This window comes from Nelumbo nucifera, chromosome 4, assembly GCF_055504915.1.
Source record: "Nelumbo nucifera cultivar China Antique chromosome 4, China Antique-T2T, whole genome shotgun sequence".
Lineage (NCBI taxonomy): Eukaryota > Viridiplantae > Streptophyta > Magnoliopsida > Proteales > Nelumbonaceae > Nelumbo > Nelumbo nucifera.
The window spans coordinates 73,970,824-74,042,912 of NC_142652.1; the positions used below are offsets into that span (position 1 = coordinate 73,970,824).

General features: G+C 41.4%; 3 protein-coding genes and 2 long non-coding RNA genes across 5 annotated transcripts in view; 4 read left to right on the forward strand and 1 right to left on the reverse strand.

Annotated features, from left to right (window-relative positions):
• Positions 1–13,546: 13,546 nt before the first annotated feature.
• LOC148800728 (uncharacterized) lies at positions 13,547–18,213 on the reverse strand. Its single transcript, XR_016086001.1, has 5 exons — positions 15,001–18,213; positions 14,804–14,890; positions 14,677–14,711; positions 14,183–14,455; positions 13,547–13,889 (listed from the first exon to the last, which is right to left on the reverse strand). It is a non-coding gene; the product is annotated as an uncharacterized LOC148800728 (long non-coding RNA).
• Positions 18,214–32,945: 14,732 nt separating this feature from the next.
• LOC104590655 (extracellular ribonuclease LE-like) lies at positions 32,946–34,218 on the forward strand. Its single transcript, XM_088902628.1, has 4 exons — positions 32,946–33,147; positions 33,255–33,410; positions 33,527–33,728; positions 33,813–34,218. Exons 1-4 carry the CDS (start codon positions 33,040–33,042, stop codon positions 34,070–34,072), a joined length of 726 nt encoding a protein of 241 aa, XP_088758754.1. The 5' UTR covers positions 32,946–33,039; the 3' UTR covers positions 34,073–34,218.
• Positions 34,219–50,111: 15,893 nt separating this feature from the next.
• LOC104590653 (uncharacterized) lies at positions 50,112–54,470 on the forward strand. Its single transcript, XR_002022308.2, has 3 exons — positions 50,112–52,582; positions 52,749–52,932; positions 53,085–54,470. It is a non-coding gene; the product is annotated as an uncharacterized LOC104590653 (long non-coding RNA).
• Positions 54,471–69,693: 15,223 nt separating this feature from the next.
• On the forward strand, positions 69,694–70,119 carry LOC109114224 (secreted RxLR effector protein 161-like). The gene has a single exon (XM_019196552.1). It carries the CDS (start codon positions 69,694–69,696, stop codon positions 70,117–70,119), a length of 426 nt encoding a protein of 141 aa, XP_019052097.1.
• Positions 70,120–71,715: 1,596 nt separating this feature from the next.
• The window catches only part of LOC148800729 (extracellular ribonuclease LE-like), a 1,279-nt gene continuing 905 nt past the window's right edge, over positions 71,716–72,089 (forward strand). Inside the window, exons 1-2 of the mRNA XM_088904547.1 lie at positions 71,716–71,910; positions 72,018–72,089. The exon at positions 72,018–72,089 is cut by the window's right edge and continues 84 nt beyond it. Coding sequence (XP_088760673.1) covers positions 71,803–71,910; positions 72,018–72,089 — 180 coding nt within the window. The 5' untranslated portion in view covers positions 71,716–71,802. The remainder of the gene's footprint in view (positions 71,911–72,017) is intronic.

Consider the following 72,089-nt stretch of genomic DNA (forward strand, 5'->3'; position numbering starts at 1 on the left):
TGTGACTTCTCCTTCACTCAACCTTCTGCTTACCTTGAACCCCTGCAGTGAGTTATACGCATGAGTTGAAGCCCCAGAGTCAATACACCAGGACACAGAAGCTACCAACAAATTGGTTTCTATAACACAAGTTTCAAAGTTACCTTTCTTGGATTCCAGGTAAGCAGGACAATTCCTTTTCCAATGGCCAGTCTTCTTGCAGAAGTGACAGGCATCCGATGCTTTGTCTTCCTTCTGCTTCTTGCTCTTAGTGGCTTTCTTCTGAGGCTTCTTTTCCTTCCTCTTTCTCTTGCCTGTCTTGCCAACATCAACAAGCATGGCTATAGGCTCATCCTTTCTAATCAGTTCTTCAGCTCTTTGCAACATATTGCTGAGCTCTCGCAAGATGACATTCAGCTTGTTCATGTTATAGTTCATGATGAACGGATTAAAGGAAGGAGGCAAAGAGTTAAGGATAGCATCTATCTGGGTTGCAAGGTCCAGCCCGGATCCAAGAGCCTCCAGTTTGTTGATGTATCCCATCATCCGAAGACAATGGTCATGAACTTGTTGACCCTTGGACATTTGTGCGGTCATGAACTGTTTCAAGACCTTTTGTCGAGTAGAACGATTCTGCTCTTCATACATTGTCCTAAGAATGCCCAATATGTCTTTGGCAGTTCGATCAGATCGAACTGCCTCTGTATCGGGTTGTCTAAGGAGGCAATGATGTAACACCGGGCAAGGGAGTTTTTCTCCACCCATTCTTGATAGTCTCTCCTTCGGGCATCAGAAGCCTTATCACCCAAACGCTCCGGGGCAGGATTCTTTGCCACTTTGTCCAGCTTTTCAGAAGCTAGGACCAGCATAAGGTTCCTGTACCAGTCAGCATAGTTTGGGCCCTTCAACTTGTTGTCATCAAGAAGTTTTGCAAAAGATCCGTTTGCCATTTTCTGATAAAAGAGCAAACATCAGTCCACAACCTAATTTGATTCATGTTCATTTCATAGATATGGATTTTAATCTACGATCCATTTCCATTTATTCGTCTCTGAGATTTCCCTCCTTTCTCAGTAATGGAGACTATGGGTTGTCTCTGGAAATGTGGGAAATCACATAGGGTGCATGGAGCCAACTGTTTCAGCTGCCTAACCCCACCACCTTTCTCTGAAGGATCATATCCACTCATCATATGAGTTTTCCCTTTGGCCTCTGTCAGACAAGGTTCAGGGTCGTTTTCAGGTAAACCTTTCTGTCTAGTGAGTGCTTACTCATCATATTCATGAACGCCAAGGTACCGTGAGAGAGTTCCCATTTTCTGGTGAAGCCTCTCCCACATCGGTCTATGACGCCCCTATCATCTTATGAAACACTCAGACAAGCCCAACAGCAAATGGTTAACCCATTTTCTGGTGTATTTCCTCATTACTGAAGGACCCATCCTCATGCTAATGATGGAAGGCCTTTAGAGAGTTTATCATATGAATCTCCCTATCACATGCACTCATATTAACTGGAGGGAACAGTTAATTATGCCCTAGTTCTTATTTTAGGTCAAACCAAAGTGGCTCCCACTGTCTTTCATAAAGCCAGATTTCGGTGGGCCTAAATCGGCTAGGGTTCCGCACGTAACCTCTTGATGAGGTGTGGGGCCCACACTGGGGGAGGTCATCCAATGACCAAAAGGGACACCATGGCAATAATGTGCATTCAGCCATGGTGTGCGCAAGAGCCACTGTCAATTGAGCATGGGCCAAGTACTTATGGCCCATGTACGTAGCACATCACATGTAGGAATAAATTGATCCAATCAATTAATCATCTATAAGGCCCATTTGAAACCCATTTTAAATCCATAATATTAACCATTAATATTATCTAGGTATATGGGCCGAATGGTTCAGCCCATATAGCTTTAAATGTTAAGTGGGCTTTTAGCAGTTTTAACCTTTTAAAATTGGGCCTTTACAGGTTGGGCCGAATTAACCATTTAATTAAACACCAATCCTTAGGCCCATTAGTGGGAAAATTAGGGCTGACTTTCAGCCTTGATTAAACCCTAGGTTCGGTTCAAACTATTTGAACCAATCTTGGTTCGAATGGGTCTAGGGTTTGATCTTTAATTAAATCTTTAATTCAAGAAAATAATCTGAAATCAAATACTGATAAAAGAAAAACAAGAATTAGTCAATCAGGGCTGTTCACACAATCCATCCTGCAAAACAGATGTTAGATCACAGAATGCAGTTTCACAAACTGCAAATCGCAGATAGCGATTCTCCCATTTGCGAAATCTCCTTCTCTATGAAATCTCCTTTTCTGCGCCATCTTCGATCCAAAATAAAATAAATAGAAATCCTATTTCTATTAATAATTACATCAGATCGAATACCTATACATTGAGTCTAGAAAATAAAAAAAAAAATATTTACAGACCAAAATTAATTCAAGAACTGCAAAATCGCAGGTTCCCTACACAAACCAAGAATTCGTTCTCCTCTTGTACGAACAGCCCATAAATCAAGAAAATCATAAAGAACAATTCTAAATAATAATCAGATTTATGTAAAATTAATTTCAAATTATTCACCCATTAAGTTTGGGAACAAATTTCCCAAAATCCATATCTGCGCAAATCGGGTAGAACACCTTCTGCCCATTTGTGCATATTCATCCTATGCATGAATGATGATTCTTATATCTCTATCAAAAATTTAATCATTCATGCATGCATTAGATCAAACATTTCAAGGGCATCAATTCAGATTGAATGTCACCAACTGAATTGTGCAAGTTATCTCTAATCTTGCATTCAATTCAGTTCTTGAGTAGCATATCTGAAATTCTAGAGTCTTTCTCAAGCACTCTAGAATTTCCAAGAGTCCAAAACAGATCCGCCAATATTGGATGATGAATGTCTGAATTCTCTCTCAAGCAATTCAGACATTACAAATTACAGATCTGAAAATTCAGATCTGAATTTGTAAGATAGCAGTTCGGCTGATTAGTTCTACAATTAATACTCTAATCAAGAAACTCAAAGTTGGATCTAATCTATTCGAATGATTCAAGAAAACTAATTACAGAATTGAATTTACAACAATCAAACTTCCATTACAGCAAGAAATAAAGATAGATGGAGAAATTACATAATCTCTAGCTGAATTCGAACACAAAGTATGCAAAAATTAAGTAAGAGTGTGACCTAGATCTCTCAAAAGCTTCTCCTCCTTCGAATTCACCTTCTTCTCTTCTTGGAATGCTTGGATCTCCTCAGCTCCTTATCTCTTGCGCCTACCTATCTCTCTTCTCCTCTCCTTGAATTTCGAACCCAAGAGACCGAGGAGTCTTGAACTTAGGCAATTGAACACCATTCCCCTCCAAGAGACCTCCTTAAATAGGCTTTCAAGGAGACTAGAAGCTACCACCTCTAGCCTCTCTTGAAACTTTTAAAATTTGCTGCCCTTTTCTCTTCTTGAACCTTCTATAAAATGCTGCCCCTTTCTCTTGAACTCTCTAGAAGTTGCCGCCCCTAGCTCTTCTTGGGCTGCACTTTGGGATGCACCTTGGCTGAAATTTGGGCTATTTTTTGGCTATAATTTAGGCTGCTCTAGAGCTTAAATGGGCCTCCTCATTGCTAGGCCGAATTGGCTTTCTTGCTAGGCTCTCTCTTTGGGTTTCCCAAAGAGTGTAGCATGGCCTGCATTGGCCGAATGAACCTCTCTTGTTCTCTCGGCTGGGCCATGGTTCTAGTTGGGCTAAATTACTTCAAATTTGGCTCTTTTCTTTTTGTTTTATGCCTTCTTTTCCTGAGTTGGTTTCCCCTAAAATATTTCCTGAAATTAAGCTAAAATGAGGTGAAACTCAAACAAACCGTCATAAAAATCATGCATAAATCCATATAAATTGTATGTAAATTATGTACTCATCAGAATTCCTCAGTTACACAACACAGCAATCTGCAGAATTCTTTTTTGTTCTTGCTGTCCCTACCCAATTCGATCTCCACTTGTGAGAGTGATCAAGAATTATTCTTGATATTGCTTCTTAGTAGAAGAAACAATCTGAAGTCGTGCTCACCAGCCCTCTACTCCATTCTTGTTGAAGAATTCGGTTCTTACTGAACAACATTGTTTTTCATTGCTATGAAATATTCATCTGCTGAGGACAAGTAATTCGCTTGCTCAAACAATATCTATGTTAGACAGTTTTGTATGCCCTTAGCTTCAATCTGATTTGATGTACTTTTGATATTTAGTGTAAATAAATAAAGTGCACTTGATTCATGTTGTTTGGTATAATTCTGTGTAAGACCCTAAAACTGGACACTTATTGAGTCTCGTGTTAGTTTTAAATGTTCACAGCCATTGGATAAGTCTGGGGAGATTTATCCTACCAAGGCTGATACTGGTGTGCCACCAAGTGTTGGGATGGCCTGTCTCGGCCATCAGGGTAAAACCCAAGGCACATGCAGTATGGGATTACTCGAATCCGTGAACCAGACCAGATTCCAGAATTGCCCTGGACCTTGGAGACAGATGGGCAAAACTGGAAAGTTATACCTGACCCCTAGACTCGATTATGATACTTCACTAGGTGTCGGATCGAGCTGTCTTTGATATGCCAATCAGTGAAATCCTTAGCGGGGGTCAAAACCTGGGCATGTTGGGGCAGTCTGAGAGTTCATCTGAGTGGGTGATCATAGTGACAGGATCAGCCCCTTTGTCGGACAAAGGTAATGATCGGGAATGCACTCTCTCTGATGGAAACCAAACTGTCGGCAGTTGATTTCAATCGTTGGAATTTTGTTTTGCAAAATTTATAGGTATATATATATAAATATATATATATACGGTTTCGAAATGTTTGCAAATGGTTTTAATTCCTGGGATCCATGTGAGTGGAGAGTGCAGCACTATTCCTTGCAGCCGAGGGAGGGGTCCTCTCTTTCGGGCAGTGCTTGATCATTATGGGCTAAGAGGTTAAGTATAAGGCCATTTAGGATAGTACCTGATGGGCTAATCTTGCACCTGCCCACAGTCACTGGGTTTTTATAAGATGGCTTGGCCCAGGGACCACTTAATGTAAGTGTTAAGCCCATAAGGTCCATATGATGGGCTTAAGGGGTTCACTGGGTTTCTTAGTGAATTCGGCTAGGCCTTGTAATAAAGGTTGGGCCGAACCCATGTGGCTGGTGTGTGGATCAATGCTTGGGTCCCACGCCATACAAAGAAGCCCAACTGAGCAGCAGATTGGAAACTAGTTAAGCACTGAACACTTAATGGGCCAAAAGCCCATTTCGAACTGGGCTGATATGATCATCCATTTATGGGGCGGATCTGAGATTAAAGTAGGCAAAAGGATTGGGCCTTTAACCTTATCCACTCTAGGAGACCAAATTCAAATCAGATTTGAATCTGGTAACCTCCTGATAAGATCAGGAGTAAGCTAACTTAATGTACAGATAGGATTAAGATCATCCCCTATCCAAATACTGATTTGGATTGCGATAACTCCTCCTTGCGAGGTTTCTTAATCAAAAAGAAATTAGGAGAAACCCTAAGAGAACAAGATTAGAATTCGAACATAGGGTTTGGGTGCAAGAAATCATCCTGCGAATTGAGATTGGATCTCATACACACTTCAGAGAGAAGAGAAGCAATTTCAGCCATCTTCATCTCACGAGTTCTCCAGCCGCCGCCATTTTTCTGACAAGATTCGATCTTTGAAGGAAAGAAATCAATAAATCAGTTCTGTAGAAAGAACTGAAAAGATTTGGTGCTCAAAGTTTCCAGAGGATTCTTGCGAAGGATTTAGTGTGTAGGATGCACTCTGCTAGTTCCGTTCCACATACAGCTGTGTCATCTGCAGCGGGAGCGGATCTTGGTGTCCTCTTTGGGCGTGAACACCAACTTTGGGAGATACTGCTTCTCTGGATCAGGTATAATTCCTCCCTTGTCTTTGGTTTAGATTTGGTTCGATTATGGTTCAAGTAGGATCCTTGAATATTGTATTCTAAATTTAGGAAATACGATTCCCAGTTGGAAGAAGGTAGGAAAATTTTTGAAATTTGCCCACCCATTCCGCAACCTTTATGGCGTCCATACGATGGATCCTACCATTCTTTCAATCTAGTGATTGTGGAGATTTAATCCTCTATTTATTTAAAAGGTCTTTTTACTCTTCTACAATTATTGTTATTTTGTATTTAATTGTCATGACTGCTATTTGGTTATGTAAAAGCATACAACTTTGTGAAGATTGATGTCAGCCATTTATCCTTTATTGTTTCTTTACGTTTTCTAGTGGTTACATGCTGTTATATGTACTGCACTATAGTATTTTCTATTATTGTTAACGTTATGCTGTAATGTCCACTCTATCTAATCAAAACAAATCTAGAAAGGTTCAAGAGACAATGGCAAAAAAGGTTTATTATAATATCCCCATAGTTCTCCAGTTCTTTAGTTTTAGGAAGTACCTCTCCTTGGGCAGAAATAACTCTCCAATAAGTAGTCTAGTACTCACCTATAACTGGGTGATTCAACTTTGATTGTCCAGTTTCTTCAATACTCCATGCTGTGGTTTCAAACCTCCATTCCAACTTGAATGATGAAGAAATCAAAAAAGAAAAAAAAAAAACTTTAGAAAGAGCTGAAAAAAAAAGAATAATTACATGATAAGAAAGCAGAAAGTGAAAAATGTTGGGTGGCAACCTCTTCATCTATTAAAATGTGTTGTCAACAGTTACATGGAAAAATGACAGAAGTACCCCTGGGCAACAGAACATAAAGTACAATAAAAAATACCATAGTGCAGCATATAAGTATGATAGCAGAATGCAGCCAACCAATAGTAAACATAAACATTAGAACAATAAGTTGCTGAAATCAATCTTAAACTCTTTATTTGTTCCTTTAGTAATATCATTAATGTCCATTAATGTTCCTTTAGTGATATCATTATGCAAGAACCTCATTTGATCTAAATTTGAAGTAGAAAGATGATGAACTTACAATTTATCTACAATTTTTGAGGACTTTAGCATGAATTTTTATGCCGATTTTATTAATTTTTGCCTTAATTTAGCTTAATGCTAAGAATAAGTTTCAGGGGTAATTAATCCAAGAAAATGAAGGAAAAAGGCAAGGAAAAAAGGTTCAAAAAGACCAAATTCAACCCAGCCCGGTTGTGGAAGCAAGAGAGAGCACTTCAGCATAAGAAGAGCAAGTGGATTCCTTGAGAAAACCCAAGAAAAGAAAGCCTAGCTAAGAGTAGAATTCGGCCCAGCAAAGAAGGCCCATTCTCAGCCCAAAAGAGTAACTCAAAGTATATCTATCATGTGCTAAGAGAGAGCCTAAGTGTAGCCCAAATAGCAGCCCTTAGGAGACTTTCAAGAGAACTCTAAAAAGTTCAAGAAAGGGGGGTGTAATACACCCCATTCTAGAGGCTTCAAGAAGGGGCAAGAGCCCCCTTGAAAAACTATACAAGGAGGCCTCTAGGAGGGGGGAGATTGTTCAATTTCTTGAGAGGAAGGCTCTCCCACTCTTAGAGGTTCAGCCACCTTGAGAGAAGAGAAGAGAAGAAGGCTAGGTGCAAGGAAGAAGAAGAAGAAGAAGGGCTGAAGGAAGTTCAAGTCAAGCAAGCAAGAAGAGAAGGTGAGTTCAAAATTGGGGGTTTTTTATTCAGAGATCTTTTGTAATAAATCAATTGTAGTTTCATTCTCTTTTGATTTGAATTCAGTTTCTTTGTTATATTTTCTTTCTTCTTTCTCTTTCCATTCTTCCTTGATGTATTTCAGCTTGTAAAATTTCAGTTCAGCAATCTAATTCTTTTTTATTCATTCGAATGATCATGAATTGTACTTGAAGTTTCTTGAATAAGGGTGTTATTATAGATTAATGTGGCCAACTAACCTTCAAAACTCAGATCTGAGATTGCAAGATCTGAATTGCTTGAAAGAGAATTCAGATCTGCAAATTTCAGATTGGCCGAATGGATCTAAAGCTTGGAATTCCTAGAGTGCTTGAGAGAGACTCTAGGAATTCAGATCTACTATTCAAGAACTGAATTGGATGCAAGATTAGAGATAACTTGCACAATTCAGTTGGTGATCAATTCAGTTTTGAATTGATACCTTAGATGTGTTTGAAGAAATGCATGCATGAGGATTAGATCCTTGATAGAGATATGGGGATCATCACTCATGCATAGATTGAACATGCACTCGAAAGAGGCTGTTCATGAGCTTGGGGTCTAACCAAACCAAGGCTCAATCATGATTTATTCAAATGATCCAAATTGATAGATTGCTGAATTCTGAGATTGACATTTACTACTTACTCTTTTAACCTGATTTGAAGGCAATTGGGCCAATGATTTAGATAGATTTTAGTTTAGGATTTTTAGCTTTCAATAAATTCTTGATTTATTTGTTAATCAGATAAGAAGTACTCAATTTAGTATTGATACTTGTTTCCTAAATCCTCATGGGAACGATACTTCACTCACTACTTTATTACTTGAACGACTAGTGCACTTGCTAGTCATCTTACCTTGTAGGCAAGGTTCACAAGTGGGAAGATTTTCTTCGGTTAGAAAATCCAAAGGACCATCCTTTACCAGCCTTGTGATTCGGTCAACACCGATATGGCCAAGTCAGTAATGCCAGAGGCACGTGGGATTTACTGTATCACGATTCCTTTTCTTGGGATTTTCGACCGACGTAGTTTCGGTTAAGTTAGTTTCCAGAAAAGGATGTAGAACATAGAGACCATTCTCCAGTTCCCCACATGCGATGAATTTGTTATTCTGTTTAACAGTAATCATATTACTAAAAAACAGTATATCCATCAGCACACAGTTTAGAAACAGAAATTAAATTTCTTCTCAAGTTCTGTACATAAAGACAATCTTTAAGTACAAGTACTCCTTCTCTAAACACTAATTCTACGGTTCCTATCGTTGCAGCTGCAACACTTGTAGTCGTTCCCAAGAATAATGTCACTTCACCTTCACTCAATCTTCTGCTAAGTTTGAACCCCTACAGTGAGTTACACGCATGAGTTGAAGCCTTGGAGTCAACACACCAGGACACAGAAGTAACTAACATATTAGTTTCTATGACACAAGTTTCGATGTTACTTTTCTTAGATTCCAGGTAGGCAGGACAATTCCACTTCTAGTTGCCGGTTTGCTTGCAGAAGTGACAGACATCAGATGCCTTGTTCTTCTTCTGATTCTTGGGTTTGGTAGATTTATTCTGGGGCTTCTTTGCCTTTCTCTTTTTCTTGCCCGATTTGTTAGCTTCGGCAAGCATAACCACAGGCTCATCCTTCTTGAGTAGATCATCGGCCCTCTGCAATATATTCCTGAGTTCCTAGACGCTTACATTCATCTTATTCATGTTGTAGTTCATTGTGAACGCATTGAAGGAAGAGAGCAAAGAATTCAGGATGGCATCCACTTGCATGCCAAGATCTAACCCCGTATCCAAGGGCTTCGAGTTAGTTAATGTAGCCCATCATCCGAAGACAATGGTCATGAACTTTCTGCCCTTTGGACATCTGCGCGGTCATGAACAGTTTCAGGACCTTCTGTCGAGTAGAACAGTTCTGCTCTTCATACATTGTCTTTAGACTGTCCAATATGTCCTTGGCTAATTCGATCTGATCGAACTGCCTCTGTATTGAGTTGTCTAGTGAGGCAATGGCAAAGCAGCGAGCTAGGGAGTTCTTATCCTCCCAATCTTGGTAATCCCTCCTACGGGCCTCAGAAGCCCTATCACCCGGACGCTCCGGGGCAGGATTTTTCACCACCTTATCTAACTTTTCGGAAGTTAGGACCAGCATAAGATTTCTATACCAGTCGGCATAGTTTGGGCCCTTAAGCTTATTATCGTCTAGAAGCTTTGCGAATTGACCGTTTTCCATTTTCTGATAAAATAGCAAAATCGTTAGTCCACAACCTTAGTTTGATTCATGTTACCTACATAGATATGGTTTTTAATCTATGTTCCATTCCCATTTTGTTCATCTCTGAGATTTCCCTCCTTTCTCAGCGACGGAGATGACGAAATGTCTCTAGAAATGTGGGAAATCACATGGGCTGCATGAAGCCAACTGTTTCAGCTGCATAACCCCACCACCTTTCTGTGACGGATCTTATCCACTCATCAAATGAGTTTCCCTTTGGCCTCTGTCGGACAAGGTTCAGAACCATTTTCAGGTAAACCTTTCTGTCCAGTGAGTGTTTACCCATCATATTCAGGTTATGCCAAGGTACCGTGAGAGAGTTCCCATTTTCTGGTGAAGCCCCTCTCACATCGGTCTATGACGCCCCTATCATCCTATGAAACACTCCGACAGATCCAACAACAAATGGATAGCCCAATTTTATGGTGCGTTTCCTCATTACTGAAGGACCCATCATTGTGCTAACGATGGAAGGCCTTTAGAGAGTCCATCATATGGATCTCCCTATCACATGCATTCATATTTGCTGGAGGGAACTAAATTACGCTCTAATTCTAATTTTAGGTCAAACCAAAGTGGCTCCCACTGACTTTCTTAATCAGCTAGGGGTTTCGTACGCATCCCTTTTCAGGGTTCTGGGGCCCACCAAACAAGGAGGGGTCATCCAATGACCTTAAGGGACACCATGGCAATGATGCGCATTCAGCCATGGTGTGTGCAAGAGCCACTAACGAGTCTTCATGGGCCAAGTGCTTATGGCCCATGGTCACAGCACATCAAACATCCAATCATCACATGTAAAGGAGAAATTGATCCAATCAATCAACTGTTGTAAAGCCCATTTTAATAGCCCATTTAAAAACCTAACATTAACAATTAATGTCGACTAGCTGTATGGGCTGAATCGCAGTTAGCAGTTCGGCCCATACAGCTTTTCTCGCAATAGTGGGCTTTTGCAGTTTTAACCCTTTAAAACTGGGCTTTACAGGTGGGCCGAATTAATCCCTGTAATTGAACATCAGATTTGGAACAACAAGTGTGAGAAAGATGGACTGAAAAACAGTCCCTTTCGAACCCTAGATTCGGTCCAAACAGTTTTGGTCCAATCTAGTCTGAAATGGTCTAAAACTGATTTTCAATTCAAGAATTAGTTCATGAAAGATCTGAAATTAATAATCTTGATTTTAAACAATCACAAATCAATTATGAACTATTCGCACCACCTGCAAAACAGAGGTTAATCACTAATGTTGCAGTTTCACAAACTGCAAATCGCAGGAAGCGATTTCTCCATCTACAAATCTCCAGCGCCGCCATCTTCTTCCTTCTTCTTTAATCAAGAAAATAAATAACAGAAATCCTATTTCTATTAATTAATTACATTCTTGATCAAATCCTATACATTCAGTCTAGAAAATAAAAAAAAAATATTTACAGACCGAATTGAATGGAATAAATTAAAAAGGGTGCGCAGACCATCTACGCCAAATCTGCACTGCGATCTCCAGGTTCGAACAGTCCATTAAATCAAAATAAATAAAGAACAATTCTAAATAAATTTTGGATTTAACAAAAATTAATTTCAGATCAATCGCCCTTAACAAGAAACCATTTCTTGAAAAAAAAGAAAGCAATCTGCACAAATCGTGGCAGAACAACTTCTATCTATCTGCGCAGGGTCAGATCTGATTTTCTTTTGGTTCAAGATTGGAACTTGTGGCTCTGATACCACTAAAAGAATGGTAGGATCCATCCAATGGATGCGAAAAGATTGTGGAATGGGTGGGCGAATTTCAAAAATTTTCCTACCTTCTCCCAACTGGGAATCATATTCCCTAAATTTAGAATACTATATTCAAGGATCTTACTTGAACAATAATCGAACCAGATCTGAACCAAAAAGCAAAAGGGAGGAATATACCTGATCCGGAGAAGCAGTATCTCCCAAAGTTGGTGTTCACGCCCAAAGAAGAAACCAATATCCGCTCCTGCTGAATATGACACAGCTGTGGATGGAACGGAACCAGTAGGGTGCATCCTACAAACTGGATCCTTCGCAAGAATCCTCTGAAAACTCTGAACACTGAATCTTTCTCAGTCTTTTACGCAAGACTAATGTCAAGAACTGATTTCTTTATTCCCTATTGCTGCAAAGATCAAATCTTGCAAGAGGGAATGGCGGCGGCTGGAGGAGAACTCCTGGGACGAAGATGGCTGAACTGCTTCTCTTCTCTCTAGAGTCTGTATGAGATCTAATCTCAATTCGCAGGGAGTTTTCTTGCCTGCTCACCCTAGGTTCGAAATCTGATATATTTCTCTTGGGTTTCTCCTCCTTTCTTCTTGATTAAGAAACCTCCTAATGTGGAGTTATCCCAATCCAAATATGTATTTGGATAAGGGATTATCTTAATCCTATTTGTAGATTAAGTTAGCTTACTCCTGATCTTATCAGGAGGTTACCAGATTCAAATCTGTTTTGAATTTGGTCTCTAAGAGTGGTTAAGATTAAAGGCCCTGTCCTTTTACTAACATTAATCTCAGATTCGCCCCTTAAATGGGTGATCATATCAGCCCAGCTCGAAATGGGCTTTTGGCCCATTAAGTTTTCAGTGTTTAACTAGTTTCCAATTAGCTGCCCAGTTGGGCTTCTTTGTATGGCGTGGGACCCAAGCATTGATCTACACACCAGCCACATGGGTTCGGCCCAGCTGAATTCACTGAAAAACTCAGTGACTCCCTAAGTCCATCACATGAGCCCTATATGGGCCCAACACTTACATTAAGTGGTACCTAGGCCAAGCCATCTTATAAAAACCCAGGGACTATGGGCAGGTGCAAGATTATCCCATCAGGTATTATCCTAAATGGTCTTACACTTAACCTCTCAGCCCTTAATGATCAAGCACTACCCGACAAGAGAGGACCTCTCCCTCGGCTGCAAGGAACAGTGCCGCACTCTCTACTCACATGGATCCCGGGACTTAAAACCATTTGCAAACATTTCAAAACTGTACATGTATATATATAAATATATTAATTTTGCAAAACAAAATTCCAACGATTGAAATCAACTGCCGGCAGTTTGGTTTCCATCAGAGAGAGTGCATTCCCAATCATTACCTTTGTCCGACAAAGGGGCTGATCCTGTCACTATGATCACCCACTCAGATGAATTCTCAGACTGTCCCAACATACCCAGGTTTTGATCCCCATCTAAGGATTTCACTGATTGGCATATCAAAGACAGCCCGATCCGACACATAGTGAAGTGTCACAATCGAGTCTAGGGGTCAGGTGTAACTTTCCAGTTTTTGCTCATCTATCTCCAAGGTCTAGGGCAATACTGGAAATCTGGTCCGGTTCAAGGATTCGAGTAATCCCATACTACATGTGCCTTGGGTCTTACCCTTGTGGCCGAGACAGGCCTTCCCATCACTTGGTGGCACACCAGTATCAGCCTTGGCAGTATAAATTTCCCAAGACTTATCCAATGGTTGTGAACATTTAAAACTAACACGAGTCTCTATAAGTGTCCAATTTTAAGGTCTTACACTGAATTGTACCAAACAACATGAATCAAACATGCACTTTATTTATTTCCACTAAATAACAAAAGTACATCAAATCGGATTGAAGCTAAGGGCATACAAAACTGTCTAACAATTGTTTACTCTGTTACACTGGCATCTGAAACTCAAGACAATAATGCAATTCCATCCACTGGGCAGTTATTAATAGGAACCTAATTATTACTGTGTAGGATGCCTCTTGCTGAATTTCATTGTCTCAGATGATTAGAGTCATATGATAGGAGTCAACTTTGCCTAGGGAATCATCATCAGGAGTCGATCTAAGCCGTTAGCCATGTACAAGATTCTCATACAGGAGTGCATGTTGTATTAGAACAGAAACATTTTCGCTATCATGTTCTAGCACCTGTAAAACAAAAATGTAGTCAGTATGATTTCCCCACCTCAGCAAAAACATTTTTGCTATCATTTCTTAAAGCAATGTCATGGCCATACAACCACTTTGTTCACTAGTGGAAATAGTAGATAGATGAAATTAAGTTGTTTAAAAGTTTCAAGGAAATCCATCAGTTAGAGAGCAAGGAACTTCAAGATTGTCTGATTTCATCTAATTAACTTGATAGTTAATTAGATTGGCCATCCAAGGAACCTCAAGATTGGCAATCTAAGAATTATACCCCAAATAGAGATAGTTCTTACATGTTGATAGTTAATCGACGACTGCTTTCTTGTACTCCCCAACTTCTTTGTAGCATGAGGCTCTGCACGACAAAACCTCCATGGTGGCAGCACTGTCCCCAGCCTTCTATAGAAGAGCTACTGTCCAAGATAGCCACTTAATGGCATCAAGAAACTGCCCCTGCTTGTAATTGTCCAATCCCTTTTGCTTTGCAGCCAAAGCTGTAACTCCAACAGGTGGGGGTGGGAGACCTTCAAGCTCTATTGTACTACCCACATCACCTCCTCCAAACTCTGAACCCAAGCCCCAGTGAACATTAGCATTTGCCAGGACAGTGCTTTGAACTAGAAAAATCAATAAGAACATCTGGACAGTGCTAGGACAGTCTAGAAAATCAATAAGAACATCTAAATAACAGTGAACATTAGCATTATGGCATCTGGACTAGAAAAATGAATTAATGAGCTACAAAGGGAAAATTAGGCTTAAATATATTGTAAAGCAAGACAAGAACCTCCATCTTGTGGATGATGTCAGCTCTTTGGACTCCTGCAACATAATCCAAGCAAACAACAACTGGTTCAAGAACATAAATTTAAAAAGAAACATTTGCTAGGAGCAATATCCAACATCCAACTCACTTCAAGCATTTTTGTGAACTCTTTGCATGCCTTTTTCTGTCTCATATGTCTCTCTTCAAACTCCTGTTTTTTCCTCTAGCCAAGGTACTGAAACATAAAAGAACAGGTCTTACTACTAACCTGATGGAGCAAATTCACCTAAGTGCTTAGGCATACAATCACATAAAATCAACAAAATACTCACTACAATGGTTTACCTCATTAAATGCTTGCTTCCGTTCTCCAAGTGTTTTCAGAGCACCATATCTCTTGTCACTGATTATTACCCTCATGGCCTGGGATTTTCCTTACAAATATCAATATCAAGCACTAATGTAGAATCCACAAAGGTTGAGAATAACCTTCATGCAGTTCAGCTTACCTGCTCCTAAGCCCAGTCAAATTCAACATTTGTTGACTCCAAAAGTGCCTTGAAAGCCGTTTTTGCTTAGGCATACAATCACATAAAATCAACAAAATACTCACTATAGTAGATAAATGTAGATGGGAAGAGTGAAGATAAATGTAGTGGAGCTACTTTAAAAGTAGCAGCAGGTGAGTGTGTGAGGGAAATAGGAATAATAATAATCTACACATGAAAGGGTTTATTAAGTTCCTCCCCTGCACATTTGTTACAGATTGACCTAGTTTAATTTTTGTCTTATTTTGCCAGATTTTTTTAGAGAAGGGAATAATAATAATCTACACGGACAACCTGTGCAGATCAGCCCCTGAATCTGTTCAACAGTTGCTGATCCATTGCCCCATTGCCTACCATATTTGGTGCCATTATCTTCATTTATTTCATCTACAGTGGGCTCCCACACACATAGTGGCTGACTTGCTAGCATCTTGGAAAGTTGGGTTTCCATATAAGGAATAGAGTTTAGTACTCTTGTACTTTTATTTTCATTAATAAAGAAGCCTTCTGATCTTGTTGCTGATTAAAGAAAATGTTAAGCCTTACTAGAATAATTAAACAAATGACACCTTGTGAAAAGGCTCATTGTGTCAATGTTATGGGCCTGAGCGTAGGATCTCGTCACAGGTTAGTCCACGGGGAGAAAGCCCTACTTTCCCTTGCGCCTTCCCTTGCGTGCAGACCCTATTGCGGAAACTGAATGGGTGATTTGTCCAAGAGACCACCGAACTCTCCTTTTGGGTGATTTGTCCAAGAGACCACCCGTGTTAGATAATTGTATGCCCTTAGCTTCAATCACAAATATGTACATTATGAATATATTGTAAATGAATAAAGTAGACATTTGATTCAAGTTCCGATGGTGTGTTTCTGTCTAATACCCTTAAACTGGACACTTAATGAGACTTGTGTTAGTTTAGAATGTTCACAACCATTGGGTAAGTCTGGGGAGATTTATCCTGCCAAGGCTGACACTGGTGTGCTGCCAACTGTTGGGGTGGCTTGTCTCAGTTACCAGGGTGAGACCCGAAGCACATGCAGTGTAGGATTAATAGAACCTTTGAACCGGACCAGATTTCCAGTAATGCCCTAGACCTTGGAGACAGATGGGCAAAACTGGAAAGTTACACCTAACCCATAGACTCGATTATGATACTACACTAGGTGTCGGATCGGGCTGTCTTTGATGTACCAATCAGTGAGATCCTTAGCGAGGGTTAAAACCTGGGTATGTTGGGACAGTCCAAGAATTCATCTGAGTGGGTGATCATAGTGACAAGATCAGCCCCTTTGTCAGACAAAGGTAATGATCGGGGATGCACTCTCTCTGATGGAAACCAAGACTGCCGGCAGCCGATTTCAATTGTTGAGATTTTGTTTTGCAAAATATATTTATATAAAGATATATATATATATATATATGTTATGGTTTCGAAAAGATTTGCAAAAGGTTTTAATTCCCGGGATCCATGTAAGCAGAGAGTGCAACACTGTTCCTTGCAGTCGAGGGAGAGGTCCTCCCTTGTCGGGCAGTGTTTGATCATTATGGGCTGAGAGGTGAAGTGTAAGACCATTGAGGATAATACTTGATGAGCTAATCTTGCATCTGCCCACAATCCCTGGGTGTTACAAGGTGACTTGGCCTGGGACCACTTAGGGTAAGTGTTGTGCCCATAGAGCCCATAAGATGGGTTTTAGGGGGTGCACTGTCCATAACAGTGTATTCAGCCAGGCCTTGTGACAAAGGCTGGGCTAAACCCATGTGGCTGATGTGTAGATCAATGTTTGGGTCCCATGCCATATAAGGAAGCCCAACTGGACAGCAGTTTGGAAGGCTAAGTGAGTACATTACCTTAAATGGGCCATAAGCCCATTTCGAACTGGGCTGATTTGATCAGTCAATTAAAGGGGGCGAATTCTGAGATGGATCAGCTGATAGGATTGGGCCTAGACCCTATCCACTTAGAGAGTCCAAGATCTAAATAATATTTAGATCTGGAAACCTCCTAATTAGATTAGGAGATGGCTGATCTGATCTGTAGATAAGATAAGGGTTCTCCCTTATCACTTAAAGGGACTTCTAATCCAAATATAATTTGGATCAGCAGCTCCTAATAGGATTAGGAGCTGATCCCTTTAAATCTATAAAAGGAGGAGGGGGCGGCAGCCTTTAGAGATGCAACCTAAGACTCTTGTCTTCAGACCTAAAATCACAGAAGAGAGATTTCTGCAACCTCTGCAAAATCTCTCTTGCCGCCTCCTTCCTGCCGCCGCCATTACCTTCAGTTCGATCTCCAGTTCTTGAGAGAAATCAAGATCTGATCTTGATACCAATCTTTTGGGAAAAGATTGATTGGAGCTGTACTCACAAGCCATCCAGTTGATTCTTGCGAAGGGTCAAGTTCTTTTGAAAAACATTGTTGATTCTGCTCCATCCTGCACTGCGCCATCTTCAGTGGGAGCAGTCTTTGGATCCTTCCTTGGGCGTGAACACCTCCATTGGGAGATACTAATTCTCCGTATCAGGTACATCCTCCCTCCTACTCCTTTTGGTTCAGGTCTGGTTTGGTTCATGGTTCAAGATTGATCCTTGAAAAATATGTTTTTCTAAATAGGAAACTCGATTCCCTGCAAAGATGGGAGAAATTTTTGAAATTCACCCAGTCCATTCCACAAGACTTGGGCGTCCATGTGATGGATATCCCATCCCTTCAACCCGAACTCTCCTTACTCTTCTTGACTCGAAAACTGAATGCCTTTATTTCAATTCGTGGCTCCTTAAATAGGAGATTACAGAAGGAAATTCCTAATTTAACTCAAACTCCAACTTGAACTCAAACTCCTAATTACCTACTCCTAATGGTAACACAACTCTTACTTAAGATAAGATAAGATAAAGATAAGGATAAGGAATGAGGAATGGTGTAGCTGGCGGCGAGTTGGCAGGCAGAGCTGATGTGGTAAGATAAGTGTGGGTCCACCCTGATGAGCTGTCATGTGGGCCCCACCCTACTATTGCTGTTGGGCGGTGCGCGCGTCTTGCAGTGCTGCTGTCGTGAGGTGCATGCTGCTGTCGTGCGGTGTGTGCTGCTACCTAGTGCTGCTGTTGGGCGGTGTGTGCTGCGCGTTGCCGGGCGGTGCGTGTTGCGCGCTGCCTGGCGGTGCGTGCGGTGCGCTGCCAGGCTGCTATGCAGCACTGCTGGGTGGTGCGCGCTGTTGGGCGGCCCGCTGTGCGTGCTGCTACCTATGACTGCGCCGCAGTGCGCTGCCGGGCGGTGTGTCCATAACATCACACCCCTCCTGGACTACGAGCTTGTCCTCAAGCTCGAATTGGGTGTCGAAAACACTCTCAAAGGAATCCTGGATGGCTTTGCCCTCCTGGATCAGGTTCCCATGGAGGGGGTTCATCCTCATCTTCATCTTGTTTCACCAAGAGGCAGAAAAGTCTCTTGCACTTGTGTCCTATTGAGTAGAGTTCGTCGCAATTAAAACACTGCCCCCTCGCCCTGCGTTCTGCCATTTCAGCCCTGGACAAGTGCTTAATGGGGGGTGTAACGACGCTACTCCGCCCCGTCGGGACGGCGGTTGTTGGTGGTGAAGGTTCCCTCAAAGCTTCTTTCTTTGTTGGAGAGGAACGCTTCCAGCAGGCGTCGCAGCTCCCGGACATCATCCTTGACCTCACGAACCTCCAGGCTAGTTTCGGCAAGCCTATGCTCTAGCTAGTGGACCCTGGAAGACAGCGGCTCCTGTTCCCCCATGACGGTAGGCTCTGATACCAGAATGTTATGGGCCCGAGCATAGGATCTCATCATGGGTCAGTCCACGGGGAGAAAGCCCTGCTTTCCCTTGCGTGCAGACCCTATTGCGGAAACTGAATGGGTGAATTGTCCAAGAGACCACCCGAACTCTCCTCACTCTTCTTGACTAGAAAACTGAATGCCTTTATTTCAATTCGTGGCTCCTTAAATAGGAGATTATAGAAGGAAATTCCTAATTAAACTCAAACTCCAACTTGAACTCAAACTCCTAATTACCTACTCCTAATGCTAACACAACTCTTACTTAAGATAAGATAAGATAAAGATAAGGATAAGGGATGAGGAATGGTGTAGCTAGCGACAAGTTGGCGGGCAGAGCTGATGTGGTAAGATAAGTGTGGGCCCACCCTAATGAGCTATCATGTGGGCCCCGCCCTACTGCTGCTGCCGGGCGATGCGCGCGTCTCACAGTGCTGCTGCCTTGAGGTGCATGCTACTGTCGTGCAGTGCATGCTACTGTCGTGCGGTGCGTGCTGCTGCCGTGCGGTGCATGCTGCTGCCTAGTGCTGCTGTCGGGCGGTGCGTGCTGCGTGCTGCCGGGCGGTGCGTGCTGCACGCTGCCGGGCGGTGCGTGCTGTGCGCTGCCAGGCGGTGCGTGCGGTGCGCTGCTAGGCTGCTGTGCGGCACTGCCGGGCGGTGCGCACTACTGGGCGGCCCGCTGTGCGTGCTGCTGCCTATAACTGCGTTGCAGTGCGTTGCCGGGCGGTGTGTCCATAATAGTCAACAAGGTATTTCCTCCAAACTATTACACTATTGTGAATCCTGAGGCTGTTTACATTCTTGACCTCCTTGAGATTTAAGGTTCATGAGACCATAATATTTATGGTTGAGGGAGCTACAGCTAGTAGTTTTCAGTGAGATGGTAGCCATCCTGATAAAAACAGCCACATGAGCCATTTTGATGAAAACATGTTGTGTCTGAATGAATAGATTAACTAGGCCTGTCATCATTTTCCCCACTTGGGGGGAGACCATCAGATATATACAAATTTGTATAAGGATTACTCAAAAAATTTCCCAATTATTTTAGAAAGCATATGTTGGTTTTCATTTTCCAGTCATCCACTTGGACCTGTACAGCACCAGTGTTGGTGATCCTTTCAGTTGTGCATTGGTGGTACCTGGGCAGGTGGAATTTTATTGTATGATAAATGTAGTAGTTGCATGATTAGAAACACTTTTTTAGTGGCTCAAATCTGGTAGATACTGTAATCATCAGTACAGGAGAAAAGCAAATACAGCTTTGGTGTACTGGTAATGTAGTTGTAAGTCTGTAGGTGTGGAATTGGATAGTATTAGTTAAGTGCTTCAATCTAGGTGCTTCATATTGGTTTTTACTGTGCAAACTCACTCTTGAAACCATAATTGGATGATCATGGACCGTTGCTTGTTTCCCTTCAAACTGTTGGTAAAATATTGATGGGTATTGGAAAGATCACTTGGTGAAACTTTCCTGTTCAAAGGACTAATGTATTGAAACATGAGTAATTCTGAACATGTATATCCTTGACATGAGTAAGATCACATTCAGGACAAACTCCCCTTACTCCACCCTCCCTCCATAATTCTGAACATCTAAGCATAATTAAGATCATGAATTAAGTATAATTCTTCGTCATCAACAAAAACCACCAGCAATAATGACATAATACAGGGAGCCAAATGTATAAGTTGCTTTCCCAATGGAATATCATACTAAATTATATTCCAAGCATTACTCAAAAACACCATAAATTGGGGCTGCATTTTCCTGTGATGAGAAAAAGTGGAGGGAAGAGAAAACCAACTCACCTTCACTAAAACCTTCGATTTACCCATAACCTTCACCACTTCTCCAACATATGATCCAGGCTCTTGAAGCAGCCATAATTCCTCCCTAAGCATCCTGACTGTCCAATTTATAAAATCCACTTAACGTTACCAACCAAAACATTAAAAGTATCCCAAAATCTCTACATAAAGCCTAGAAAAGATGAGAGTTGATTCCTATAAAACAGTACATAAAACAACATAACTAATTAGATAAACAACGATACAAATTGCAGTTTACATATATCAATGTTTTAGCCCAAAACTCCATCTAAAGTTGTTCCTACACGAGCAAGAACAACCACAATTACTTTTGCAATTAAACTAAAATTCCCAGCAAAATTAGGGGAAAACTGAAAAAAAATGATAGTTTTCTTCATCCATAACCAAAAAAATGAGACTTAATAACACATACAGGATGTCAACTCTTCTCTGCAAACCCTAGATTAGTAATCAACAAGAATAACCCAAGCAAGCTACAACACTGTCATCAAGGAAAAAAATAAAAGCTTGAGAAAGAAAAATACAGGCTAAGGTCAGGGTTAGAAATCAACGCACCTCTAGAATTGAGATCATTCCTCTAAGTTTTGAGGTGATTGAGATTGTGAGTCTTCTGCCGGACCTGAAGCTAAAGGTCATGGATGTGTTGAATCGAAGAGCACATCTCTTCTGGTATCGCCGCGGCTTTCTACTTACTATCTATCGCTGTCGTAGCCATTATCATTTTGATTTGAGAGAAGATTCTTCAACAAAGGGGGTTTTCGTTATCAAGTAGCCTCGGTGATCATCTTTTTTGCTTTCCTTGCCTTTGGCGGTTCTCCTTCACCGCCTACAGGCATTTATTGCCAGAACAGAGATAATCATGGAAACCGTCCCTCAACCGTCAGTTACCATGTCCACAACCAGAAAAACACGAAACTTGAGTGGATTCCCCTTTTTAACATTACATCTCAATCTCATGTCTTCCAATTGCATTGAAATCTAAATATAAACAATACCTACTGCAATGGAGCTGGGTTGAAGATTTACATGTTGTCGTTGCCGGTTGGTATTGTCCAAAGAGAACAAGGAAATTGAGATAAAATATATAGAGAAATAGTTAGATGCCATCCGGTGGTTCAGTCGATGCCGGTGGTGTGAAGTTTGAGTGAGAGAGAAAAAAATACTATAGAGATAGAGAGGGCGGGAAGAGAAGAAATGTGAGGAGGAAGAGGCACGAGAGAGAAAAACCATTTCAATACGTGAGCGAGACCAATATTTGTAGCGGCAATTGCCTTTTAGCCATTTCAAAAACTGCCGCTATAAGTGATATTTCGCTTAACTGCACTCCGATGTTCATCAGTGGGGAAGTGTAGGAATTGGCAAACCTTAAGAGATATCGGGCCGAGTGACGGTGACATATTAGAGAGCCCCTACTATGCTTCTGTGTTCTGTTGGACTAGGGATAGGAGTACTAGAGTCATGAGAGGGCTTGCTTGAAGGTGCCATGGGAGAGGTGACCGGTTTGACTCCTTCTAGCTACGTACAATTCAAAAGTTCTATTTTTGTTGTGAGAGAAATAGACCCACAGAGAATGAATTGACCTCAATTCAAAGAAAAAAGTGTAATGGCCCTAGGTCCTTTAGTGGAAAGATGTTAGAGAGAGATTAAAGGAGGCGATCAATGGTAGTTGTTGAGTTCCCAGTAGAATTGCGAAAACCCATATTACTAAGAATTGTGTTAAGCTAAGAATACCAATCTCTTGGAGCTTGTTTCAGACCATAAAGAACTTTTCAAAGTTTGCACACATTGGTAGGATGAGTCGGATCAATAAACCCCTGGGTTGATGAATATAAATATAAATATTTCGTCAAGTATACCATGGAAAAGTGCATTGTTTTCTAATTGACAAATCTGCCAAGAGTGAGATGTGGCTAGAGCAAGGACAGTACAAACAGTCACTGGCTTGACCACGGGGCTGAAGGTGTCAAAACAATCATTACTGGAAACTTAATGAAAACCTTGGGCAACGAGACAGGCCTTGTACCGGTTGAGGGAGCCATTAGATTTCTTTTTTATTTTATAGATCCATTTGGTTCTCACAACATTCATCGATGGATCATATGGCACCAAATCCCAAGTGCCATTTTCTACTAATACTTGATATTCCTTTATCATAGTCGATTGCCAATGAGCAGATTTGGTGGCCTGAGTAAAAGATCTCAGCTCTCGCTCTTCATTGGAGAGAATTGATAGGAGAGCCAATGGAATGGGGTACTTTGTTGTAGTGTGAGCTCAAGGTAGGGTTCCAATCATGAATCTGGTACACATTGAGTGAGAGCAGGCTGGTGGTAGAACTAGTTCAGTATTTCCCAAAAGTTCCTAAACACTCTTGAATCAGACCGGTGGTTTAAATGAAGAAGGTGACGCAGTAGTGATAATGTCACCTGTAATAGATTGCTGTTCTCTAGATATTGAAGATGCCGAAGGAGATCTCTGTTGTTGATCGCTGAAAACTGCAGTAAGCAACCGGTTTATCAAACAAACTGCAGTTTCAGTTGCTTCAGCCCAAAAGGATAGGGGGATTGGAGGTAGCCAGTAGAGATAGCGTTGAGTTGATGATGTGGCAATGCTTCTGTTCAACTGATCCATTATGTTCATGTGTGTGGGGACAAGTTAGTCGATGAGAGATGCCTTGTGAGTCCAAATAGTGAGTCAGACACCGATATTCTCCTCCCCTATCAGGCTGGAGAGATTTTATCTTTGTATCAAACAAGACTTCTACATGCCTCTTAAATTTCAAGAAAATATCAAAAATATCTGACTTGCGAGCCATAGGGTACAACCAAGAAAATTTGGAAAATCGTCCATAAAGGTCACATAATAAAAATAACCATTATTTGACTTTATTGGAGAAGGGCCCCATATATCGGAATAAATTAATTCTAAGGGATGTTGGACTAAGAATTAGATGATTTCAAAGATAACTTATGACTCTTATCCATTTGACATGACTCACAAATTGACTAACTTGACCTATACCAGTTGAAAGGAAGACCAAACTTAGAAATAACCTCACGTACTATACGTAATGCAACATGACCCAATCATAAATGCCATCCATGAAGAGAGGTATGTTCTCCAACAAGAGCTTGTGGAGAGTGATAAATTGTTGTTGATGAAGGAAAGCTATACAGGCCATCTCTACTGACTCCTCATAGAATTATTCTCCCCAAATAATCCTTTACAAAACAGGAATCATGATGGAATTCAAAAAATAAGTCATTATCCTTAGTGAACTTACTAACGAACAACATATTTTTGTAGATAGAAGGGACATGCCCCAACATATTTTTGGGGTTGGCCCTCAGGTGCATTGTGCACATAGAAAACCTGGCATGCCCCAACATAGAAGAGAAACATGTGTGCCCAATTCAAGCAGAGCCTTGCTAGAAGGATCCCATCCTCGCCTACTTACAACATGGGCAGCTACCAAAAGGCAAAAATGAAGCACGGAGGTTCAAACGACAGTCGACACGATATGTCATAATAGAGGACAAGTTGTGCAGAAGATCCTTTACCCTACCCTACCTTAGATGCTTAGGCCAAGATGAAGGAGAGTATGTACTGAGAGAAATCCATGAAGGCCTCTACGACAATCATCTAGGGGGTAAGGCCCTTGCACAAAAGACACTAAGATAAGGGTATTTCTAGCCATCCATTCAGAAGTACACTATCTAGCTGGTACAAAAGTGTGACCGATGCCAACAACACTCCAGCATTCCCCATCAGCCTGCCACAACTGTCTCAGCCCTCAACAGCCCTTGGCCCTTCGCAAATTGGGGGATGGACATCCTCGGACCTTTCCCTCTAGCTATAGGGAATAGAAGGCATCTAATCGTGGTAGTTGATTACTTTACAAAGTGGGTAGAAGTCGAAGCCTTGGCAACCATCATGACAAGGATGATCTAAAGCTTTTTCTAGAAAAATATCATTTGTCGCTTCGACATTCCATACATGCTCGTCACTAACAATGGTTGCCAATTTGATGATTCCAAGTTCAGGGAATGGTGTTCAAGCCTAGGTATAAGGTAGTAGTACACCTTGGTCTATTATCCTCAAACCAACAAATTGACCAAGGTCACCAGCAGAACCATCTTGGATGGATTTAAAGCAAGATTGAGTAGAGCCAAAGGACTTTGGGTAGATGAGTTGCCTAGTGCACTATGGGCGTATAGGACAACACCTCGGACGACCATAGGAAAAACGCCTTTCGAATTAACATATGGAACATAAGTCATCATCCCAACAAAGATTAGGCAAACAACACTTCAAACAGAAGCATGCAATGAAGTCGAGAATAATGAAGAGTTAAGAAATAACCTTGATCTGCTGGAGGGCACCTAGGAGCAAGCTCAAATTAGGGTTACCACCTACCTTCAAAGAGTAGCAAAATACTACAACTCCTGAGTCAGAGAGCACCACTTCAATGAATGAGACCTTGTCCTTAGAAAGGTTATTGTCCTTGAATAAAGTACTTCTCGAACATGGCCTATCACCAACATAGGGACTCTAACCCTATAGTCCCCTAGAATAAAGTACTTCTCGAACAAAGCCTAAATATGCTCCTTGCCAAGTATATTATCCAAGTTTAAGCAAGGGTAATGCTCTAGGGTTATGCCTCGAACCTCCGATTCAGCCTTCTCCTCACCCATCGGCCCCTCATCCTCTTCAATATCTACCACAATGGGAAGTGCTATCGTGTTCCCTAGCGTGTCCACCTTCTAAGGCCCGGTAAAAGGATACTCAAGGACATCACCCCTTGGCCTGGTGGACCCGGTGTTCTCATTAACAGAGTCCACACTTTGATGGTCATGCTCGGCTCACCGAGATGCGACCCTCTCTCGCAAAACTTCCACACTAGACATTTGAGAGGATCCCTTGGAACTACTATTCATACTTTCACTCCCGTTGTTGGTGCTAGGAGTACTATTAGGATCACTCCAATCTGGAAGGGTGTAGGCCTCAGGACCGCAATCAAAAGTCTACATAGTGGAACATGAGGCCTTACCAAGGAAAGATTTCTACGAAAAAAAGGAGTGGGGAAAAATTTATTGGGAGCCAAGGTGGTTTGAGAAACTCTAAGCAAGTGTATTGTGGACAAACAGCGAAGCCTCTCCTATCTCCCCCCTCTTTTTAAAGGGAAATGGACAATAAAGATTCACTCTATTCAATGGTCATAAGTGAACCACCTCACCCATCTGCGTCAACAGCCTCAACGTGGCATCGACCTTAAGAAACAAAATGATGTAAAGGCTTGAAGTCGGTTTGCCCATCATCCTCGGTTCAACATATGCCGATCCGACGTGACCATTCAGCCATCTATCCCAAACACAACTCTTGAGCAACTGAAGCCAATCCCGTCCTAGGCATGACTCTTTGATCAATGAATCCAAAGTCCGTCCCAAATACGGTTGTTAGGCACCAAAAACAAGCACCCATATGAGACATGGTAACTCAACCACAACCATGTTGATCAATTCTGCTCACAATCCACAAACAATGAAAAGCTCGACAAAGCTATTGGCAAATCTCATTGGCCGAGGTTGAGGGCTTAGCATAAGTCACTCGCAACCCTCAGCCTCAGCCTTGAGAGTGGTGGTTAAGTGATGTAGGTATATTTGGTAGGCCTGCTAGACCTTGACATGTGGCATCAGCTAGGGGTATTTTCGATATAGGACAACTGGGTAATTCCCACCCTTAACTATTACAGAGCACTTAATGTGGGCATATATTCTGGGGACGTTTACTCCTGAGTCACTAATTAGGGGGTCATGGTCAGCCAATGCCTCCTTGAGTCCCCCTACGTGGCCGCAATCTATAGGATAGTTACATGTCGTGCATTACTCCCCACCTGAGTGACTCCTACTATAAAAGGGATGCTACAACTAAAGGTACGCACACATACTTGAGCTATCACTTACACTCTTGCGGTGCCCATAGCTTTTTTTGATCCCTTGGCTAACTTGAATGTCAGAGTCCTCACCCTTAGGAACACTCCCAAGGCCTCTAATCTCTTTTCACTCTTAGCATGTGGGAGCCACAACCCTTGTACCTTGGAAATTACCTTGGTCAATTACATGAAGAAACACACCTGCACAAATATCTAGGAAAATAATGTTTTCTCTTATTAAAATCAGTTTTCAACTTGTCTTACATTGGAAAATTACAAAACTTGTTTTATGTTTTTAAATAGGAACTTATTTACACTCCTTAGAAATATAAAGAATAGAGTATGGAAGCTTGCTACCGTGCAATATGTGCACGTGAGGCACTTCAAAGGCACACTTTGATGACATCAATGGTCACGATCCAATTGGGTGTGATCAAGGGGAACTATTCAAAGTTAATAGTCATTAAATATTGTCAATACCCAATTTTTGCTCAGTCCCCCGCCTGAACCTCCCATTCACCCCAAACACCTGATCAAATCCTTTCGACCTCTCTGAAAAACCCAAAAACCTGAATTTCTCCCAAAAGCCCTCAAATCCATTATTAAACCTATCTGATACTATCTCGTTGACTCAAATTCCTACAAACTTGACCCTCAAAAGAGAATCCAAACATCACCATTAGATCCCAGACACCTCCAAATACCCACCTGTAAAATATCATCCCAAAACACCTTTTCTTACCCCTCCATCGCACCAAGATTCTATTTTAAGGCTCTAAATTAACTAGATTCCCAATCCACCCAATCCGGGCCCATTTGGCCCAACCTAACCTTATCAATTACATCAAATTGCCCATAAACCCTACCTTGTGAAATTCCACCCGAAACTACCTTCATTTACCGCTTTATCGAGCATAGATTTCATTATGAGGTTCTAGATTAGTCAAATCAAGCTTTTTCCAGATCCACCTGATCCAGGCCCAGTTGGGCCAATCTGATCCCACCAATCAACCTAGAATGCTCGAAAATCCCACCTTACCAAATTTCAGCCAAAGATACCCTCATTTACCTCTTAATCTAAAAAGATTATATTTCGGTCAATCTTGTTGGTCCACACTTGCAAAACCTCCTCTGTGGTTAGACCCATCTCAACCCTCCATTTTTTACCCAATATTTCAGCCCTCTACCCAAAACCCCGATTTGACCACCCTTTGACCTGGTTTGGCCAAGCTTTTCTAAAATTACAAAAATACCATTTAGAGTCCATAAAATTATGAAAATGCCATTAGCCCTAACATAAATAGAGACTTAACTTCCTAATTAAGGAGGGACTATTCCTCTTCTTCCCCCTTCAAACTCAAAAGAAGAGCAATAGCGGTTTCGATCCCCCAAACCTCTAACGGTTCTCTCTCCCTCTCTCTTCCTTCTTATTTTCCTTCTTCTTCCCCTCTTCCCCCGATATTTCTCTCCCTCTGTTTTGTCACCGTTGCTACAACTCGTGGCGGCGATAGATTCGACCCTCCCCTTTCTGTTTTCTCTCTTTCTCTCTTTGCCTCTTCTTCTCCTCACCTTCTTCTTCTTCCTATCTTTCTTCCCTAGCTTCACCCCCTATTACTCATCATTGTTGCAACTTCGGGCAGCAGCGATTACGCGGCTCGTTCTCTCCCTCTCTCCCTTCTGCTTCTCCTCCTTCTTCCTCCTCTTGCAAATTCATTTGAATCCTCTGTTAGGCACTACTCGCCATTTTCTTCCTTGTGGCAACAAAACTCAAATCAGCGAGAGCGGTAGGCAAACTCAACTCAAACCAGCTGATCTCTAGTGGCAGTCAAACTCAAACCAATGGCAACTGAAAATACTATTTGTTCATCTTCCTTCTCCCATCAATGAATAGAGAGCAGCGGCGGCATCGCTTCATTTCTCCGATGTAGCAGTGGCGATAAACTGCAGATTCTCTGATAGGTGGAACTCGAGTTTGGAGTTAGTTTCCTCACACCAAATTACCAGTTACATTCTCTCAGTCCCGCGATCAAAGATCAGTTCCCCGCTCTATTCTCTTCACCAGTTGAGCATAGTTTCCAGTTGTTGCTTAGGCGTTCTAGCCTTCTCTTGATACTAAACATGATCTACGCTAAGCAGCACTATCCTTGATCAACTCCCGAATGCAAGCCTATATCGATCTTACTCTAGAACGATTTGAAACCCAGCAAGTTTGCACTTCCCCGTTGTAGTGTTTAAAACAAAACATCAGGCCAAGCATTTGAAAGAATGGTAGGATCCATCTAATGGACGCCATAAAGATTGCGGAATGGGTGGGCGAATTTCAAAATTTTCCTACCTTTTCTCATATGGGAATCATATTCCTTAAATTTAGAATACAATATTCAAGGATCCTACTTGAACCATAATCGAACCAGATCTAAACCAAAAGGGAAGGAAGGAATTATACATGATCCAGAGAAGCAGTATCTCCCAAAGTTGGTGTTCATGCCCAAAGAGGACACCAAGATCCACTCCTGCTGAAGATGACACAATTGTATGTGGAACGGAACCAGCAGAGTGCATCCTACACACTGGATCCTTCGCAAGAATCCTCTAGAAACTCTGAGCACCAAATCTTTTTCAGTCTTTTCTGCAAAACTGATGTCAAGAACTGATTTCTTGATTTCTTTCTTCTTCAAAGATCGAATCTTGTCAGAAAGAATGGTGGCGGCTGGAGGAGAACTCCTGGGACGAAGATGGCTAAATAGCTTCTCTTCTCTCTAGAGTTTGTATGAGATCCTATCTCAATTCGCAGGATGCTCTCTTGCACAAAACCCTAGGTTCAAAATCTGATTATGATCTCTTTGGGTTTCTCCTCTTTTCTTCTTGATTAAGAAACCTCGTAATTAGGAGTTATCCTAATCCAAATCAGTATTTGGATAGGGGATGATCTTAATCCTATCTGCAGATTAGGTTAGCTTACTCCTGATCTTATCGGGAGGTTACCAGATTCAAATCTGATTTGAATTTGGTCTCCTAGAGTGGATAAGGTTAAAGGCCCAATCCTTTTGCTAACTTTAATCCTAGATCCGCCCCATAGATGGGTGATCATATCAGCCCAGCTCGAAATGGGCTTTTGGCCCATTAAGTGTTCAGTGCTTAACTAGTTTCCAATCTGCTGCCCAGTTGGGCTTCTTTGTATGGCGTGGGACCCAAGCATTGATCTACACACCAGCCACATGGGTTTGGCCCAGCCTTTATTAAAAGGCCCAGCCGAATTCACTGAAAAGCTTAGTGAACCCCTGAGCCCATCACATGGACCCTATGGGCCCAACACTTACATTAAGTGGTCCTTGGGACAAGCCATCTTATAAAAACCTAGGAACTGTGGGTAGGTGCAAGATTAGCCCATCAGGTAATATCCTAAATGGTCTTACACTTAACCTCTCAGCCCTTAATGATCAAGCACTGCCCGACTAGAGAGGACCTCTCCCTCGGCTGCAAGGAACAGTGCCACACTCTCTACTCACATGGATCTCGGGAATTAAAACCATTTGCAAACATTTTGAAACCGTATATATATACAAATAATATATATAAATTTTGCAAAAAACAAAATTCCAACGATTGGAATCAATTGCCGGCAGTTTGGTTTCCATCAGAGAGAGTGCATTCCCGATCATTACCTTTGTTCGACAAAGGGGCTGATCCTGTCACTATGATCACCCACTCAAATGAATTCTCAGACTGCCCCAACATGCCCAGGTTTTGACCCCCTTCAAGGATCTCCCTGATTGGCATATCAAAGACAGACCGATCCGACACCTAGTGAAGTGTCATAATCGAGTCTGGGGGTCAGGTGTAACTTTCCAGTTTTGCCCATCTGTCTCCAAGGTCTAGGGTAACACTGAAATTCTGGTCCGGTTCAAGTATTCGAGTAATCCCATACTGCATGTGCCTTGGGTCTTTCCCTGGTGGCCGAGACAAGCCATCCCAACACTTGGTTGCACACCAGTATCAGCCTTGGCAGGATAAATCTCCCCAGACTTATCCAACGGCTGTGAACATTTAAAACTAACACGTGTCTCACTAAGTGTCCAATTTTAGGGTCTTACATAGAATTATACCAAACAACATGAATCAAACATGCACTTTATTTATTTACACTAAATATCAAAAGTACATCAAATCGGATTGAAGCTAAGGGCATACAAAACTGTCTAACAACATTACTAGGTAATCCTGTCATCGCTTCCGTCGTTGTTTATTTTTCTTCTTCTTTCACATTTTTAAATTCCATCACCTTGTCTCTTGTTGCTGTTGGGATTTGAGGAGAGGGAAAGTTGACGGAGTCGGTGACGAAGTTCCACCGAATCGGCTCCTATAGGCTCTGTACTCTTACCCAATTCTGTTGTAGATTTTCCTTCTATGTTGTAATCATCTTTTGCATGTTCTTGCTATAAAATTGCTAGTTATTTAGGGATCTTATTATAATTTGTTCTTTCTTCTCTTGATCAATGTCAGTAGATTATATTTTAGATGGGTTAAAGTTAATAGAATTTGAATCTCGTTTCTTTCGTTTGGGTTGTTTCCTTAAGCCTATTAATTAGATTATAGTTTCTTTGTGCACCATTGTTCTAATATAAGTTTAGTAATTGTTTGAATTTGGTAGGACAAATTTATTGTTCTTGTCTGCTATTGTCATGCTTTTCGTTTGCTTAATTGATTGTTATCGTACCTGTCTAGGATATCATGTAGGCCCCACCTATTGGAACTAGGAGAGGGGTGCCTAACCCCTTCCCTCTCCCATCCAAGACCTACCCAAACTGGTTTAGCTGATGCCTTGGGCTTTGGAGTCACCATAGAAATAAAATGTTTTGAAAATCATTCTAGGAGGTCCCATCGCCTCCATTTGCTAAATTGATGGGTGGCAACTCTATTTCCAGCCCAAGTGGCAAGTAAGCTGTTTTCTAACGCTTACAACTACTAATTACCTTTTAACAGTCACAATGTTTGAAATTGTGATTATTCAAAGAGTCTTTTCTGAACCAACACCTTCTTCTTCTCCATGATTCTTGAAAAACTATTTAAGGAATGTGAATAAGCAATTGAACACAAGTTTTTGAAAAATCACTCTTGTCTCTCTCAGTTCGATCTGCTACTATCTCACATATGGTTTTTTTGAAGACTCTTCAATTTTGTTAGTTACAGATTCTTGCCTAAGGTTCTGTTGTATCGTGTAACCGAATTTACCTGTAACCCAACAACAAACTCAATATAACTAAGTAGGGATAAATAACATTTCAAAAACAATATATTCAGACACAACTCACAACGCTTCTCCACAAGATTATGTGACCCCATTTTTTTCAACAATTGCTCCGCTCCCCTCGGCTCCAAATTTGAAAGCATCGACAGTTTTAAGTTGGAAACCGTTCAGTGGTGAGTTCTGATCTTATTTACACGCGTCAAATTGATGATTCAAAGCAACATTTTCTTTTTTAGCTGAATAATATCTAGGGATATAGACAAAGATGAAAGCATCGACAATTTTAAGGTGAAAACCATTCAATGGTGGGTCCTGATCTTATTTACACGCGTCAAATTGATGATTCAAAGCAACATTTTCGTTTTTAGTTGAATAATATCTTGGGATATAGACAAAGATGAAAGAGATGAAGATAAAAGAAGGATATAAACTTGTGTAGGAAATAAGAGAACAGGTTTTACCTTTTACGTCAGATGATAGGATTGAAAGAAATTAATTGTTTGTCCTTTTAGGCATTAATGAGAAAACATTGCTTTATCCACTTTTGCTGCTAGTAATATTGGACGGGATGCAATGCGGCACGTCAACTTTATAAGTCTATATCTCATGGTCATGGCCCGTAGTTTCGGTTGTTTATAATAAAGAGAAACAAAAGCAACCGCTAAAATAGATAGAATTTCATGAATCATAATTTTCTCTTCTTTGTCCGCTGCACCACCATTAAACCAGAATCATAATTTTAAGTCCTTTCAACTCTCCCACCCATCCAACAACATTGTGCCTTGCACGGACCTAAATTATTCTCCATCAATCAAAAGATAAAAAAACGAAAATTACAAATACAATACCCACGTGCTTTAACATACTAAACTGGATGTATTCTCTACAATTTTCTACCAAATGTTCATACGATTTTTGCCTATAAATGTGGCTATCCGAACACCATGCACCATCGCCAAACTGAGAAAATCTAGAGAAAGGATTGAGCTTGAGTGAAGTGAAGTGAAGTGAAGTAAGAGTAGGGAAACCATGGCATCCGCTTCTTCATTTCTACTTACGATTCTTGTCATACAATGTTTAGCAGCTCTGAGTGTTTCACATGCTACCAGTGTCCATTTCTTCCTTCATGCACAAGTGGTGAGTAGAGAAGACGACCCAGAATTAATCATTCGTTAATTCGTTTCTTTAATTGTTTGCACTAATTGTGACAGTTGTTTGTTGATATTTGTTTTGTTAATTATTAGTGGGCAGGGTCGTTTTGTGCGTCAGAAAAAGGTTGTTGCTTCCCAAGCACAGGAAAGGTTTCGCAGGAATTCACTGTGCATGGCCTCTTTCCATGCTCCAGTAATGGGACCAGACTGATGAACTGTGATCGAGGCAACTCTTTAGATCTGTCGCAGGTATGTATTTTCTTCTTCCTATTTTCTCATCAAGAGCTACGTCGTACAAACTTGTTTATTAATTTCCCTGCTATATATATGATGATATCGACCGATATCGTCTTTTCATGGTGTAGATAACAGGCCTGCTTCACACAATGCAACGCAAATGGCCGTCGTATTCATGTCAAAGCAGCGACAGCACACCGTTCTGGTCTCACGAGTGGTCCAAGTATGGCACCTGCTCACTCTCTGTCTTCGATGGTCAATACGATTACTTTAAAGCAGGTCTCGACTTGAAGGACAAAGTGAATATCCTCCAGATCCTCAAACAGGAAGGTAATATTATATTGTTGCAGACATGAAGATAAATTCAAGTTTCTTAATTATCACTTATATACGTAAGCAATAATAATGATGCAGGGATTAACCCCGATAGGCAGTACTACAATTCGGAGAGAATCACACGAGTCCTTCAGATAGCAACTGGAGTAACTCCTGCACTTGCATGCACTGTTGATAAGTTTGGCAAATATCAGCTCCACCAAGTTATGTTTTGCGTGGATAAATCTGGGTCTGAATTCATGGATTGCCCCGTCTACCTTGAGCCCACCTGTCCTTCGATCATTAGGTTTCCACCTTTCAGAGGATCAGCCGCTGAAGGGATCTACCTTCCTTACTAGTTCCTAAACTGTTGCTTTACTCTAATAAATAATTCACCGTTTTTCTGGTGAAAGTGAAATGTAGCTCGAATAATAAAATATGGATATGATCCATGTATCTCTATGTTGCATGCCTATCAAAAAAGAAAAAAAGATCTATTCCCATATATCTGCAGTACTGTTTTGGCCTTTGGGTTCATGAAAAACCAACGAACAGAATAGCCTGTCTTAAGTAGCTAGAGCTTTTAGGTTAATTCATCATTTCGTGCCAAAGATGATCAATCCCGTGGCTTTTTCTCCAATAAACCTAACGAGCTAGGAACAAATAGTCTAAATGCATTATAAGATCGAACTAAGTACAGCAGTCAACACTATTAATAACTAAGCGAGTCCTTATCTGCTATAAACAAATGCTGTCAGAGCTTAACTTATGCAGCTTAGCAGAAATTACTTTGCTTATAGAATCTATGCCTAAATTCAGGAGTAGTTTTTAAAAACAAGCTAAAAAACTCAATAAGTGTTGCGGTTTGAAAATAATTCACGTTCAGAGAAGCTTCAAAGAAAAAAACCAAAACCAAAATAAAGAGGGAGAGAAAAACTCTTCCCCGAATACTTAAGGCTCCGTTTGGATTGTGGGATGGGAATGAAAAAAAGAGAATATTTCAAAAATATTCCCTTTTCTCATATTTGGTTTGAGGGAAAGAGGGGATGGGGTGAGAAACGTGTGGGATATTAGATCCCAAAATCATGGATTTGGAGTCGCACCAAAACCGTGTGACCCCAGTGGAAAAATGTAAGAAACCATTGTTCACTCTCTGCTTCGGTGAAACCAGCGACGACGGCACCCCCTCCCCGTTCGAACCTAGAAACAGAGCAACGGCAGCAGCACCCCCTTTCAGCCACTCCCTTCCTCCCTCTCCTCTCTTCTTCTCTTTCTTCTTTTGGGTTTGCAGATACAGATCTGGGTTCGTAGACATAGATCTAAGTTCTGCCATGGTAGAACTCAGATCTGGGTTCGTAGACATAGATCTAAGTTCTGCAATGGTAGAACTCAGATCTGGGTTCACAAATTCAGATCGGAGACACTCCCTTCCTCCCTCTCTCCTCTCTTCTTCTCTTTCTTCTTCTGGGTTTGCACACACAATCGTGGACACAGATCTGGGTTCGCATACACAAATCTAATTTCTGCCATGGTAGAACTTAGATCTAGGTTCATAGACACAAATCGGAGACACTTCCTTCCTCCTCCCTCTCTCCTCTCTTCTTCTCTTTCTTCTTCTGCGTTCACAGATATAGTTGCAGACACAGTGTTTTCTTCTCCCTCACCTTCTCTTCTCTTCTCCTTGAAATAGTGCTTTCTTATTATTTTCTCATGTATAAAACCAAACAATGGAAGAATAGATTTTTACACTTTCCCATTCCATCCCATCTTTTCCCATCACACCTAAATCTTCTCATAAACCAAATGGAGCCTAAGAGGAAATCAACCAAAAACTCCCTTAACTTTGCCCTATCTACTCTTTATATAGATTTCTTTACACCTTTATGTCTCCTACAAGGAAATTTCCTAATTTAATAAAACACTCCTTATTATAATCCTACTAAATCTCTTTAAGAAAGAGAAAAAAAGTGCTAATTGAATACAAATTTGAAAATCTTTCCTTTCTACTCTACACATATCCCATTAGAGATTGAAGCATTGTTATTAAGGGGGAGTCTTTTGAACTAGGGTTGTAGACGATGACGCTTCCTCAAATAGAGGTCCCCCAAATTGTGACGAGTCGCGAAAACGGAACCATAGAGGTGCTCTTAACGAGCAAATAAAAGACACGTGCATGCACCATCACTTTATATCTTCTTGAAGGGAATTTTAGCGGAGACAGAAAACAGAGACAAAGTAGCATCATATCTTCCTGAAATTTTTTTATCAATTGAATTTTATTTTGAAAATCTGAGAAATAGTGGAGAGCAAATTTGACATTGCATTTTTTATGTAGATATCAATTGTCCAAAACAATAGAGGTAGTGCAAGACAATAGTTAAACAGTAAGGATATAATTAATTAATTAACTAAACCATAACAGTAGTTTAAGAAATTTATCCAATAGATAATAGATAAAAGAATAAAAAAATCATGATTTGGATTTGGATAAGATAAAAAGGATAAAATACAAAAACCTCCCCTAAAGTTTCTAACAATCATAAAAACCTCCCCTATAGTTTCATTGTAACAAATACCTCCCATGAACTATTAGAAACTCAACAAAAAACTTCCCTTCCATCACTGACCCAGACGAAAAATGTATGCATTTGCAAAATTACCCCTGATGCATCATTTAAAAAATCATAAAATACCATAATTGCCCTTGTTGATTTTCTCAAACTTCTTTGCATAAAAAATCATAAAATGCCTCGATTCTTTGATACGAATCCAACCAACCAAAACAATTTGTGTGGCACGAACGATGAGAAACATGGTGCCGACGCACTAGAACTCCAGGTTCCGTTCATCAATTTAGGTGGTGATGTAGGGTGATTCGGCCGGACCCCGTATCACGGGGACACGTGTATATGACCTGGCATAAGCGACAAGTCAGCGTGGCAGCCTGGCCACAACTCGGCGTAACAAGCTCGCCAAGGCCCGACCAAACGACTCGGCAGGTGTGACAACTCGCCGAGTAGGCAAGGCCCAGTTCGCCCCAAGCCTGAAGGCGGAGCTCCCCGAGCTCCTCCTAAAGGGCCCCAAGCTCTCCCTTCCTAAGAAGGGAGCACCCCGGCTTATGGCTAAGTGTCCCAAGGGCGAAACACCTCGAGGCAGCACCGTTGAGACTCCTATTTGAACTTGCTTAAGGCTCGCCTCCAGTGCAGGCACCTCGGTGCAAGGCAAATCTGCCCCAGGTGGTTCGGTGTACGGTAGCTCGGCAGACTGTAGGGAAATCTGCCTGACATCCGTCCCTACCTGACATCCATACCTACCAGATCCGATGGCAGTGCTTGGATCCCTTGCCAGGCGGCATTCTACCTGCAGTCTCTGAAAAGCATGGCACGCCTGTCGAATCCGTACCTTGCAGTAGCAGCCTGTAGCAACAACCTACACCTACCACCCCTGCCCTGGCAGTTACGCCTGATGTGACCGAGCTCTGGTATAAAAGGACCCCAACCCTCACGAAGCTAAGGTATTAAAGCTAGCACTTTCAGCACTCTTAACTCTCTGTGTCTTCTTTGAGTTTCCTCAAGAGTTCTAACTTAGCCATTGGAGTGTTCCCTCTGGGAGAGCTCCCCGGGAACCCTTCACCTTCCTCTTCCTCTCAGGTCCCGTCCGTCACAGCTAGGAGCCAAGTCTCAGCCAGCTAGGAGTGCCTAGATCGTGTTGCATCATTTGGCGCCGTTTGTGGTAAATGCTTCGAAAGGCTTCCTTTAACTTCTGTGCAACTCCCTTCGAAGAACTCATTAGTATTACCAACACCTATGGCTTCCTCCAGCAATGCCGGATGCCGGAACACCTCTGAGGATCAACCCCAGCTACCCACCGTCTGCATCGGGCAGTTCACCGTCCCCCTCTCTGTGGATGGGGTTCCAAGTCTGAATGAGCCTCAGACGGTAGCACCCGTGACTGTTCCACTACCTTCTGTAGTCAGAACAACCTTCGCTGAACCCACCATCCTCCCTCTGGTGGCCAGCCAAGGTTAGCTTGTGGATCTGATGCAGTGCATGCGAGCCATGCAGACTCAGATGCAACAGTTCCAACAACTCCAGTTCCACCAGCAGCAAGTGCTGCACCAAGTTTCCCTATATCATTATCAGCAACAGTTTCCTTCACTCCCTCCTCGGCATCCAGTTGTGCAACCAACCAAGCATCACCGCCGAAGTGAACTTCCTTCTCATCGAGGAGAGACCTCGGTATCATCCCATGGAAGGAAGGAAAGACCCCCTACCCCCGCCTCGTGGCCTGTAGTTAGGTCAGGGGCCTTCCAGCCGATTAGGCCAGTATCACCTCAGCGCTCGCAGTTCGAACCTCCGCTTGCCAAAAACCGGTTTGAAGTGCTGGTCGACGACCTGGAACAAGGTCCCTCTGTTCGCAGCTACCGAAAACCGTCCAAGCATTTCCCTGGGCCCATCGAGCTCAGTAATACCAAGGCCAGCAGCACCAATGCCAAGTCGACTAAGAAGCAGCGAAGGCGTCGCCGAGCTCGCCGAGCTATCACCCGCGACCTACCCGAGCTCAGAGGCAAGGTAGAGGTGAGTTCGAGCGAGGTAAAAGCTACACCGCTTCTTTCAGTACCCTCCCGCCTGTCACCAGAGCTCCTTATTGTCCTCATGCCAAGGGACTTCAAACTTCCCCTGCTGGACAAGTATGATGGGTCCTTCGATCCCAATGACCATGTGGACGCCTTTTAGTCCCAGATGCATCTGGCTAGAGCGAGTGAGTCTTGCATGTGCGTGGCCTCATCCACCACTTTCAAAGGAGTAGCCCGCACTTGGTACCAAAACCTCATGCCAGGTTCAATAAGGAGTTGGGCGCAGCTCGTGTAGGTCTTCACCTCCCACTTCGTCACTAGTAAAAGGTGTCTAAGGACCCAAGAAAGCCTCCTCAGCATAGTCTAGAGGAAAGGAGAGTCCATCCAAAACTACATCAAGCAGTTTAATGACGCTTGCCTGCAGATACCCGACCTAGACCCTATAGTTCGGCTCACTACGGCCAAGCAGGGCACCCACAAGGAGTTCAGATGGCACGTGGTTGTCAACCAACCCAAGACCGTGACTGAGTTCCTCGAACTGGCAGATCGGTTCATAGGGACAGAGGAGGAGATTAACCAAAAGGGCAAGCAGGCCCTTGAAAAACGAAAAAGGGAACCGGAGCCCCCGACTCCAAGTGACAGCAAGAAGAAGAAGGACAAGCTCGGGGGGCAAAGCCAACTCAACCTTTCCGAGCTCCGCCAGCAGAAAGGGATTATACGCCCCTCAACACAAAACGGGCTGAGATCCTCATGGCGATCAAGGATGCCCCAAATGTGAAGTGGCCACCTCGGCTTAAGGCCGATCCCAATGTTAGGAATAAAAGCTTGTATTGTAGTTTTCATAGAGATCACGGTCACAGTACCAAAAACTGTATGAATCTCCGCGATGAGATAGAAGAACTTATCCGTCACGGATATCTGAGAAATTTTGTACAGCATAATAATAGTAAAGCAGGTCAGCACAGGGAGCAGAGTAAGGAAGATCCCGAGTTCAGCAGACAAGCGGAACAACTGCAGAGGCAGCCTCCCGACGAGAGACCAGTCCGAGGGACCATCCATGTAATTGTCGGAGGATCAATTATCGCAGGCTACACCTTGGCAGTAGCTCGATCGTCAGCCCGCAAGGCTACTAGGGAAGAGCTTAACCCCCCAAAGCGGCCAAGGATGGAGGAACCGATCTTCTTCACCGATGATGATGACGCGTTCGTCATAAAGATTAAGATCAACAACTTCGAGGTCAAGTGCATCCTAGTCGACTCAGGCAGCTCAGCAGATATTCTCTTCAAGGCAACCTTCGATCAGCTTCAGCTCCAGGAAAGCGACCTGAAGCCTGCAAACACTCCACTCATGGGATTCAGCGGTGAGGAGGTCAGACCTTTAGGGAAAGTCACTGTACCCGTGGAGGTCGGCACCTGGCCTAGTGTGGTAAGGCTTAGCCACGAGCTCCTGGTGGTCGCGACCCCCTCCCCGTACAACGCAATAGTAGGTCGGCCCATCACCCACGCCTTATGAGCAGTAGTCTCGACCTACCATCTGGCAATGAAGTTCCCTACAGACTTCGGAGTCTGAGTGACGCGAGGCGATCAGCTCGAGTCCCGCAAGTGCTACGTAGCCGCCCTCAAAGGAAAGGCCAAGGTAGCAGACGACCTTGAGCTAGAGCGACCCACAGAGCAGTTCGCGGAGCGAGCCACACCTACCGAAGAGACCATCCCCATCTCGGCTTCGGTAGAGGACCCAGCTCGGGTACTTTGGATCGGCTCTTCTATTGAGGAACCCCTGTGGTCTCAACTGGTAAGTTTCTTACTTGAAAATTTAGATGTTTTTGCATGGTCAACGGCAGAAATGCCCGGCATAGACCCTAGCATTTTAACTCATAGGCTAAACATTGATCCTGTAGTTAGGCCCGTTAAACAGAAGAAGCGCAACCAAGCCCCACAGCGATGGAGGGCAGTTGATGAGGAGGTTGGGAAGCTCCTTGCAGCCAATTTTATCAGGGAGGTTCATTACCCGAGTTGGGTGGCCAACCCCGTTCTGGTGAAAAAGGCCAACGGTAAATGGAGCATGTGCATCGACTACATCGACCTGAACCGAGCTTGCCCAAAGGACTGCTTCCCACTTCCCAGGATCGACCGTCTAGTGGACGCGACCTCGGGGCACGAGTTTCTGAGCTTCCTGGATGCCTATTCAGGCTACAACTAGATAGGATGGACCTAGATAATGAAGAGAAAACTGCTTTCATAACCAAGTTCGGCCTGTACTATTACAAGGTCATGCCCTTCGGGTTGAAAAACGTTGGGGCCACTTTTCAAAGACTTGTAAACAAACTGTTTGAGCCACTAATTGGCAAAAAAGTAGAGTGTTATGTAGACGATATGGTCATCAAAATCCAATTTTCACATGAATTAATACAAGATTTACATTCAATTTTCAAAATTTTGCGTAGATTTAATATGAAGTTAAACCCCAACAAGTGTGTTTTTTGTGTCACCTCAGGTAAATTCCTAGGGTACATCGTTAACCGGTGAGGCATTGAAGCCAACCCGGACAAAATCAAAGGCATCCTAGAAATGAGACCACCCCGGAAATTAAAGGAGGTTCAGAAGCTGAACAGCTGGTTAGTTGCCTTGAGTCGCTTTTTGTCCAACTCAGCAAATCGCTGTCTGCCTTTCTTTAAGGCCATAAAAAGCAAGGCTTTGAATGGACCAAAGAGTGCCAGCTCGCGTTCGACGAACTCAAAAGGTACCTCGCTAGCATCCCAGTCTTAACCGGACCCGAAGTGGGTGATTTTTAGAGCTATACCTCTCGGCAAGTGACGAGGTGGTCAGCTCGGTAATAATAAGAGAAGTAGATCGGGTCCAACGACCCGTCTATTATGTTAGTAAAGTGTTGTAGGGAGTAGAGACAAGGTACCCAGAGATAGAAAAGTTAGCCTATGCACTGGTTATAGCAGCCCGAAAGCTCCGCTCATACTTCCTAGCTCACACCATCATTGTCCTTACCAACAAACCTCTGAGGCAAGTTTTGCTGAAGCCCGAGGTCTCGGGAAGGTTAACAAAGTGGGACATCAAGCTCAGCGAGTACGAACTCCGGTATAAACCGCAAACTGCTATCAAGGCCCAAGCCTTGGCAGATTTCATTGCAGAATGCACCTTTAGCTCCGAAGTCCCCAAGCCGGTGGAACACGAGGTCCCTAGTTCGGGAGAGCTCGGGGTTCCCGGGCTGGTTGAACTCGAACGCTGTGAAGTAGAAACCAGCGCGGCATCTCTCCTAGTTAGGCCAAGCCCGAACTGGGATGAAGAACCCTAGATCCTTCACGTAGATGGCTCGTCAAATCGGCAGGGCAGCGGAGCTGGGATCGTTCTGTATGGGCCAAGTGGTGTGAAACTGGAGTACGCACTACGCTTTGAGTTCGTGACATCGAACAACGAAGCAGAGTACGAGGTGCTACTAGCCAGGCTGAATCTAGTAAAGGATGTGAAAGCCAAGCACGTCGTCGTCTGCAGCGATTCCCAGCTTGTAGTAAATCAGGTTATGGGTGAGTACGAAGCCTATGAGCCAACCCTGGTGGCAACTTAGCCAATGTAAGAGGGGTTGTGCTCAACTTCCGGTCATACTTCATCCAGCAAATCCCGATATCAGAGAATGCCGAGGCCGATGCCCTATCCCGTTTAGCCAGCACTGGCGATAACACCATGAGGACCGTGTATATAGAGAATTTGCCTCAGCCTAGCATTCTCAGGGGAGCAGAGGAGGTCGCTCCCATCGTTCAAGCAGAGCCGAGCTGGATTGATCCGCTCACGAGCTTCCTACTACACGAGACCCTCCCCGCAAATCGTAATGCTGCCAGGAGGGTAGAGCGTCAGGCAGCCAAATACATCATGATAGACGGACGGCTGTACCGAAGATCCTACATGCTCCCCTACCCGTGCTGCCTGCAACCCTCTGAAGCCGAGCTCGTCCTCCGTGATACTCATGAGGGCTTGTGCGGTGTACACTTGGGGGGCAGGGCCCTCGCTTAGAAAGCACTACGACAGGGGTATTACTGGCCAACGATGAAGGAAGATGCAACCGAGCTTGTCAAAAAATGCGACAAGTGTCAGAAGCACGCCAACATCCACCACCGGCCTACTGCTAACCTAAAATACCTCACTAGCCCATGGCCATTTGCACAATGGGGGATTGACCTACTCGGGCCATTCCCACTAGCAACGGGACAAAGGAGGTTCCTAGTGGTGGCAGTTGACTATTTCACAAAGTGAGTCGTAGCTAAACCTCTCGCAACAATCATGGCCCAGAACGTGCAGAACTTCTTTTGGAAGAACATAGTGTGTCGTTTCGGATTACCTCGGGTACTGATCTCCGACAATGGTAAGCAGTTCGAAGACATCAAATTCCAAAACTGGTAACGAGACATGGGAATTCAGCAGAACTTCACCTCAGTAGCGCACCCTCAGGCAAATGGTCAAACAAAAGTCATGAACAGGGCAATCCTTCGAGGACTAAAAGCGTGGCTGGACCGAGCTAAGGGATTGTGGATGAACGAGCTGCCTAGTGTATTATGGGCCTACCGTACAACGGAAAAGACTGCCACAGGAGAAACCCCCTTTAACCACACATACGGCACCAAAGCAGTCATTCTAGCCGAGATTGAAGTTCCTTCGCTGAGATTAGAAGCATATGATGGTAGAGTAAATGATGACAAGCTACGTACCAACCTCGACCTGCTTGACGAAGTATGGGACCTCGCATACATCAAGATCGCGGCCTACCAGCAAAGGGTAGCTCGGTACTATAACACCAAGGTCAAAAAGTGGACTCTCTGCGTTGGCAACCTGTTTCTCCGTAAGGTTATGGTGCCTAAGCCCGGCGTTGGCAAGCTCGGTCCGAACTGGGAAGGACCCTACTGAGTAAAGCGAGTACTCGGGGAAGGAACATACGAGCTTGAAACCCTAGAAGGAAAACAAGTACCTCGGGCATGGAATATTGTCAACCTAAGGCAGTATTACCTATAAAAAACTGAATAGACGAGTCACTCTCAGGGGTTAAGGGCCAAAATGCCGAGCTAACAAAGACCTTGGCGCAATAAGACCCAGTCACTTCTATGCCATGGGCGAACTCCAAGAGCGGACCACGTGTCTCTCAAGGCTCAAGGGAAAAAATGTCGAGCTAACGGACTCCGGCATAGTAACCTAGGCACCTCTATGACGCGGATGAATTCTAAGGGGTTAAAACACCGAGTTGACCAAAGAGCTCGACACCAAAGTACACAACATGTCAAGGGTGCAAGCAGACCGGTAGATTCCGTGACGCTTAACTCGCCTCGATGTACGCCAGAAGACAATTCAGGCACATGCCTTACTATGCCTTACTGTCAATCACCTTGGTGTACGCCACAAGCCAGTTCAGGCATGTGCCTTACTATGCCCTACTATGTCAATCACTTCGCACACTCAACCATAATAGCTCAGATAAAACAACACATGGAAAAAGATCAATTTCATTAACAAGTAAGCCTTATACAATGAGCTTCACAAAAAAAAAAAAACAACTACAAAGACTGAGCTCGCAGGCTCGGAATATAAAGGCAATCAATTCAGGGGATCTTCATCTCTGCACGAGACCTCTTCAGGGGCTTCAAGCTGGTCGGGGGCGTCTGCTTCCTCGTCATCGTACTCCTTTGAATCTAGATCCTCTGTGGCTTGCCGAGCTATCTCATCCGTGATTCACAAGGTGGTGATGGCGCTTGCGTCGAGCTCGGGGTACATGTGCCTTATCAGCCACCTGCTGAGCTTGAACCCCTTGCGGTAGGCCTCCCCTAGAATGGCATCAAATTTATCGGATTGGATGTACTTCGCAACTGCCTTGACCTTCGTCTCCTCTATCGCCTGAGTGAAGATCTCGGTCTTCTCTTCGATGTCCTTCTTGAGGAACTCCACCTCGTGTAGGAGGGCCTCCTTATTCTCCTTAAGGCCATCCACCTCTGCCCTGAGGGCGTCCAGATCGCCCCTCAACACACCCTTCTCGCACGTCAGCTCCGCTTTGAGGGCCTCCATCTCGCCCCTTAACACGTCATTCTCGCGCGCTAGCTTGTCCTTCTCCGCCGTCAACGTCATAATGATGCCCCTCTGGGCCATGGCGCCGCTCTCCAACCGGTGGATCTACTGGCGTGCTACTCTCAGGTCGGTATGAGTGGTACGGGAAGACTCCTCGGCGGTCAGAGCTCGCTTCAGGTTCATCTCGGACTGAAGAGCGAGGGCATGCACGACGGAGTTCGCCTGACAAAGGAAGTTAGTTAGTACCGAAGAAACATGTATATAAAAGAAAAGGGAAGAGAAGAGAACTTACCATCATAGTGTGGGGGGCAGCCCGAGCTCCAAGCTGAGCAGGGTTGAGCATTTTGGCCTAGACTGAAATTTCCTCAGAGTAAATGGCCCCCTTACTCTTCCGAAGACCAGACTGGGGTACCAAGATACTTCGGCCCTAATCTGGGTTCACCGAGCTGGAAACCACCGTCTCGGCTCTATGGATGGGCTCGGCGGAGGCCTCAACTGCTACATCAGCAGCTCTGGTGGCCGCCTCGGCCTCAGCAGCTACCCTCATAGCAAGCTCAGCCGAGGTCTCAAGCTCCCTTGGTGGTATGGATTCCTCCAAGTCAATGATCGGAGGAGCCCCAGGGAGCTCGGGCTCGGAAGTTGGAGCCGGTGGAAGCTTGGGCTCGGGAATGGGGGCTGGCGGTGACTCGATACGGGCTCTCTTAGCAGCCCGCTTCTTCCTCCCCTTCATATGCTTGAAGAGCCGATCTCCCTTGAGCTTGTCTGCCTCCATGGGACCTGCACAGAGCTTGGCACTAGTACTCGAGTAAAAGAAAGGAGCGGGCCAAACAACTAAGGTACTAGCTACCTACCTGGGCTCAAGCCAGCCTGGAAGAGCATACCCTCGGTGATATAATCTTTGAAATCACAACCGATCTCAGCCCGCGACTGGAATGCTTCCCTGGTCTTCTTGTCCAGTATGATGCCAGGGTCTTGGTGGTCCTGACCACGTTATGGACCGAGTTAGAGTGAAGCTGGTCTATCGTAATGTTGAAGTGTTTTAGGATCTCCACTATGAGTGGGTGGAAGGGAAGGCATAGCCCAGCTATGAATTGCTCTCGGAAGATCACGACCTCATCAGGGTCATGCTCCCACGGGAAGTTCCTCGCAGGTAAACTGTAGGTGTACTCCCTAGGCAAGTTATATTGCCGAATGAGTTGGTGGAGCCTCTCCAAGGTCATGGTGGAGGGTTCGTGAAGGGATGAGAGATCCACTGTATGGATACCCAAATCTTGCAGAATAAGGTGGGCGAATTTCAAAAAAATTTATCTCCCTTCAACTAGGAATCGTATTCCCTATTTTAGACAATCATATTTTCAAGGATCAATCTTGAACCATAAACTGAACCAGATCTGAATAAAAACAGTAGGAGAGGATTATACCTGATACAGAGAAATATTATCTCTCAATGGAGGTGTTCACGCCCAAGGAAGGATCCAAAGACTGCTCCCACTGAAGATGGCGCAGTGTAGGATGGACCAGAATCAGCAGTGTTCTCTCCAAGAACCTAATCCTTCGCAAGAAGTAGCAGGATGGAGTGAGCACAACTTCCTATCAATCCCTTCACAAGGAACTGATGTCAAGATCGAATCTTGGTTTCTCCCACTAAACTGGAGAACGAACTGGCAGGGTAGGCGGCAACAGGAAGGAGGCGGCAAGAAAGAATTTCGCAGGGTTGCTTAATTCTTCCTTCTGTGATTTCAGCTCTAAAGAGGATGTGAATATGTGTCTTCTAAAGGCTGCCACCCCTTCCTTCTTTTGTAACCTTGAAGGATCAGCTCCTAATCCCATTAGGAGTTGCTGATCCAAATCATATTTGGATCAGACATCCCTTTAGGTGATAAGGATAAACACTTATCTTATCAGCAGATTAGATCAGCCTTCTCCTACTCTTATTAGGAGGTTTCCAGATCTGAATCACATTCAGATCTAGACTCTTTGAGTGGATAGTGTTAAGATCCTATCCTATCTACTAATCCATTCCTAGAATTCGCCCCTTATATAACTACTTAAATTAGCCCAGTTCGAAATGGGCTTTAGGCTCATTAAGGTTATATGCTCACTTAGCCTTCCTAACTGCTACCCAATTGGGCTTCCTTGTATGGAGTGGGACCCAAACATTGATCTACACATCAGCCACATGGGTTCGGCCCAGCCTTTGTTACAAGGCCTGGCCGAATACACTGTTATGGACAGTGCACCCCCTGAAACCCATCACATGGGCTCTATGGGCCCTAAGTGGTCATTGGTCCAAGCTACCTTGTAACACCTAGGAACTGTGGGCAGATGCAAGATTAGCCCATCAGGTATTACCCTCTATGGTCTTACACTCAACCTCTCAACCCATAATGATCAAACACTGCCTAACAAGAGAGGACCTCTCCCTCGGCTGCAAGGAGCAGTGTTGAACTCTCTACTTATATGGATCCTGGGAATTAAAACCTTTTGCAAACATTTTTGGAAACCATAACATATATATATATATACTTTTATATATTTTGCAAAAACAAATCTCATCGATTGAAATCGACTACTGATAGTCTTGGTTTCCATCAGTGAGAGTGCATCCCCGATCATTACCTTTTTCTGACAAAGGGGCTGATCCAGTCACTATGATCACCCACTCAGATGAATTCTCAGACTGTCCCAACATACCCAGGTTTTGACCCCCGTTAAGGATCTCACTGATTGGTACATCAAAGACAGCCCAATTCGACACCTAGTGCAGTATCATAATCGAGTCTAGGGGTCGGGTGTAACTTTCTAGTTTTGTCGATTAATCTCCATGGTCTAGGGCAATACTGGAAATCTGGTCCAGTTCAAAGATTCAATTAATCCTACACTGCATGTGCCTTGGGTGTCACCCTGACGGCCGAGATAGGCCACCCCAACCGACTTGGTGGTACATTAGTGTCAGCCTTATCAGGATAGGTCTCCCCAGACCGACCCACTGGCTGTGAACATTCTAAACTAACACGAGTCTCATTAAGTGTCCAGTTAAAGGGGATTACACAGAAACACACCAAAGGAACCTGAATCAAATATTTACTTTATTCATTTACAATAAACTCATAATGTACATCAAACTGATTGAAGCTAAGGGCATACAAAAACTGTCTAACAACTCCCACTTACACTTAGGTCCAATCTGGTACAAGCCGGAGTCCCATGCTTTCCACGTGTTTCTCAAACACTTTCTGTGATAGTGGCTTCGTCAATGGGTCCGCTACATTTTTCGTTGACGCTACCTTCCAAATCAGGACGTCCCCTCTACCATCAATCTCCCACAATTTGTGGTACTTCCTCTCGATGTGCTTTGACTTTGAGTGGGCTCATGGCTCCTTAGCCTGAGCAATAGCTCCATTGTTGTCACACAACAACGGGATGGGTGATGTGCTGGATGGAACGGCTCCCAACTCGTGAACGAACTTCTTCTTCATCCACACGGCTTCTTTGGCAGCCTCACTTGCAGCAATGTATTTAGCTTCGGTCGTGGAGTCTGCAGTGAACCCCTGTTTGCTGATTTTCCAGCAAATAACACACGATCCTATCGTGAAAACATATCCAAATGTAGACTTTATATCATCTGGATTCGACTGGAAATCAACATCAGTATACCCCTAGATCTGTAGTGAGTTACCATCGAATACCAGACAAAACTCTTTTGTCCTTCGAAGGTACTTAAGTATGTTTTTCACAGTAGTCCAATGCTCCTGTCCTGGGTTGGCTTGGAATCTGCTTACCACACTCACTACCTAAGCAATGTCAGGCCGAGTGCACAGCATGACATACATGATGCTCCCTACGACAGAGGCATAGGGAACGCTCTTCATGCCCTCAATCTCCTCAGAGGTCTTGGGAGACATCTTCTTGGAGAGAGTGTCTCCGTGCCTGAAAGGAACATTTCCTTTCTTGGAGTTCTCCATGTTGTATCTTTTGACTATTTTGTCAATGTAAACAGATTGGGATAATCCTATTATCCGCTTCGATCTATCTCTATATAGTCAAAGACCATAGGAGGCTTCTCCAAGATCTTTCATGGAGAATTGCTGTGAAAGCCATACTTTCACCATAGTTAACATTCCTACATCATTCCCAATGAGTAGAATGTCACTTACATACATACCAAGATGGTAACCTTATCCCCACTGGATTTCCTGTAAACACAGGGCTCATCCGGATTCTGCTTGAAGTCAAACGATTTGACAGCAGAGTCAAAACGGATGTTCCAACTCCTAGAAGCTTGCTTCAGTCCATAAATGGATCTATTAAGTTTACATACCATGTGTTCCTGACCAGCAATAATGAAGCCTTGCGGCTGATGCATATAGATATCTTCAGTAAGATCACCATTCAAGAAGGCCGTTTTGATATCCATTTGCCGGTGAGAGGTGGATTCCTGATTACCCGAGGCCACCCGCGCCTCGGGAGACTGGACTCCGATATGGTTACCCTGAGCCGAGGTACCCACCTCAGGCACCTCGGGCTCGTCTAATAGGCTATCAAAGGAAGACATAACTGAAACTGAAGAAGAGATAGGGTGACTCACCAAAGAGAAATAGACCGGACTGGGATAGAACTGACCTGAGCTGGAGGCTTTGGATGCGAGCTCAAAACTACAGCTGAAGGTTTGTGGTGAAGGAAAATGGCCAGGACCCCCGCTATTTATAGCCACTATATGCGGGCATCAATGGTTGAGATCGAAACGATCTGACAGTCCTCATGAAAACCGGCTGCACAACCTTCGAGGCGAAATCAGTTTAGCACGTTTTTGACGTCCGCAGAGTCTATAACTCGCGTGATGTCCGTGCGTAGACTGCACGCAACCCGAGCTGCGCCTGGCAGAACCGAGCAGAAAACCGGTTCAACTTGTGAGCTGGCAGGCAAGAAAGTTTGGACTCCGAGCCGAATACACCCGGCAGACTACGGACTCCCCGCGCTAGGTCAACACCCCTAGCACGGGGAGTGGGGGGCAATTGATGTACGGTAATTCAGCCTGACCCCGTAGCAAGGGGACACGTGTATATGACCTGGCATAAGCGACAAGTCAGCGTTGCAGCCTGGCCGCAACTCGGCGTAACAAGCTCGCCGAGGCCTGACCAAATGACTCGGCAGGTGTGACAACCCGCTGAGTAGCAAGGCCCAGTTCGCCCCAAGGTTGAAGGCGGAGCTCCCCGAGCTCCCCCATGCAAGGGGACCCGAGCTCCCCTTGAGACCCGAGCTCCTCCTAAGGGGCCCCGAGCTCTCCCTTCCTAAGAAGGGAGCACCCTGGCTTTTGGCTGTGTCCCGAGGGAGAAACACCTCGGGGCAGCATCATCGAGACTCCTGTTCGAACTTGCTTAAGGCTTGCCTCCAGTGCGGGCACCTCGGTGTACCTCAGCACCTTGGTGCAAGGTAAATTTGCCCCAGGTGGTTCGGTGTATGGTAGCTCGGCAGACTTCTAGGAGATCTGCCTGACATCCGTGCTTGCCTGACATTCATACCTACCGGATCTGGTGGCAATGCTCGGATCCCTTGCCAGGCGGCGTTCTGCCTGCCGTCTCTAAAAAGCATGGCACGCCTGTCGAGTCCGTACCTTGCAGTAGCAGCCTGTAGCAGCAGCCTACACCTGCCACCCCTGCCCTGGCGGTAACAGCTAGGGCAGTGACGGTTGCGCCTGATTTGACCGAGCTTCGGTATAAAAGGACCCCAACCCTCACGAAGCTAAGGTATTGAAGCTAGCACTTTCAGCACTGTTAACTCTCTGTGTCTTCTTTGAGTTTTCTCAAGAGTTCTAACTTAGCCATCGGAGTGTTCCCATCGGGAGAGCTCCCCGGGAACCCTTCACCTTCCTCTTCCTCTCAGGTCCCGTCCGTCACAACTAGGAGCCAAGTCTTAGCCAGCTAAGAGTGTCCAGATCATGCTGCATTAGGTGGGTTCCTTTCTAGTTACCCAATTGCAGCCTGGAAAGCATTGAGGCTTGTGGGGGAGGCATATAAGAAACACAACTTCTTTCTTCTTTTAAATCACGGAGTAAAAGCTCGATTCATAGTTGATGCTCATTGCTACATGGATTTGTTCTTTGACATGCCACTCCACGAAAAGCATTGGGCTTAGAGGAAGACCAGCAAGAACTGTGGATATGCTGGTAGGTTTACTAGCTATTTCTTCAAACTACCTTGGAAAGACCCTTTCCTTCAGCTATTCAGCCCACCAACAACCACACAAAACCGTGGAAGGATATTTCCTCAACGTCATGAGTGAATATTTCCTCTATTTTTCCTTGAATATTTTCTCAAACTTTGTTGCTTAATTAATTGATGTACGTGTTTGTCCTCTATTTCGTTGGTTCGGTTCACATAGGAGGGGGTACCAATGAGGCCATGAGTTCTCTCTCTCGGTATATATCATGGAGCTCTTACGAATGTGCCTTGGAGTAGGTCCTACCCATTTCTGAGATTTTTTTGAAGGAAATGATTCAATAATGAGGCTTAACTACTATCCGCGGTACCAGAAGCTAGAACCCACCCTTGGAACAGGGACCTCACTGTGATCCAACCTTTTTAACCATCCTTCATCAAGACCACATCAGTAATATGTTCATTGTATGATAAGTCCCAACCTTGAAGCTTTTGTCGTCAACGTCGGTAATATGTTCATTGTATGATAAATAAGATCAATAGTTATATTTATGTGCAGAAATGGAATGAGTGATTTATATTTTGTAGGATTAATTTCTTTTGTTTCCGGTTGTCCAAGGACAGTACTAGAATTGCTTGCATAGAGCTGTTGTTAACAATAAAACACCAAGGAAATCTCAGACTTTCTTTCTCTGTCCAAGGGTAAATAAGGTGGTGTACCCTTTAGAGCATCCAAGATGAATATCAATAGTTAAAGTTAAGAGCATTCAAAATGAAGGATAAAATCGGTATTTAAAAAAATATATATCAGATAACGTTTTTTGTGTGCGTCAATGACGGAATGGAGGTTTTTGTCTAATTTTTCAAAAACTCAGGGGAAGTAACTATTACAATAAATTAAAGGAGATTGCCCTAAAAAATGTAGACCAGTGTGGGTGCTGATCTTCTTTACACGCATCAAATTGATGATTCACGACAAAAATTTACCGTTACAATCTAATATTTTGATTTCATAATATCTGGAGATGGACAAGGACGTAAGAGATGTGGTAATAGAGGAGGAATGGAGGAATATCAACTTAGGGAGGAAATATAATATATGGTCACATGTTCTATGTCGGTTATGTATTAAAAGAATTTTATTATATATTTTGTCCGTTAGGTAGTAATAATAAACAGTCATTGAATCTAGGGAGTTCCATTCTGGGCAGTGTGAAGGTAATGGTTCGTCAAATAAACACAAATAGATGCATGATTTTAATAGGTATTTAACGAGGGATAAGTTGGTTAATCAATAAATTAATTACCATATTCATATATATTCGATTCTACTATAATCGAGGGTATCCAAAAATATCTGTAAGATGGGTAAATCAGAATAACTTGTAATTTATAATAACATTAAATCTCACATATCCTATCAAGTTTTGCCTAGCTAAAAAATACTTACTCAAATAAATATACTTTAACTAATTAAATAAAACAAACAAGGCCTAAAATGAAAATTTCTGTCTTATTATATTAAAATAACTTATATATATATATATAACTCAACTCTCCAGTCTCCACATAATTCAAACCACTAAAGGCCAAACGTTCCTCTTCAAACTACATAATTCAATCAAGTCGCTACGTCTTCTAATTCTAGCTGCTTCTTCTGTCCTTAGTCTGTTGGAGGCTGGACCACCGTTAACTCAGAATCATAGTTTTATGTCCTGTCTACTCTCTTCCCACCTGCCCAACACCCTATGACCCACATTATTCTCCCGTCTTCATCAATCAAAGATAGAAAGGACAACAAGAAATACCCATGTGCCTTAACATTCTCCGTGTCTATAATATGTATACGTATATGGCTGTATGGTGTATTCTCTACCATTTTCTACCAACTGTTCATACCATTATTTTTGCTTTGTTTAGTGGCCAGGGTCGTTCTGTGCGTCTGTACAAGGTTGTTGCTTTCCAACCAGTATTGTAACGATTTCAGAGGGTTTTACCATGCATGGCATCTTTGTATTTGACAGTAATGGGAAAAAGCTGAGGAACTGTGACGCCAGCAACTCTCTCGATCTGTTGTTCGAGGTACGTACGTACCCTTTTATCTATTCTCTTGCTCGATCTCTCGCTAGCTAGCTGTTTTAATTTTGCTTCGATTAATCTTCCTCTTCTAGATCGTCAGGAGGCAGGAGCTACTAATTAATTTGTTTACTTCCCTGTGATATTAATTATATCATTTTCATGGCTGTAGATAGAATGCTAACCAACTGGCCCTCGTATTCATGCCCAAGCAATTACAGCGAATTTTGGTCTCTCGAGTGGACCAAGTATGGCACCTGCACACTCTCTGTCTTCGATAGTCAATATGATTTCTTTAAAGCAGGCCTCGACCTCAAGGATAGAATGGATATCCTGAAAATCCTCAAAAGAAGGAGGTAGTGTTATAATATGAAGATGACGATATATAGCTTCTTCTCTCACTAATTTCTTGATCTGTGGCCTTATATGTGTTTAATTTGATGAGCTTCATTAATTATCAGTATATATGATCGCCATTGTTGTGGACAATAATTAATGATCGATGCAGGAATCGAACCCACCGGGTTGTTCTACAGCACGGAGAGATTCACACGAGTCATTAAGGCTGTGTTTGGTTTTAAGGAAAAAGTAGGGAAGAAAGGAAAGGTAGGGAAATCTTCACAAATTTTGTCTAAGTTTCCCTACCTTTCTCTTCCTTTCCTTACATTTTCCTTCAAACCAAACATAGCATAAAGAAGCAACTGGAGTAACTCCTGCAATTGACTGCACTCTTGACAAGTCGAACAACTATCACTCTACCAAGTTATCTTCTGCGTGGATAAATCTGGGTCTAACTTCATTGACTGCCCCTACTACCCTAAACCCACTTGTACTTCGGCATCAGGTTTCCTCCTTTCAAAGGTTCAGCCGCTGAAGGGATCTACCTTCCTTCCTGAAGTGTTACTCTCTACTTCTACTCTAGTAAATAATCACCTTCGCTGGTGAAAGTGAAATTAATGTAGAATAAATATATGGATGGATTCATGCACAAGTTTTTCCTTTGTGATGTTTCATGCATATGTTATTCGTTGTTTGAGGATCAATGCTACTTTAAGATGGAAAAGAAAAGGAGAAAAGATAGAACAAGATGAGATTAACCTGAAAGCTCTGGACATGTTACCAATGCTCTCTAACGATAAACGAACTACACAGTTATGTTTAATGAAAGCTTCATTAAGAAATCTTCTTTTCACCATCTCTTCTTTCCATCCATTTTGCATTTTGCATAATAAGTTCGGCTTCTTTTCATTGGTTCGTAATCCGCCAAGAGTTTGACGAGCTTAAGCAAATGATGGTTATCTTAGGTTCCAATGTGGATTGGTTGATATCTCAAATCATGGAAAACCCACTTCACACACCCTCATCAGGTGTACTTTGTCCCTACCAGCCCTGGCAACGTTTGCATCCACTCCCACAGTCTTTAGACCACCACCTCAACCAATATCCCCATCCCACCAACCATTAGTTCATAGATGTTCATCTGGTGCACTTGTAATGACTAAGAACTCTCTTGTCATTTTGGCCCCACCCTAAACAACTCCACACTATGCATCATCTTCCAAGCTGACATCACACATATTAGCCCCCGCTCAAGCTCAAATGACTCAAAATGGCCAACCAACCTAGAAGGAGAAAAGGATCCTCACCCATTTACCGTGCTCTCACGATCAAATGCTACCCAAGCCTAGGAATTATGATGAAAATGTTCATTGTGACTTTCATCATGGACCAGGGTGCACAACCAATTATTGTTGGCAGCTAAAGTTTGCTATTCAAGATCTCATTGACAAGGGTGTATTCGATTCCACCAGGAAAGTTCCAGACATGGTGCCGCCAATGCCCAACAAGCTGATCCATTAGAAGATCTCATCAGTTTTTGTTTTGTTGCATTAATTTGGACTCTTTTATTCCATTCTGCTTTGTAATAATTGAACACATCATCTTTTGTGTTAATCAAAGTTTTTAGTTAGTCATTTCATTTTATTGTTCTGCCTTCTGCGCTTTCGATAAAGTAATAAGTTTCAGTAACAAGGAGACTTCCTAAATTCGGAAAGAGATAAAGTTACTATTTTCCTTAGAAGGATTGTGCAAGCATGATTGTCTTGGATAGCAAGCTTAGGATAAGCAAGGCATAACTGTGCGAAATAATGATTGTTGATCGAAGGGTCATGGCTAGAAACACCCTAGGGAGGGGTAATCCCATCATTCCAAAGTAGTGATATCCATTCCCAAGCATGTCTACAAATAAGCCCACCATTGATAGCTCAAACTGGGGTAAGCATGATGTTGAAACCACTATGATGAGATATGCACTCCTTTGGGTCTGTTTCATGAGCCAACATAGAATGATTGTGTCATAACAACCTAGTACTTTGCTTATTAATCATGGAAAGGACTGGAGGCCCTTATCAGTCGTTTTTATTCCCCTAAATCCCTTGCCACTGTCAATACCGCTACTTAGCCCATTGAGCTGATTTGTTAGATCCTCTTCTTTGGTTAAACCAATAAAATTCCTAATATGCTTATTTCCAAGGGACTAAAAGAAGTTAGAAAAAAAAAATGAGAAAAGGGGAAATAGAAAAAGAAAAGAAAAGAGAAAAAAAAGAAAGAAGAAAAAAGAAAAAAAATACTCTCATTTGAGTAATCTTAGAACATTCAAGTCTTAAAGTTTTCAAATGACATAAATACCCTTAAGTTAGTTGAACTCAGAATGTGTACTCAACATGTATTTCTCCCATACGTGTTATACATTTAATGGAGAAATGATGGGAGGCCCTCTTTTGGCTGATTGCTTTATCCCTTTTCGTTAAACTCTCTTTATTATTCATTTCACTAGTTATCCCTTTGAGACTTTGCAGGAACCATTCCTTCAAATAAACCCTCCTAAGAGGCAGATGTCAGATGTTCAATTCTACGTATGAACCTCAATCAATTGAGAAAAAAATAGAAAGAAAGAAATGAATATAAAAATTGGGGCAAATGTGCAAATTAAAGAAAAAGGAAGAAAAAGAAAAGAAAAGAGGTAAAAAGAAGGGAGGTTGCAAAGATAGACTGGAGCAGCCAACTATTGTGAGAAGAAGAAGAAAAGAACAAGTGAGAACAACTGGGGCAGACTTGATTGGTAGGATCCAACAGTGACATCTGTTCTTAGTTTTTTTATTTTAGCTTCACTTATTTCCATTTCGTCCTTCAATAAAGTCCTCCTTGATCACCCGGGAGCATAATCCATAGTATTGAAAGACATGAAGAAAACTTTGTGTCATTTATGATTGCGAGAGTGTTTGATTGAGGAAAAACAAGAGTATAAGAGCATAATTTTGAATAAATCTCTAAATATGGATTCAAGCATCCGATATTTAGTTTAAGTTTCTTGAACCTTTTATCCCTTGTCCTATGCCACATTTTTGTCCTAGTCAAAAGTCCTCCCCAATCCTTGAAAAATTGGTAATTGACACTAGATAGATCTGAATGGGTTGGCAAAAAAAGAGAGAAAAAATGGAAAGAAGAAATCAAGCCCGATTGTTCTCTAAAGCTAGGGGCAAAATGGTAAAAAAAAAGATAATCTTCTTGTTAAAAGTGCAATGCATCAAGGAATTGGATATCAAAGACAATGAAGTGACCAATTATTAGGAGCATGATAGAATTATCCCTTAATCTAGTTTGAGCACATCCAACTTCATCCCTTATTCGAGTGTGCCATCAACACCCATTTCGTTAAATCATCAGGTTTTCAATGCAAAATTGAGCAGTCATCATCTTCATGAGTAATCCTTCTTAATTGATTCAAACTAGGGAAGACCCCCTTTCGATGGGTGTTTCGTGAAGTGGATCTTTGATCGACGATCATTGCATATCCAATGTTTATGTTTTTGAGATTTGAAATATATTGATCATTATTTTCCAAGAATGAAGTGGTTGGTTTTATCTCTTATTCAAGTCCGAAAAAAAATTCCCGATGGAACTCTATCTTTGAATATCCATAGGGAGCATCCTATTATAATCAAGGGTGATTCATTATTGGTTATCTCGTGCCTAAAAAAAAGGCGGATGTTCCTTGGAATTTGAAAGGCATCATCTCTTGCTGCTTGAAGAGGAGAGGTCTATTCGAGGGTGGTCTTCGATATCATCATATTTTCAGAGAAGCTAACCAGGTGGTAGATTAGCTTCCTCATGAAGCTCTTTCTTCTTCTTCCCTTTCCCTAGACTATTGTATCAACTCACTTCCCCTTTCCCTTCTTCTTATTTGTTTTGTAGATTTTTGGGGACGCACTACCCCCCATTGTGTGTAGTACACTTCTTTTTATTTCAAAAAAAAAAGAACATCCATTGCTTTGCATTATCTGAATATGGAATTTTGCATTGTGTTGATAAGTTAAAAATTTCATATGAAAGTTATTCATTATATGATGAATTGTGCTTTTCAGTTAATCATATCATGCTTTTTAAAATCATCCAACTTTCAGATAGTCATATCATTTCCTGCCTATGGCATAGAAATCATTATTTGATCATGATAACCATATTTGTTAAAAGTCTGTCACGATAGTAAAGACCCTCGTGGCATTAAAGTCCCTTGTGGCATCAAAGTCCATTACTGCATTAAAGTTCTTTATGACTTTTCTTTACGGCAAGCGTACCTTAATTCCATAAGGTTTTTACCCAGGAGGGGTCGTTTACCCAAAAATTAGTAGTTTTCACCAATGAACCCTAATTTCGTAAGGTTTTCACCCAAGAGGGGTTGTTTTCCCAAAGAATAGTAGTTTTCACAAATGTACCCTAATTCTGTAAGGTTTTTACCCAGGAGGGGTCGTTTTCCCAAAACATAGTCATTTTCACAAATGAACCCTAACTCCTTAAGGTTTTTACCTAGAAGGGGTCTTTTTTGAAAGAAATGGTAGTTTTCATCAATTTACCCTGATTCTGTAAGGTTTTTACCCAAGAGGGTGAGTCATTTTCCCAAAAAATAGTTGTTTTCACAAATAAGCCTTAATTCCATATGGTTTTGACCTAGGAGGGGTCATTTTCCCAAAAAATGGTAGTTTTCACCAATTTATCCTAATTTCATAAGGTTTTTACCTAGTAGGGGTCGTTTTCCCAAAAAATGGCAGTTTTCACCAATTTACCCTAATTTCATAAGGTTTTTACCTAGTAGGGGTCATTTTCCAAAAAAAAAAGCCATTTTCTAATACCCTGACTCCATAAAGATTCAGATACCTTGGAGGGGTCACTTTGAGATAGGAGATGATGATATAGAAGCTTGATAACAAGTTCACCACCTTTCTCAAGGAATGTGGTAGCGTGTCCAAAATTTGTAGATTCCTCATCGTCCCCCAAGGAGCGTAAGTGAGATTACTAAGTTAAGGAATCATATTAATCATGCATTATTATCTTGATGAATACTGATGCACACTTGAAAGCACAACACTTTGCATCGTCATTAGATTTATCGAGTGTTTGGTCAAAATTTTAAGTGTCGATTGCTCTTGGTTGGAATGATGCATCTCGTTTGACCAAAGAGCAGTTGCGCTATATCAAGCACAGGACCTCTGTCAAGTTTTCAACATGTTTTCTTAAGGCTCTTAAAATGTTTTTTGAAGAATATATGTGTTTGTGTTGTGATTGTGCCTTGCGATAAGCTTAAGTATTATGTTCTTGAATTGCTTTCAATGTTGTGTTTTGCTTACTTTTGATGCTTTCCTTTACAACAAATGCACCTTGATTCTGTAGGGTTTCTGATACCTAGGAGGGGTCACTTTTCAAAATGTAATTGGTTTTCACATTGGGTTGCTTTTATCGTTGTTTTTCTTTTATGGCAAATGTACCCTGATTCTAAAAGTTCTTGATACCTAGGAAATGTTACTTTACCAAGAATAAAATGGCCTAAACATGATGAAACGATGCTACATGAACAAACCGCCAACCTTGGTCTCCAATAGTCAATGTCAACCAATTGGCATGGATGTTTTGTAAAAGTACTTTTGTAAAAGTGCTTTTATAAAAGTACTTTCATAAAAGTGCTTTTATAAAAGTGATTTCCTAAAAGTGATTTTGTAAAAGTGCTTTCATAAAAGTACTTCCATAAAAGTACTTTCATAAAAGTACTTTTGTAAAAATACTTTTATAAAAGTATTTTCGTAAAAGTACTTCCATAAAAGTGCTTTTATAAAAGTAATTTCATAAAAGTGTTTTTATAAAAGTACTTCCGTAAAAGTACTTCAATAAAAGTGCTTTTATAAAAGTACTTTTCCAAAAATGATTTTATAAAATGCTTTTGTAAAAGTACTTCCATAAAAGTACTTTCGTAAAAGTGCTTTTATAAAAGTACTTTCGTAAAAGTACTTCCATAAAAGTGCTTTCGTAAAAGTACTTTTATAAAAGTAATTTCATAAAAGTGCTTTTATAAAAGTACTTTGTAAAAGTGCTTTCATAAAAGTACTTCCATAAAAGTGCTTTTATAAAAGTACTTTCGTAAAAGTGCTTTTATAAAAGTGTGCTTTTGTAAAAGTACAAAGTGCTTTTATAAAAGTAATTTCATAAGTGTTTTCATAAAAGTACTTTCATAAAAGTGTTTATAAAAGTACTTTCGTAAAACTGCTCTAGTAAAGTACTTTTATAAAAGTGCTTCTGTAAAGTGCTTTTATAAAAGTGCTTTCATAAAAATACTTCCGTAAAAGTGTTTTTATAAAAGTACTTCAATAAAAGTGCTTTTGTAAAAGTACTTCCGTAAAAGTGCTTTTATAAAAGTACTTTCATAAAAGTACTTCCGTTAAAATGCTTTCATGTAAAAGTACTTTCATAAAAGTGTTTTCGTAAAAGTGCTTTCATAAATGTGCTTTCTTGTAAAAGTAGTTTTATAAAAGTGCTTTCATAAAAGTACTTTTACAAAAGTGCTTTTATAAAAGTACTTTTGTAAAAATGTTTTCGCAAATAAACATCTATGACAACAATTTTATAGGTAGAGTTTCCTCAAAGAATGAAATGAGAAAGATGGGGCATGATTATACTTCATGCTGCAAGTTAGTCAATTTTTATACTATAGGGCTGATTTTCATTCTAAGAAAAATGTAGCCGTTGGCAAAACTTTTGTAACCAAACAGTCTAATGCAATTCATTCTTGCCCATTCTTGCCTGTAATGAGCAAGAATTAAGAGAATGAGGCCTAGATAAGTAAACCAAACATGGCCTAAATCTTGATAACTGGCTCAATGAGTCCTGTAGATCATCCATCTCATAATGCCCAAACCGCCAGTCTCGTTGGATATAAGGTCGCCATATGGGTTTATCAAGGCTCCCTATTAAAAGAAGAGTAAATTCAGCCTGAGGTAAAGAATGGGTATTTTAAAACCAGAAAATACTTAAAAGCTGTAATTTCTATACACTGAAATAATATTAGCTAGATGCTGTAGATACGGAGAAATATCCATCACATGATCCAAGCAACACATCAACGTAATTTATAAACATATTATCTAGAAAAACAGGGAGGTTCGTGTTATGGAATGGTTGCTAGCAAGAACTGTATAATAAAGTGTACACCATGAATCCATATGGTTGCTAGAAAAATGCACGCACCTCACCTTGCACATAAGGCACGAATCCATACAGCAAGAACGTAATTTACATGCATTTTTGGAATATTTTAGATATATATATATATATATATATATATATATATATATATATATATATATATTTTATATTTTTGCGCCTTACTTTAAAAATGTGCACACCTCGCCTTGCACCTCAAGCACAAATGGCCCTTGCACTTCTTTTGTGCCTTTCACTTTTAAAATACTCGCTGAATCACATGAATCCTTGTGTTTTGTAACATTTATTTACTTTCTATCTAATTTGTTTTTTTTTTTTCTATTTTCTTGTGGTGTTATCAATTCCCCTATCATGCTTCCATACAAAAGGAAACTCTTACGGCAGAACAAATTCAATGGTGGTTCATTTCCATTTAAAACAAAGTGAACATAGGCCTCAGTCACTAAATGGACTCAGTATCCTACTTCCATGAATTTCTCATTCCTGCTTTCTTAATTGTTTTTCTGATTAGACTTTCAACAAGCCAACAGTATTACATTGGGATTTTTTCAATGAATTTCTTTGTGTACAATGTTTCTCACTTCTTAATGTATTGCTGATTAGACTTTCATATATTACCTGCGTACATTAGACCATGCTTGTCAACCTTCCCGTAAAATGGCCTTGTTCTCTTCTCTTTAGCAGCTCTTTGGAGCTCACTCCATGCACACATTCTATCTTGCCTTGTAACTTTACTCGTTGTCACCACCTGAAGGTAAGATCATGAATTATTAGCAAACACAGAGAGAATGATAAAAGAATTGAAAGAAAAAGGGAAATGAAGACGAATCCATTCGTGTTTAACTGAGATCGTTACCTTAGAAAACAAATAGTATGTAGGGAGGGAAGTGAAGCAGGCCAAGTCCCTTTTGTGCTCGTCTAGGCCTTATAGTTAGTTACCCTGTGTGAAGATGATTCTTCGAGTTAGTTCTCCATCGAGCTAAGGAAGGACTTCAAACCCTTGACCAATTTTTCCTTCGTCGAAACCTCAGCCTCGGCCTTCTTACGTCATTCATACTTCTTACGAGCTTAACCCTCTTCCTATGATCGGCACAACTATTGAATCAGGATCTCCACCTTTTCGTAGAGGCCGACAGAGCAAGAGACCATTTGCAGAAAGAAAAAAATGTAAGTTAGTTCGAACTAGTCAAGATACTATAACAATCGATGAAATCCAAAATCATACCTCAGCCACCTTATCCAGTAAGATATTCTGAAGCGAGTTAATGGAGTGTTGGGTTTAGGACTGACGATCACGGGGAAGAACCATCCCTATCGCGAGTTGTTAGCCGGTCTTGGCTTATGCACAAGGAGTCTCCCTCCCTAACATTCCACGTCGGCTGGTAGACTAGACGAGCATTCAGGGGCTCATGATCCTGAGTGTCAGAGGAGTAGGGAACAACTTGACAGGATGCACTAGAAGTCCCCTTGGTTTGGTGCTCCCTCAATTGTAGCTTCATGGAAAACCATGGATTTCGGAAACTCCTCAACTTTTTTAGTTACAGGTTCTCGTCCAAGGCTTTATTGTATTTTAGGAATAAATTTACTTATATTCCAACAACAAAATCAATAAAATTGAATTAAGACAAATAATATTCTAAAGATAGTATCTTCAAACATGTCTTAAAGCGTTATTCCTCTAAATTGTGTGATCTCATTTTCCAACAATTACTCCGTTCCCCTCGCCTACAAATTTAGCGTCATCGACAATTTCTAAAGTGGAAACTATTCAATGGTGGGTTCTGATCTTCCTTACACGCGTTTAGCTGAATAATATCTTGGGATATAGACAAAAATGAAAGAGATGAATATAAAGGAGGATAGACAATGATAAGGTTAAAAGAAATTAATTGTTTTGTCCTCTAGGAAATAATGATGCTCGTAATATTGGACGTGATGCAATGCGCCACGTCAACTCTATAAGTCTATATCTACTTGTCATGGGCCCTAGTTTCAGTTGCTTCTGTCATTACGAGGAATTCACATCTGTTTGCATCATCCCAACTGTGTATTGGAAACATGTCGCAATAAGATGTTCCTCATGCACGCATGATGAGATGTGAGATATGCATAACGTAAGGCGATTCGAGGTGGTTGTTAATCAATGAATTCATTTTTTGTTCTTAATCAATATTTCACTGATAATAGCTACATATGCGATTCGAGGTTGTTGTTAATCAATGAATTCATTTTTTGTTTTCTACCAACAGATAGTGAGGGGTTTGAGATTAAAAGGAACTAGCTGAGGGGTTCTTGCTTCGCTGGGGCTGAAATGGAATTACAACATTGTTATTTGCTACATTAAAAAAGATAATGATTTTTTAATAAGAAATTTACAATTATAAGTACTAGGTCTTGAAATTCATATAAAAACTTAAAAGGGATTATCATGAGCTTATCTTTTTTTAAATATTGCTTCAATAAAGTATCTCATAAAATAATATGATTATACAATGATAGTTATGAGTTTTACTTTATAGCTATCCTTTGTTTCACATCGAGAACTCGTAGCTGACCCGGACAGTAGGACCGTTCGGCGCAAGAACAGTCCAAGCAACCGGTTCCGTTTTACCCTAAACCCGATCACTGGCCAAAAATCGTTGAATCAATCAACGACAGTTGAACCGTTGACCTAGAAACCGATGGCCAGAATAGTTTCATTTCCAAGTCATTTTTTCTAGATGTCAATAATTAGACGAAATAACTTTATAGTCATAGTCATGGGAAGGGTGGACATTGCAAGGGATTCCAAAACCTTGAAAGTTAAATCCAAGGTGACCTTAAACACAACAAAAATTGGCGGTAAATCTACCAAACTGGAAAAACCAAGGAAAAAAAAAACCAGAAAGTCAAGTCCAAAGTTCTGCTTTGAGGCGGAGCTAAACATACATGCAATCAAAGAAAGAGACAAAGCAAATCGTCTTGGAAAAAAAAAAAAAAGCATTGCACAAGGAAAAACCCAAAGAAAAAACAAAAGAGAAGAAATAAATGGTGGTAAACCCCCGTTTTGGAGGATCTTAAAGAAGACAACCAAATACAAAAAAAAATGAAAAAAAAGGAACATACCGCACACGCTCGAATAAAGCCAACAATAGAAGAAACATTTGAATAGTGAAAATCCAAAAGCATAAAAACCATGGTTTTTGATCCGCCATTGACCCAGATGGACAGACATTTCGGCCAGGGAACCGTCCAGTGAACCGATTCCATTTTACCCCAATCTCAGTCCGTAAACAAAAACGTTGAATTGATCAATGACCCATTGACCCGAGCGGTCGAACTATCGACCCGTTGGCCCGTTCAATGGTTTTGACCATTGTTTTATTTTTTAATTGGGAACCGTCTAGGCAACCAATTCCATTTTATCCCAACCCTAGTCCCTGGCCAAAAACCGTTGAATCGATCAACGACCCATTGACCCAAGCGGCCAATGGTTTTTGACCCATTGACCCATTGACCCAATCGATCAACGACCCATTGACTCGTTCAATGGTTTTTGACCATTTTTTTTATTTTTTTAATTTTTGTTGTTAGAACGGCTCGTCCATTTGAACTAGACGGTCGAACCGTCGACTCAAAAATCGGTGGCCAGAATGGTTTCGTTTTTGGGTCGTATGAGTCACACGCTCGAATGACATAACACGTATGATACTTCTTAATGGACCTCACACACTCAATTTTTTGCTTGTAATTTTTATTGTCAAAATGGGTCATCTATTTGAATCGGACGGTCGAACTGCCATTTTTTTTTTTTTTATAATTGGGAATCATCCAAGCAACTAGTTTCGTTTTATCCCAATCCTAGTCCTTGGCCAAAAATAGTTGAATCGGTCAATGACCCATTGTCCCAAGTAGTCGAACTATTGACCCATTCGAACCGAACAGCCGAATTGTCGACCAAAAAACTGGTGGGTAGAACAGTTCCGTTTTTGGGTCGTAAGAGTCACGCATTCGAATGACATAACATGTATGATACTGCTTAATGAACCTCACACACTCAATTTTTTCCCTATAATCTTTCTTGTCAGAATGGGCCATCTGTTCGAACCGGATGGTCGAACTGTCAACCCAAAACCTGGTGGCCAAAACTATTCCATAATTTTTTGCTTATAATTTTTGTTGTCAGAACGGGCCATTCATTCGAACCGAACGGATGAACCGTCGACCCAAAACCAATATATATATATATATATTAAAGGGCTGCCATTTGGCGAAAGGGGTGACCACCTCTATCCCTTTAATAGATATACTAGCGAAGGGGCCCGGCTTCGTAGGGACTGGAATGGAACCATCGGCCCGTTGACCCAGTTCCTAGCGAAAAACCATTGAATCGGTCAATGATCCATTGACCCGAGCGGTCGAACCGTCAACCCGTTGACTCGTTCAATGGTTTTTGGCCATTTTTTATTTTTTTTAATTGGAGAACCATCCAGACAACCGGTTACGTTTTATCCTAATCTTGGTCCCTAGCCAAAAATCATTGAATCAGTCAACGACCCATTGACCCAAGCAGTTGAACCATTGACTGGTTCAATGGTTTTTGGTCATTTCTTTTTTATTTTTTTAATTTTTGTTGTCAGTACGGGCCATCCGTTCGAACCGAACAGTTGAACCATCGACCAAAAAACCGGTGGCCAGAACAGTTCGGTTTTCAGGTTATATGACTCACACGCTCAAATGACATAACATGTATGGAACTGCTTAATGGACCTCACACACTCAATTTTTTGCTTGTAATTTTTTTTGCCAGAACGGGTCGTCCGTTTTTTTTCTTTTTAATTGGGAACCATCCAGACAACCAATTCCATTTTACCCCAATCTCGGTCCCTGGCCAAAATCCATTGAATCGGTCAATGGCCCATTGACCCGAGTGGTTGAACCATTAACCCGTTTGACTCGTTCATGAATGGTTTTTAGCCTTTTATTATTTTTATAAATTTTGTTGTTAGAATGGGCCGCCCGTTCGAATCAGACGATCAACCATCAACCCAAAAACCGGTGACCATAACGGTTCCATTTTCGGGTCGTATGAGTCACACGCTCAAATGACATAACACATATGATACTGTTTAATAGACCTCAAACACTCAATTTTTTGCTTGTAATTTTTGTTGTCAAAATGGCTTGTCCATTCGAATCGGACGATCGAACCATTAACTCGAAAATCGGTGGCCAGAAAGGTTCCGTAATTTTTTGCTTGTAATTTTTTGTTGTCAGAACAGGCCATCCATTCAAATTGAACGGTCGAACCGTCGGCCCAAAAATTAGTGACCAAAATGGTTTCATTTTCGGGTCGTATGAGGCATACGCTCGAATGATATAACACGTATGATACTACTTAATGGACCTTACAAACTCAATTTTTTGCCTATAATTTTTGTTGTTAGAATGGACCATCCATTCAAACTGGATTATTGAACCGTCGAGCAGAAAATCGGTGGCTAGAACAATTCTGTAATTTTTTGCTTGTAATTTTTGTTGTCAAAACGGGCCATCCGTTCGAACTGGACGGTTGAACCATCGGTTGTTAGAGCGTTATTAACAACATTTATCAATAATAGTAAGTAATTATTCTATTTAATTAAATAATCATTAATGATAGTTTTAATAATATTATTTAGTTATTTATAATATAACAATAAATATTAAATTTATGAATAGAATTTATTAATAATATTCATTAAATTAATAATTACCAAAATTAAATTAAATTAACAGTATTTATCAGTACTAGTCAGTAATTATAATATTTTATTAAATAATCAATAACAATACTTTTATTAACATTTTTAATTATTTTTAATATAACAATAATTACTAAATTTATTAATAGTATTTATTAATAATAATATTTATAATTTTAATTTAAATACAATTAAAGTAAATATTTATTTATTAACAATATTTTTAATAACATTAATTATTAATTATAATCACTAATTATATATTTATTAAATTACTGTAATAATCAATAATTTATTAATAGTATTTTTTAATCACAGTATTTATAATTTTAAAGTAAATATCTAGTTATTAACAATATTTATAATAGCAGTAATTATTAATTATAATCACTATCTATATATTTATTAAATTACTGTAATAATCAGTAATTATTAAAATAAATACATATATTTATTAAATTAATCCAAAAAATAGATATTTATTAAATTAATGATTACTTAAATCGTTTGTTACTGCAATATATATATATATATATATATATATATATATCTATTTGTGGTATTGAAATTTTCTACACAAAAAAGGTACTGATTACTGAAATCATTTGTTTATTATATTATACTCTATAGATTGGTCAAGCCACTAGAGAAACCAAAGAAAAGGGTCCTGTATTCATTCCCAGATATATTGAATTTCACATTCACAGTAGGCAAACATACTAAGGCTTCATTCATTTGTTGGTATCTCGGTGAGGGTAATTAATCAATTTTGCTGCATTCCAGTGACAAATAATGGATCCCACAAAAAGATTACTTTTGGGAGAGTATCGTTTGCTGATGGGGGATGGGTAAATTGCTTATACATCTACCTAAAAAGTTAAAATCTCTCATCAAAATCTGTATCCGTATAAGTGTCGATGTAGCAGAACACAAATAATTCTTACCCAGAAATCATTTATACGGACAAACACATTATCCAGATACCGAAAAAACAAACGATGCCTAAGGTTCCATTTGGTTTGTGGGATAGGGATGAAAAAAAGGAAATATTCCAAAAATATTCTCTTTTCTCATATTTGTTTTGAGGGAAAGAATGGGATGAGGTGAGAAAAAGGTGGGATGCCAGATCCCAAAATCAAGCATTCGGGGTCGCATCAAAACCGCATGACCCCGGTGGAAAAACTCGAGAAAACTCGAGATCGTCTTCATCCTCATCAACGCTGCTGGTAAGCACCACCATTACCACCACTGCCGGTAACATATTGTCTTCATCCTCCCTCATGCATATGCTGGTAATTGCCGCTGCTAGTAACAGATCTACTGCTGCTAGTTTCGTCTTCTACTTTCGGCTCGAGGCGCATTATCATAGCTGCCCAAGTAAAGAAACTCAGGCAAGACCTTCGATGGAAAAGCACTTGTTTGAATGCCCAATTTTTCAGATGAAGCAGGAATTCAATGGCCACAAACCTCACAAACTTCCCCTTCTTCGTATTTGTGATAATGCCCACAAACCCCACATGGGTTCTCTCTCTCCCTCTTCCACATGATTAAATACAATGATCAAAATTGTTAAATATAATCCACTTTCCAGAGGTTTCTAGAAGTTCAAACTTCTAGAATTAATTAGCACTCTAGAAATTAAATCTCTAAGCCTCTAGAAAAAGTAATACACTTTCTAGAAGTTCTAACTTGTAGAATGTATTTGGGTCTAGAAGATGATGATTTCTAGAAAAGGTAAAATTCTAGAGAGAGATGTCTAGAATGTTGGTTGGCTTTGCTCCACCTACTTGGTTCTAGTATAAATAGGGCTAAGCTTGTACTCTTCGAAGAAGACTCGTACACGATATATGACAACAAAAATAAAAGCTTAGAGATTGCTTAGGTAAAGATCTAGCACCAAAGGAATTTTCCAATCATATGGCAATACATCGAGACAACGATGAAGGCTCAGGAAGATGAATCAAGGCTTTGGCATCAAAGATTTGGCCACTTCAATTTGCACGAGCTAAAAGTACTCCATCGAAAAGACATGATGAAGGATCTGCCATCCATTCAAGTGATGAACGACATATGCGAAGGATCTTGCTTGGTAAGCAACATCAGAAATCATTACCATCAAGTGGTGCATGGAGAACCAAGGAAATCCTAGAGCTCGTACATACAGATATTTGTGGACCAATGAGAACGACATCCTTCAAACAAAGCAAATATTTCATTCTCTTCATTGATGATTTTAAAAGAATGACTTGGGTTTATTTTATGTGTGAAAGGTCAGGAGTCTTTAAGATTTTTAAAAGATTTAAGAATCTCGTTGAAAAACAAAGCGGCCAAAGCATAAAAGTGATCAGAAGTGATAGAGGAAAAGAATATACTTCAAATGAGTTTGACAAGTTTTGAAAAGATGAAGGCTTAGAGCATCAATTGACCATCGGCTACGCCCCAGAGCAGAATGGAGTTTTAGAAAGGAAGAACAGAACAGTGATGGAGATGGCAAGATCAATGCTATTGGAACAAGGCATGCCTAAGATGTTTTGGGCAGAAGCAGTATATACTACAATCTATCTACTTAATAGATGTCCAACAAGAGCAGTAGAAAACAAGACTCCTATAGAAGCTTGGAGCGGAAGGAAGCCGTCAGCACAACACTTGAGAGTTTTTGGATGCATTTGCTATGTTCACATTCTAGTAGAAAAAAGGCACAAGGTGGAAAAGAAGACAGAGAAGGGAATATTCCTAGGATACAGTACGCAATCAAAAGGCTATAGAATTTATAGCCTAAAGAGAAAGAAGCTAATTATTAGTCAAGATGTGGAGTTTGACGAGAATGCTACATGGAACTAGAAAGAAGAAAAAGTGGAGAAACATAGCATCATGATACCAAAAGTACAGAGACTAAGGCCTCTCAGTAATGAAGGAGAAAAAGGACCAAAAAGTCCTCAACCTACAACATCACCATCATCAGCCACAATAGAAGAAGAAGAACAAGAATAGTCATTTCCAGAATCGCCACTAAGAAGGATGAGGTTACTCAGTGAGATATATGAGACATGCAACTTTGTAACTATGGAGCTTGAAAGCTTTGAAGCAGCAGCGAAACAAGAAGTATGGGTAAAGGCGATGAAAGAAGAAATCACAATGATTGAGAAAAACAAGACATGGGATTTAGTGGATCATCTTCAAGACAAAGAAGTAATCAGAGTCAAGTGGGTCTACAAGACAAAGCTCAACTTTGATGGCTCAATACAAAAGCACAAGGCGAAGCTAGTTGCTAAAGGCTATGCACAATTGCCTGGGATAGACTACAATGAAACCTTTGCTCTGGTGGCACGTTTAGACACTATAAGAGCATTCGTAGCGTTAGCAGCATAGAAGAAGTGGAAGATCTATCAACTTGATGTTAAGTCGGCGTTTCTGAATGGAGTGCTCGAGGAAGAAATATATGTAGAGCAACCTCAAGGGTTCATAGTAAAAAGACGAGAAGACAAGGTACTAAGATTGAAGAAAGCTCTCTATGGCCTAAAGCAAGCACCACGAGCACGTTACAGTCGGATTGATGGTTACTTCATCAATCAAGGATTCAGGAGGAGTGAAAGTGAGCCTACTCTATACATCAAGACCCAAGGTAACTCTAACATTCTCATTATTTCTCTATACGTAGATGATTTCATCCATACAGGAAACAATAAAACAATGACCAAGGAGTTCAAAGAAGATATGATGAAAACGTTCGAGATGAGTGATATCGGATTAATGCACTACTTTCTTGGCATCGAGATCAATCAAGAAGAAGGATGTACCTTTATATCATAGAAGAAGTATATAGAGAATCTACTGAAGAAGTTTAAGATGGAAGGATGCAAGACGGCCGCTACACCACTCGTTACAAATGAGAGGTTCAAGAAAGAAGATGGTCCAAAGAAGGCTGATGCCTCAATCTATAGAAGACTTATTGGGAGTTTACTCTATCTCATAGCTACGCGGCTAGACATTATGTATGCAACAAGTTTACTCTTGAGGTTCAGGCAAAGCCCAAGTCAAGTTCACTATGGAGCAACAAAAAGGATACTAAGATACTTGCAAGGCACAAAAGAATATGGCATTTGGTACAAATCCACTACTAACTCAAGATTGATCGGCTATACTAACAGTGATTGGGCAGGATCAGTGGATGACATGAAAAACCTCAGGCTATGCCTTCTCACAAGGATTTGGAATATTCTCTTGGGCATCAAAGAAGTAAGCCACAGTAGCACAATCATCAACAGAAGTTGAGTACATAGTAGCGGCAACAACAACAACAACAAGTCAAGCTATATGGCTAAGAAGAATACTTGAAGACATGGGTGAGCGGCAAAAGGAACCGACAACGATCTATTGCGACAACAAGTTTGCTATAGAAATGGAAAAGAATCCAATATACCACAGTAGGACGAAACACATTGTAATCAAGTATCACTTTTTACGAGTGGCAACTAGCAAAGGAGAAATTGAGCTCAAGCACTACAAGTCCGAAGAACAATTAATAGACATTTTCACAAAGGCATTACCGTGTTCAAAGTTTGAGTTGTTACGGGAGCAACTAGGAGTTACAAGAAAGTGCATTAAGGAGGAGTGTTAAAAAATAATCCACTTTCCAGAGGTTTCTAGAAGTTCAAACTTCTAGAATTAATTAGCACTCTAGAAATTAAATCTCTAAGGCTCTAGAAAAAGTAATACACTTTCTAGAAGTTCTAACTTGTAGAATGTATTTGGGTCGAGAAGATGATGATTTCTAGAAAACGTAAAATTCTAGAGAGAGATGTCTAGAATGTTGATTGGCTTTGCTCCACCTACTGGGCTCTACTATAAATAGGGCTAAGCTTGTACATTTGAGAACAACCCAATACAAGTTCCCATTTTCCCAACAACTTGAGCCTTTATCATTTGCTACAATCCTATCTTACCTAGTCTACTCTCTCTCACATCCCAAGTCCTAACAACTCTACTCTCCTCCATATCCCAATAAAAACAGACCCAGATGACGAGAACGGCCTCACAGATCAGAACAACTTAAACTAGAGAGTGACGAAGGCAGCCTAGGAGATAAAGAGGAAGAAATTCAGTGGAGCTGAATATAGACAGATGGATAAGATAGATAGATCTCTTTAGATTTAAATTTGTCTCAGTCAGTCAGTCTCTCAGATGCTGTCCTTATTGGCACCAGCTAGAAACCAGCAGCTGCAAAAGGTAGAAGACGAAACAGATCTTCCATTGCTGGTAACACCATTGATGACGATGGTTGGCATTCACCAACGATGAGGGCGGATTGAACCTCCGAGATCTCTGTTTCGTCTTCATCCTCCCTCTGTGGATTGAACCTTCGAGACCTCTGTTTTGTCTTGGATATTTTCCTTTTACTTTCTCATGTAAAACCAAACACTGAAAAGTTAAAATTTTACACTTTGTCATCCCATCCCATCCCATCTTTTCCCATCCCATCCAAATTTTCCCACAAAACAAACGGAGGCTAAGTGATAACGAACGGGGCTAAAAGCAAAAGAAGAAAGTAAAACAAAAGCAACAGTTAAAATAGATAGAATTTCATGAATTTCAGCTGAAGCAAGTCGCCACGTGTTTTAGTTCTAGCTACTTCTGTTCTTTGTCCGCTGGACCACCATTAAACCTGAAACATAATTTTGTCCTTACAACTCTGCCACCATGGACCCACATTATTCTCCATCAATCAAAAGATAAAAAAAAAAGACAATTACAAATAAAATACCCACGTGCTTTAACATACTGTATCGATCTATGGTTGTATGCTTGGTGTATTCTCCACAATTTTCTACCAAATGTTCATACGATTTTTGCCTATAAATGTGGCTATCCGAACACCATGCACCATCGCCAAACTGAGAAAATCTAGAGAAAGGATTGAGTTTGAGTGAAGTGAAGTGAAGTAAGAGTAGGGAAACCATGGGATCGGCTTCTTCATTTCAACTTATGATTCTTGTCATACAATGTTTAGCAGCTCTGAGTGTTTCACATGCTACCATTGTCCATTTCTTCCTTCATGCGCAAGTGGTGAGTAGAGAAGACGACCCAGAATTAATCATTCGTTAATTCGTTTCTTTAATTGTTTGCACTAATTGTGACAGTTGTGTATTGATATTTGTTTTGTTAATTATTAGTGGGCAGGGTCGTTTTGTGCGTCAGAAAAAGGTTGTTGCTTCCCAAACACAGGAATGGTTTCGCAGGAATTC

What these genes read in the sequence shown, in the direction of transcription:
- LOC104590655 (XM_088902628.1), top strand. Translation starts at nt 33,040, where the DNA reads ATGGCATCCGCTTCTTCATTTCTACTTACGATTCTTGTCATACAATGT. An exon ending in ACTCTTTAGATCTGTCGCAG is followed by an intron (nt 33,411 to 33,526) that starts GTATGTATTTTC and finishes TTCATGGTGTAG; the next exon opens with ATAACAGGCCTGCTTCACAC. An exon ending in CCAGATCCTCAAACAGGAAG is followed by an intron (nt 33,729 to 33,812) that starts GTAATATTATAT and finishes ATAATGATGCAG; the next exon opens with GGATTAACCCCGATAGGCAG.
- LOC109114224 (XM_019196552.1), top strand. Translation starts at nt 69,694, where the DNA reads ATGGAAGGATGCAAGACGGCCGCTACACCACTCGTTACAAATGAGAGG.